Below are 72,089 nucleotides of genomic sequence, written 5' to 3'. Positions count from 1 at the left end.
TTTTAAAAAATCCTCACCCGAGGATATGCTTATTGATTTTAGAGAAAGAGGAAGGGAGGGAGGGGCTGGAGGAGGCGTGAAGAGACAAGAGAGAGACAGAGAAACACTGATGTGGTTGAGAAACATCAGTTGGTTGCCTCCTGTACCTGTCTGGCTGGGGATCAAACCTGCAGCTTAGGTATGTGCTGTGACCAAAAATCGAACCTGCAACCTTTTGGTGTACAGGATGATGCTTTACCTAACTGAGCCACCTGACCAGGCCACCTGTGTCACCTCTTTTATAGTCTGTTGGTCAGAGAAAGTCACATGGCCAAGCTTGCTGTCCAATAGTTTGCGCCAAGGAAAAGGCCCTGTGGAGAGGCGCCTGGTAGGGAGAGGCAGCGAGTCATTGGGGACAGCAACACAGTCTGTTATGGAAAGGAAGCCCTTCACTTGACAAAGGCTTTCCTCCAAAAGCCTGTTGTAAACATTATGTTAAGTAGATAAATTTTAGAAGCATCCTTTTTCAAGGTTAGAAAGAAGGAAGGATAGCCATGATTATTGCTTCTATATCCTGAACAAGGTTTTGGGTAATGCACTAAAACAGATAAAAAGAAAGTCATAAGGGTTAGAAGGGAAAAGCCATTTTTTTATTACTTATGTATAATATAATTTACTTGGAGAAAAGAAATTAGCAGTCTAAGTACCAGTAGTAGTGAGTTCAATAATTTTCAGATAACATACGCATACAAATATCAGTAGTTTCCCCTCTCAGAAAAATAAATTCAGAAAATGTAATTGAAGGTGTCATTCACAACAGGAACAGCTATGACATATCTAGGGATTAATCTACATAAAGAGTGCATAAGATTTACCCTGAGAAACTCCAAAGGACATGAAAGAAAACCTTCGTAAGTGGAGAGGTGCCCTGTGCTTATGGAGAGCAGGGGAGACCTAATATTGTCAAGCTGTCACTCATTTTGAGTTAATCTATAAACTTAATGTAGATACAGTAACATCACAGCGTTTCCAGGGGTGGTTGGTCAAACAGATCTTCACATTTGTATGGAAGGAAAAGTACTCATGAATAGCTAATTAAGGGAAAAGAACAGAAAATGTGGGGATTTGTCCCACTCTCTCTCCTGTGAGTTTGGCACCTGAGAGTCGGATGTTTGGACGTTCTAGGGAAGGATTCCAAGTGACATTCCAGTTCACTGATTTCCAAGTGTGCTTCATTTATGAGAGATTTATCCCTTATAGTGAATACAACCTACTCTCTACGCATTAATTGAATGTTTACTTTGTGCCAGGCATTGGGGCAATAAAGAGGAATAAGGTTTGGGCTTGGCCTCCCAGGAGCTCACCCTTTAGGAGGCGAGGCAGAGCATAGATGCTAATTACCATGGTTGCTTCTAGAGGACTGGCGGACGAGAGGGAGAGGTCAAGAACCTGGAGACAGCAGTGTGCTTAAGAAGTGACTCTTAATTTCCAGGGGAGGTCTGTGTTCAAAGTGGACTCTTAATTTCTAGGGGAGGTCTGTGTTCAAAGTGTACAAAAATGGCACAAAGTGAGAAACGGGCCCAGAACAGAACTGCAGAGCACTCTGCATGGGTGGAAATATGATGTGGGGGAAGCAAAGTGGCACATGGATTTATGTGTGCCTGGTACTAGCGGCAGGATGGCGAGAAAGCCAACCGTGACAAGAGCAGCTTTTCTTCGATCATTTGGAAGCATGGTTTATATCCCGATGGTTGGCTCTGCCTTTTCTCTGCCACTCAAACTTTATTGGGAAATGGATTTTCTTGCCAAATGAGTGTGATTAATACTGCAACTGGGTGTGGGCTTACCCACAGAGTGATGGTTATATTTTTAAAGGGGCAGACTGCTTACAGTTTATGTCACCGTGGTGTGTTGCATTTATCATCCCTAAGGAGAAGGGGCCTGTTTAAATTAGATCTTTGTTCTTTTTCACAAGGCATTTGTTGTTCACTGTCCCCACCCTCTGCCACCTTGTGTTTGTTCTTTGATTTTAGAGAGTGAATATGCATCAAATGGGAGCCATTCTATAAATTGTTCTTAAAAAATTTGTTTTTATGGTATTTTTTTCCATTGCTATTTGTTTATCATAACACCTTTTATGTGTGGGTAGCAGTGTCTGCAAGTGAAGCAGTGAGTGCCACTGGACACAGTTTCTGGGTGCTAGAGATGAGATGGGCGTGTCAGAGACTTCGGCCGCTTGCATGCCTGGGCTGGGCTGTGGCGAGTCACCAAGCTCTAGGTCCGACCCCTCATCGTCACAGGCCACCAGACTCATTTACTCAGGGCCTCTCGAGGGGTCAGGTTCAGGCAGATGGGCTCCCTGACCAAGTCCACAAGACCCCGGTGCTAAACCCAGCTGCTGAATGTGTTCATTCATACTGACAAATACAACTCTTAGGGAGAGCAGAAGTGTTATTCAGTCATTCATTTATTCAACAAAGATAATCGAGCATTTACTATATGTTGCAGCTAAGCTAAGAAGATAGAGTGACCACAAGTTAGGCCAAAGGATGGGGGTTGTGAATGGGGAGGAGCAGTCCAGGAAGGATACCCACATGGGTAAGAATTGTGCTTGATGAGCATGGACCCATCAAAAAGGGGTACTGGCAGGTAGAATCCTTTGGTATCTTCGTTGCTCTGGGAATGCTCAGGATGACTGGGAAAGATCGTTGGAGTGGGTGAGTTTCGGATTGCAAGCATGGGTTGGGCCTGGGCTCCTCCCATGTAGTCGGAGCTCAGACTTCCTGATGTCCTCTGGACCCTCTCAAAGCTGAACCCTTATTTTCAGCAAGGAGCTCCCTCTTGCACGGTTAGGGGTTTAGCTGAAGTGGGTGTCATGAAAGTCCCTGGTGGGTATTTGCAATGAAACTTTGACCCACACCACTAGGTCCAAGTCACCTAGGCCATCAGTGTTGACACCCTGTGGGAGGCAGTGTGGTATGGCAGGGAAGGACTTGGGTCCTGTCACCTCTGCTGGGCTTGAACATCTGCCTGTACCACTTAATGAGCCATGCAGCCATGCTCCTGCCTGACATATTGGGTAGCTAATGCTACCTGCCGCCTTGTTGTTGAGAAGATAAGTGAGATAATGCATAGAAAGCATTTGGCACTGTCTCCAAGAGTATGCATTTTGTAGTGTTGGATGTGATTGCTATGATTATTTTTCAGTCCTTTTATACACACTGAACCGTACCATTAATTGAGTGGAGATGGCATCCAAAGGCGGGCTGGGGGCAGATCACGCTGGCCCTGGTAGTCCTGCTTGGCGCCCCGAACTGCATCCTCGGGCAGCGGGAATCCAGCCCATGTTTTCCAAGCAAGAGTTGATGCGATCTCATTTGTGCGTTAGAGCCACCACCCAGGTCTCAGGAAGGAGGCCCAGGAGGCCCTTTGGGAGGCTGGTTGGAAAACCAGCTGAGACGCACAGAGGGCCTGAGTGAAGACTGTGGCTTGAGGAGGACAGGAGAGGAAGGGATGCTCCTTAGAAATGCTTAGGAGGTGTGGTAATGGAAACTCACGCGAAGCTGTGGGAGGTGAGGGAAGGAGAGGAATGAAGTTGTCCCCAGGACCTGTGTCTCAGGTGACCAGGTAGATGGAGTGAAGGCAGGACAGCGTGTGGGGCTGGTGCTGATGGCAGCTGGGATTTTTGCCTCCTCTTTGCTCAACTAGCAGAGTTCTGGCATTGGAACATATCCTTTGGGATCCTTCTTAGGGACCTGAGAAGACTCTTGAGACAACTTTTTCTCTCCTCCAATTAAGGACCACATATTTACAGTAAAAGGTCAGCTGAAGGCCCCATCAAAGTAAAAAGCAGGCTCATTAGTGTTCTTCTTTTCTAAGAGTGATTTTTTTTTTAAAAATTTCATTTGACTTGCATTTAAAATCAAGGAGAATAAGATGAAATCCTATTACATATAGCGCATGGTAACATTTTATTTTAATTTCAGGTTGTGCATAGTTAAGATAGGGTATCCCAGGGGAGTCAGAGAATGCAAAGCTAGGCTCCAGGAATCTAGTGCTGGACCCTAGCAGTCATGAAGGAACTGGGAAGGTAGGGCTTTCCTGGGAAAAATGAAAGAAAAAGATGTGCACAGAAGGGAAAGGCGTCATCTGCCCACCCAACAGGAGAAAGAATTTAGTTACACCGTTGTCACCAATAGGTTAAAAAAACAACAACACCTCAGTTATTGTCTTTACCCAACTACAATGTGGAAATGATTTTTACATGGGGGATTTAAGATCCCGGACAGACGTGAGGTTTATTTAGAAAACTTGCTGAGAGAAAATTGCCTCTGGCCAGAGGTTCTTCACCTCTGTAATGCATGGGATTGCGGAGTTCCGGTGCAGCAACAAGGGCTTTCAACCTTTTGAGTCCCGGGAATTCACACTCCTGCTTTGAAAGTGAGCACCAAGTTCTCCTTACTGCTTTGTGCGACGATTGTGAAATCCTCAGTGTGCACACACCTGTTCAGTAAGCAGTTTAGATTCTGCCCAGTTATTTATTCTTCTGTGTTTGGAGATGTGCTTTCCATTTCAAATTTTACTTGCTCTTAGGGTTTCCTTGGGTCCATGCAGATCTAGCCCATAGTGTGGTGGTAGATTAGTCAGGGGAAAGGGCCACGTGGCCTGGCCAAAGCCTGATTTTACCTTGAAACTGAGGAGTTCACGTGAAATGAGAATGATTTCCACTGGACAGCATGTTTCACTTGGGAGGCAACACAGGGATCCCAGATTTATCATCGCAATAGCAACCTGTGGGGGAACCTGACAAGTGTGTATTAGAGCGTAGCCTGGTGGCATAATGGATCGCCCTAGAAGAAATGCTACCAGCCGTCCTGCTTCTGCGGTTGAGCTCCCAACATCTGGGTGTGCATCTGCACAGAAGAGCACTCATCATGGTCCCAGAGAGATCGAGGAAGACACAGCGGGCCATATGCACTTGAAACGACACCCTCCAAGGGTACCCTCTTAAATACACGTGTTCTTTCAGCTTTGAGATGCTCATCCTTTGGCAAGAAATCCCACAAGGGCTGCAGTTCCTAAAACTTTCTTTAAATTAGATAGTGGTGTTATGCAGACACATCCATGTTGTTTAGTGCTAAAAAAAAGCAGGACAGTGGCCTGGAGAAAAACCAAATACTGTTCATGAAGGGCTCCATGTTTATCTTCTGCATCCATGCAGGGCTCTCTCCCGGGGCGCTGCGCTGGGAATGAGGCTGAGAAAAAGCGCTGCGAAGGGGCAGAGTGACGATGTGTACTGTCAGAGTTGAAGTCAGCACGTCCTTTCTGGAAAGCTTTGGCTCTGTGCATGGATCCTCAGTACTGGTGCCTCCAAAACGTGGCAGGAGAGTAAAGGGAAAAATGCTGTTCTTCCATTTTTTTTGACAGCCTGGTGTTTGACCCATGGACCCAAACACTGAGCTGCTTAGTAGTGCGGAAGCCTAGAATTACAAACCCTAATTAGAAATCCAGTCTGACCTTCTTCTTTTACAGATGGAGAAACTAAGTTCTAGAAGGTTCCGAGAGTGACTTCACTAAGGTTCTGTGGGAGTGTGCAGTGAGGACTGACTTCATGGTGGCCTGCTGAGGATTACGGAGGGCTTATAATGTTATTTTCTTTCTTGCGAAATGGAGCTAAATGAAGAACACCTGAAACTTGGGAAGGCCGGCGTGCAGAGGGCCAGCAAGCAGTTCAGTTTTCATTTTGCTGCTGTAATGACTCAGATTGCTGGGGACGTGAACCACAGGGAAGCATATCTTTTCCACGGAAGAAGAACATATGGTCATTAACAGACATCACAAAACTTTGTTTAGTTTTTGCTTTTGTTTACGTCTAATATCAAGCAGTCTTTTAAGTGTGTGCTGATAGGTTTTTGTTAAAAGGATTGTTAAGTCAATTCTTTTATAGTTACCTACTGCAGAGTTTCCAAACCTTCTTTTTTAAATCATGATTTCCCCTTCCAAAGAGTCTTTCAGACATATCCCTCTGCAAAATTTTAACACCACAAATATACTGTATGTTCATATCTATGCTTTATACATAAAAAGAAGATATTTTTGCATCTCAACCCCCAGATTTGAGAATGCATGATGCAGAGGAACAGCCCAGAATGGTCACCAACTTCTTATTCTCACTGGATTAAGAAAGAGACACATGCAAACAGTTTTGGATAACATAGGAAAATGTCATACTACGTGGGGGAAATGATAGAAATGGACACAAAGTGTGATGTACAATATAAGGCATCCGTTGTACATTCAACATGAAAAGAAAGGACGTCTCTGTAAAGAGCAGTTCTCCCTGGGTAGCTGATTTTCTTTTTCTCATTGACTTTCTTATTCCACAATGGGCATGGATTCCATTTACAAGAAGACAACTATTATCCTGCAAAGTCAGTGCCATTTGCTCCTGCCCTTGTTGTGGACCTGAAAGGACCTTAGTCGGTGGCCAAAAGGCTGCTTGGAATCTAAGGCTGGAATGGAGGCTTTTGCCGTTCTGAATGCACAGATGGCCTTTTATTCCTTGTGACTTCTTCAAATCTGCTTCTGCCTTGATCTTGTGGGAAGAGACCACACCTGGACCAGTTTTTGAGCTTGGTAGAAACTTAAAAGAATGTGGGCTTAAGAAGATACAAATTCCAGAATTAAGTACTAATTAAGTTCTTGGACACAAATCACTTCACATACTCTACTTAGAGGATTTGTTTAATTGACTGAGGAAATAGTTTGAAGGGGAAGAGTATTTCTTTTCATTAGTGTTCAAATGAAGTGCAAATTATAGAACTTGGGCTCCAAATTTCCTAAATATAGAAGCTTTAGAGAAAGGAAGAAAAACTAGGGACGGAACTTAGTTTAAAACAGAAACAAATGCAGTTTGGGTAGAAAAGTTTGGGCAATTTTCTACATGGATAATTTGAAAGCAGCCAGCTAGTGCTTGGTTGGAAGTGACCCCCCCCCCCCCCCCCCCCCGCCACACACACCCCAGAGCTCAAGTTTGCAGCCAGCTTTTATTTTGTGTTGTTTATTTCATATTTAGCTGGGTTCTTTAATAAAAAATGTCTCTGGGCTAAGGAGACAATGTGAATATGTGAACTATGTGTCAGAGGCCTGCAAATCTACTTTGAGGAATTAGATGTTAAATGAGTAAAGATGGCACCTGCAATTACATGGACTGGGATGAAATTACAAGGGTTATTAATCTGCTGGCTTTGGGGCTTAGGATGACTACCAGGTAATTCAGCAACCAATTTCTCTTGCATATTACATCTCTGCACAATTATAGCCAATGCATGGCTATAATGTCTATAAAGTCATTATATTAATTTGTTGCAGGGATTGTTTCTTGGGTTCTTAATTGCATGAATTTTGCCTCTGAGTCTCAGAACTGTTGGCCAGTTTCCACAGTCTGGGTTGGGTCAGCTCAGCTCACCTCAACTCAACAGAAATAGATGAGTACCAGCTCTATGCCAGGCTATGAGGATATGGAGTTGAGAAAGGCAGACCCAGATCTCAGTGAGCCTACAGGTCTAGAGAGCTAGACCCCATGTCCAGACAGGTCTGCGCAGGCCCGGCCAGTATGCAGGAGATAGGCCAGGTGTAAACCAATGGAGATTTTGGTGGCTGTTTCAATGGGGCGACAGCCCTTCTAGGTCAAGCCAATTGCTTCCCTGCAGGAAAGAGGAGCTGGAAAGAGCAGATTTTTAAGATGTGAGCTTTCCTCTTTTGGGTTGGTTCCCTGTAAGCAGAACTCGGGATGGGAGCCTGTGATAAAGTACAATAATTTAATTGAGGTGCCACCTGAGGCTATGGCCCTCAAATTCTCGCACGCGTGAGCATCAGTCGTTGGCCACTGCTCTGTGGTGGAGGTGGGTGGCCCCTGTTTGATGGAGGGCAGTTTTTTAGAGAAGGGGACACCTGTGAGCTGGGGAATAGCCACCTCCTGGTGAAGAAGATCTGGGCAGTTCACCAGCAGCATCCATCACCTCCCTCGAGCTTGAAACAATGGGAACGAATTCTGATGTTTACACACACACACACACACACACACACACAGAAACTAGGCAGGTAGGGCCGTTAAAATACACCTATAGGCCAGATTTGTTTCATAGGCTGCCTGTTGATCACTTCTGGGCTATAAAGTTTTTCCTAAAACCTTCTGTAAGTAGGCATATGCTGGGACTGGTAGACGTGTCCCAAATAACCTGAAGTTAGCTTGAAGAGTTTGCCTTAGCAGCCTGCAATGAGCTTGGTTCTCCAGAACATTTTCCCTGGCAAATAGGACGCTTTTCCAACTGATATCGAATAAATCACAGGAAGGCTGTCCAAAGTCTCCTAGACTGGACTAACCATTATGCGGCTGTCATACATGACTAACCCATTATTACGACCCCAGAAAAGCTGAGGGACTCCCACCTCATTTCTGGGGAGCCCATTTCACACCTGAATAGCTCTTATTTAAAAAAGTCAGCTGGGTACTCATTACAAACTTGCCTTTGCTAAAAGACACCTCACTGCTTCTCCTTAAGCACCTCCTCCACCCCCAACCGAGTTCTTTCCTTGTCATACCGGAGATCATTCTTCCTCCTCCACGGTGCTTACCTCTTTAGTTAACGTTATAAAGGAGAGTCAAGGGTGAATAAATAGAATGTGGTTACATTATTTATTATAGCCCTTTTGGATTCCACTTACGGTAATAATGGCAAGTAAGATTCATTCTGTTTCTAAGGAATCAATTTGCTATAATATGCCAAATGTCATCATTTTGAAGTTAATGTAATATTGTAGAAGATTTGTTGCTGCAAATAGAAACAGTTATAGCGCTGTCCAGTCAGCAGCCACTGGTGCCGCAAAGTCCTGGGCAGTGGTAACATCAATATGAAGTGTACCAGCTGCTATACCAGCTGGATCGATGTGTTCACCAAGCGGCCCTGGGCTCCCGGGAGTGTACCCTTGTTAGAGGCATCCTGCGTTTTGGGAGAGAGCTCAGCCTTGGACCTGGGGCTGTACTTGGGACCAAGTATGTATTGGGGTTTGCCTGAGCTGCCCTTTCAAGCATGGGGCTGAAGGTCAGAGAAGGGCAGAGCGGCTTTGGAGTTTGTTTCCTTTTAGGTGCTAAGCATCGTCCTCACCTATACTTTGTGTGGCCTCGTTAGGTATGGCCTCACTTGTCTGGCAACCTCAGATTCTCCGAGAAAAAGTCGAGAACCAGGAGGTAGCTTTTGAACTCCACTCTTACCCTTTCGCTAGTCACCGTCATCCTCTGCCAGCAGTTCCTTCTCTGTGCTTTTGTAGCATTTGGCGCCACCAGCTGTACCTCGTCCATGGCTCCCTTCTCCCCCGGCCTCCTCCAGATCCTCTGCCTACACGTTCTGTAATATTTAACCTCTGGCTGCGCTTTGTTCCCCTGCCCTACACACAGGAATCCTCCGGTGTTTGCCCCAGTCCTTTCTCCTCCCTTCTCTCACGGCAGCATCACTGCCCCATGGATGCCCACTGCGTCTCTCTCTCTCTCTCTGGCCTTGATCTTGCTCTTAAATCCCAGACTGACATCAAGAAGTTCCTGTTATTACCCACCACCCCCACCCCTGATTGTCCCTCAGGTGTATACACTCAACAGGTTGCAGATTGACTGCTCCCTTTCCTAATTTGCATTTTCTCCTTTGTTTCTGATGTTCGTTACTGGTGGTACCCGCTCCCCAGGTACGCAGGGGTAATCTGGGGACTTCCCTTTTGGTGAGTACTGCTGGGTTCTTGCCTGAGAGCACCCCTCGGATTGTGTCACTCCCCTGTTCCCAAATCCCCAGAGACTGACTCCTTTAAATAAATTATATATGTTTTTGAGTTTAAAAAAGCTGTTGAGGTCAAATTCATACAACGTAAAATAACCATTTTAAAGTGAGCCCTTGGGTGGCATCTAGCACATTCACAATGTTGTATAGGTGTCACCTCTACCTGGTTCCAAAGCCTTTCCATCGCCCCCAAAGGAAACCCTGTACCCATTCAACAGCTTCTCCCCATTTTTCCCTTCCCCCAGCCCCTGGCAACTGCCATTCTGCATTGTCTTTGTGAATCTGCCTATTCTGGATATTTCATGAAAATGGAATCATAACATCAATATGCGACCTTTTGCATCTGGCTTCCTTCACTGAGCATAATGTTTTTGAGGTTCATGCCATGTTGTAACATGCATCAGTACCTCATTCATGTTTATGGCTGAGTAATATTCCATTGTATGTATGCACCACAATTTGTTTATCTATTCATCCTTTGGTGGACATTTGAGCTGTTTCTACTTTTCAGTTATTGTGAATGGTACTCCTATGAACATGTGTGGACATGTATTTATTTGAGTACAGACTGACTACGTATTGCTGTAGAACTCAGTTTTATGACTTAAAATGATTTCTATTAAGGGCTGGATAGTAAATATTTTAGGTTTTGTGGGCCACAGGGTCTCTGTCGCAACTACCCAACTCTGCCGTTGTAGGGCAAAAGTTGCCATAGCAAATACGTAAATGAGTAGGCTTGACTGTGTTCCAATAAAACTCTATTTATAAAAAAGAGATGATGGGCCAGATTTGGCCCACGGGTTGTAGTTCTCTGACCTCTGGTGTAGAACAAAATGACATCCCTCTCCTTGGAATTCACATCCTTCCTGATTGTGCCATCCTCCCTAGCCTTGTACCGTTTCTTTGCCGTGTCCTGCAGTTCAGATGAAACAGGTTAGAGGCAACCTCGTGGGGTTTGGGCAGAAAATGGGATAGTGTGATTGGAGAAGAGGTAGGTGTGATTTAGTTGGAGTACAAAGGGGAATTGCTAGAAATAACCCAGGAGAGCAAACACACGCCCCCCCCCAGGGCTTGAATGCCAGGTTGATAAGTTCTTAGGAATTGTGTTTGTCTGCTGTCCTTCCTCAGGCCAACCTCGGGCTCCCATGCTTCGTCAGAGTACAGGAAACGGTATGGAGATGAGTGTTAGAGAAACACTGGTCATTGGAAGCCTTTCACGGAGCCTCTGCGCTATTCTTGGGTTGATCTCATTTTAAAAGATGGGAAGAAAGAAGTTCATTGTCTGGAACATGCCCTTTAGAAGAGTTGTAATTCACAGAGCTTGCGGAGAAGTGCTCCTGTAGGTGACAGGAAGGCCTCCGGGGACAAATAAAGAAGTGTTTATGGAAGAAAGCTGAGCTGAGCCCTTCTTGCATGAGCAGGAAGCCATCTGGGTGACACAGACTGTGGTGGGTGTTGTCTTCGTCCTTGTGCCTCCTGCAGGCCCCTGCCACGTGTGCAGTTTATGTAACTTTGGGAGGAGAGACTTTGGAAGAACAAGCTGCCTGGGTGGGAAACGCAGTTTCCAGAATCTTTTGTTTGGGAGGATACTCTGGCTAGGAGCTGTCTTCTCTGAGGCCCACACTGGGGTGGGTATAGGGATAGACACAAAACGACATGCACACTGGGGGTCATAGAATCAGGGAGCAGATTCCCAGTCCTCCCTAGACGTGCAACTTGCAAATTGTTTTACCTCTCTGGACACCTTCATTTGCCCATCTGTAAAGGGAGAGGTCCCCCAGTCTGAGCCCTTTGTCTGTCTGTGACACCGTGAATCTGCTTGTCCCAACCAGCATGAATCTATGAGGCAATACAAGCTGGTTTCCTCTTAGGACCTCCCCGGCCCACACTGTACACACACGAATTTCCCCTTCAGATAACCTTGCTCCCGACCTGTGTGCGGCGTCCCCTCATGTCAGCCTCTGTCTGGCGTATAGCATCCTGGTGTATTGTATGGACAAAGGTAACATTTCTCTTTTGCGTAGCCCTGGGAAAATGTCATTTTTCTCTCAGTAGATCTTCGGATCAGGTTCCTGAAAGCTGGCTAACTGCCTTCTGGGAGGCATTCTCTTCTCTGGCTGGGTCACATACAGCTGTGTGATCACCCAGATCCACAGCTCCTTTCCTTCTGGGCCGCAGTGAGAACGCGTTCCTACCCCTCTTGTCAGACGTGGACCTGTATTGAGTTCCAGCCAGTGGAACGTGGGTGAGTGTGGTGATGTGCGTACGCCACTTTGAGGCCTTCCCCTACATCCCTACCACAAGGGATTTTTGTTCCCTTCTTGTGTCTGCAGGAGACTCTAAGGCCATAGAGTTTGCTGGAACCCTAAGAACCCGCATCTGGAATTTATGCTGGACTGTTGCATAAGTGCAAAGAAAACGTTCACCGTTGTAAGCTACCGAAGTGTTGTGGCTCTTTGGTACAGCAGCCGGCCAGTGCTGACTCATGCACCTACTATGTACTTGGGGCTGCGGATGCCCAAGGGAAGGAGATGGTTTCTCCCTTTGGAGATGCCGCCAGTCTAGGGCATGACTCTCCAGGAGCATGGCTTGGAGGCAGTTTTGGCCATGGGTAGAAGGATCATCTTTAGAAATGAGGACACGCCACATCAGCATGACAGGAAAGGGCGAATGTGAGGACCAGAGGTCATCAGGGTAGTTAGTATATGCTAGCTTCCAGAACCATGGCAGTGTAGAAATAACCCCTTCTGTTTTCTCAACCCAGTACCAGGATTTTCTTGCCTATTGCATCCTGAAACTTCCCAATTAACTTTTTCTTTGGGTGCCAGTAGAAAAAGCCAGAATCTCATGATAAACAGGCGGTGGGTGGTTGAAGTGTTGTTACCAGGGGAGGCCTGAGACATATGGACCATCTCCTGTCAACTGTTGACTTCTAGAAGACTTACTTGAACTTGATGTTTGTGGGGAGGAAAGGATGAGATGCCTGTGGACAGTTCAGAGCTTGAAGTGGCAGCTCTTAGGATGACTTACGATGGGATGTTACCAAGAAGCATTTGTCCTGCATTAGGTAGTTGGATTCTTTTTTTGGATTTAAATTAAAAATCATTTAATGGAGGTTTTGAGGGAATAACTCTATAGGAGGAAGGTGTGTTAGCCAGGACAGGTGAACTCTTATTATAACAAACCACTTAAACATTTCATTGTCTCAATACAATAAAACTCGGTTTCCTTCACCACATCCCGTGTGGGTCACAGAAAAGCAGTGTTCCACACAGTCATTCAGGACTAAAGATTTTTCCATATTGTGATTTTGCCATCCTCTAGGGGCATGGAGTTCTTCCCATGCAATTGGTGGATGGCAAAAGAGCGGGTGTAGGTTGGTGTGGGAGGTTTTCATGGGTGAGGCCTAACAATTTCCATTATTATGTCTGTCTACGTTCCATTGGTCAGCATTCGGTTACAGGGTTGCACCTTAGTGCCTAACTGCAAGGGACCCTGGGAGATGTGATCTCACTGTGGTCCCAGGAAGAACAGAAAATGGGGTAGAATGAACAAGTATACGTCTCTGCCCTAGAAGGGATGTCATTTTTAAGAAAAGTTGCTTGGGCTTCTTGAAAAGCTGTTGTTCATAGGTAAGTGCAAAGAAAGTCAAATCATAAAACAAAGCTGTCATGCTCTGGAATAGCAAAGCTTATGCCCTGGAGAGTCCAAGGGAAGCTGCGCTAGTGGATCTTTATTCCCTGAGACCTCTGGACCATTAGGACCTGACTCTGGCTGGAGATGGAGCAGAACGCCTGGGCATGTGCAAAGCTTCCTCTTGCAGTCATATTCAGTGGCTCCTGTCTAGGTCACAACTGCTTCCTTCTTTCTCTGCAGCCTTCTGTATGTCTTTAGAAGGCCCTGTGTTCTCCAGCTCTCATTATGGAATAATAGCACCAAGGGATTTCTGACAAAAGGGAGACAGCTCATGACCTTGAGTCTATTTGTCCTAAGATGGAGTGCACACTGGGATGAATCAGCGGAGCATTTAGCAATAGAAGTTGGTTCTTCGGCTGCATAAAAGTGGGACAATGGTGTTCCCCACAGGAAGCATGGTTAGAGGCATTTCCTGAAAGATGGTTGACTGACACCTTTGCAACTTTGAGCCCATTGCTGCACGGCTCCTTTCATTCATTTCACATAGAATCGCCATGATTGCTCAATCTTCTGCGGCCTCACACTGAGAGTCTCACTACTACCAGGAATCTTGGAACTTTCTAATTCAGCTTTGCTCCAGCTCCAGAGAAATTATTTGTAAGCCTAAATAGAACTGAACAGTCTTCTGCGAAGCAATTTTCTGAATGTGGAAGGTGACCAAAAACAAGGAGATGTGCTCACAGATTTTCACTATAAACACCACCAAACTCGATTGCTATACATTTGAAATTGACTGTGCTGCGCTATCTTATCCCTAGGGAAAGACACTCTTAGGGAAAAACTAATGCGAAGGGATTATAGAGTCCAGAATTGTTTTTTTTTTTTTTCTAGTGACCTTATTAGAGGAATTGTACCCTGGATAGCAATATAGTGGAAAACTCCCCAAGGAGTTACTTAGACAAAATCCGATTCCTTGAAAAGAAAATGGTAACTGTCAGCAGTGTTCTGGTTTGAATTAATCTATGTATTGCTACATTTCACGTATTCTATGGCCCATATTCATATATAAACATGAATTCTGTAATCTACATCCATTTGATATTCATTCTTGATTATCTCTTCCAGCATAATATTAAAATGATTGCATGACCCCAAAGAGTGTGTGCTGGTTTTCAGTGAGAGCTAATAGCTGGGAACATTTAGCAGTGTGAGATCTATGCCGCCAAATAGGGAACTGAAGCTATTATTCTGATGATTATTTCTTATTATTAATTAACAGTAATAAAAGGAGCTGTTATTTATTGAAGGCCCACTCTTTTCCCAGGTGTTGGACATGTATTCCTTCTCAACCCTGACAAGAGCCTGAAACCAAGGCTCGGTTGTGTCAAGTTGCTTGCCCCAGATCATCAGCCAGGGAAAGACAAAGTGAGATTCAAAGCAAGGGCTGTTGGTTCCTACGGCTTTTCTTTTTCTTTTTTGCATAAAAATATCAACTTGAGTCACTCTTAATAAAATGAACACTTTGTATAAGTGTACAGATTGAATTTTGACTAAGGTGCATACCCATGTAACTATCACCTGGATCAAGGTGTAGAGTGTTCTCATCACCCAGAAATTTCCCTCCTGCTCCTTTGCAATTCTGCCTCTGGCTTGCAGCCCCAGGCAATCAATGACCTGATTTGGGTCACTATAGATTAGATTCGTCTTGTGTAGAACTTCATAGAAATGGAACCCTGCAGTCTCAACTCTTTTATGTTCCTCTCCTTTTGTTTATCATGATGTTTTTAAGCTTCACCCATGTCGTTTTGTGTATAGTCATTTGTACATTCAGGGCTCCACTGTCAAGCTTGAAAATGAACTCCTGCTCTGTACATATTAGATAAGAGCTGTTCTTCCTGAGCTGTGGCACTTCCTTTATGGTGAAGCATGGGGCAAAGGTGCAGAGATCAGATCTGCAGATGGGATTTCGTGGGATCTGAAAAGACTGGGGTGAAGGGGCACCTTGAAGTTCTGCTAGGTCAGCTGTAAAGTGGGGACAATAGACCTCTTTATGGACTTATAGTGAGGACTAAAGGAATGAAACACGTAGCATCTAGAGCCGCGCTGGGAAGGTAGTGAGCGCTCCAAAGATTTAGCAGGGATTGCGTTCCAAGGCCAGGTCCTGCGCTCAGGATGACAGACGGCACTTCACGACAGCGGAGCTTCCAGGACACATCCTGAACAGACGACATCTGGCAGCCCATCTGGGCTCATGGCCCACGCACATTTTGAAGAGTTGAGTGTGACTCCTACAGTGAAGGACTTAAAGATGCGCATCTGGGGACAGAGGAAGTTTGATGGTTAGGACCTCTGAGTTCCGTCTTGAGGAAGAGGTGGGCAGAGGTCGTTTACCTGGCCTCTTGGGTGGGAGTGTCAGGGACCAGGATTTAGGATGGAAAAGGAAGCACTTTCAGAACTGGCTGTCCCATTCCTCAGTTGAGTGGGTGGTGTCTGGAGGATTCCAGAATTTCATAGACATGTATGGAGCCCTTAGCATCAGCCACATGCTATGTTAGGTACTTTCACTGAATTCTCTCTCTCTCTTTCTCCTTCTCCGTTCTCTTTTCTCTCTCTGTAGCTGTCTAACTGTTAAGCTACCCAGCTATCTAGTATCTAGATATTTCTATCTTATTTTATAATTTAAAACTTTGAGGTATAATTTAAATACATAGACCCAATCTTAAGTGTATGGTTCAGTAAGTGTTGACAATTGCATACACTCCTGTGAAACCTACGACCCTACCAAGATATAGCACATTCCCACCCCCCAGAAAGTTTCCTTGGGTCCCTTTGCACTCAGTCCCCTCCTGCCAAGCCATAATTGATCTGATTTCTCTCAGATACGTTTCATCTGTTCTAGAGCCTCAGCTGAATGGAACCATACAGTGAGCGCTGTTTCATGTCTAGCTTCTGGGAAAAACCCGGAAGTTCTTGCTAAGTGTCAGCATGCTGGAGGCTGTGCCGGCAGCGTTTGTATTGATTATTCCATTGGCTCTTCACAATAACCTTGCAAAGTGTATGTCTTTGCTCAGTGTCGCAGACAAGGATGTTGACGTTCAGATAAATTAAATAACTTGTCCACGGTCACATAGGTGGAAAGTGGCAGAGCCTGAATTCAGATCTGGATCTGTTGGCTACACAAGCTTTGTGGTGTCTGTGATACAGCCCGGTTTTTCTCCGTCTCCGTGTGTTGGGTTTCACATTATATCACGTTGTATTGCAAACAGCAGCACCTTCTTGAAAGATAAAAAGAAGCACTGATCACAGTCTGATCACTGGAGCATGGCGGGCTGTGCAGCAGGATTTCTCTTGGTTGTTCCTAATTTGCCTCTCACCCCTGACCATTCTGTTGTTTTGCATGAACTATTTATTACTTAATGATGGATTGTTCCCATTACAATGCCACTTCAGAGCAAAGCCCTGGGTCCATGGAGTGTGGTCTTGTTGCTATTTGGGATCTCTTTGTTCAATGGCACGCTGGGCGTTGGGGCAGAATTTCTCTCTTCCTCCCTTCCCCATTCCCTCTCATCCTCCGCTCCCTCTCCTTTCTCCACCTGTGTCCCCCCATCCCCCCTACAAGTTTCCTTTCTCGTTCCCTCCCTCTTTGTCTCTCTCTTTCTCCATCTCCCCCCCCCCCCTTGCCTTGCCTTGCTTTTGCGTTCCCTCTCTCACATTCACTTTCTCTTCCCCTGGCTTTTACCCTCCACTCTCCTGTGCTTCTGCTCTTGCTTCCTTTTCCTGCCGCACTCACCCTATTTCCTCAGACAAAGCAGCTACCAGAAAGCGGAGCTGCGGAGAGACACACGCTGCCAGGAAAGACCACCGGGCCCTCCCGAGGCCAGCAGCCACCCACCAGCTGTGTGCACAGGGCGGGGCACTGCCAAGTGCGGAGCAGAATCCCTTCCTCGCCCATTGCTGCCTTCCTTGGTTCATGCAGCGGGCATCCACCGAGTGCCTTCTGTGTTCCTGTCTTGGGGATGGGCATTGCGTGGGGATCAGGACAGGTTTGGTGTCGGACATTTATCTTCTAGAAGGAAAATGAAGACTAAACACATAGTCATCCAGTGATTTGGGAGAGTCCTCTAACTAACTAGCTAAATTCTCTGCAGTTATCACGCTTATGTTGCCCAATTACAAGACATATTTCCTGACTCAAAACTTAATCTGTCAGGTCCTACACTATCATTTAAAAATTGTTTTAAAAACTTTTTACTTGGAAATGGTTCAGAGTGCACAAGAAGTGGCAAAAGTAGTATAGAGAGAGTTCTCTGTGCTCTTTATCCAGTTTTCCCCGAAAGGTAGTATCTTATCTTACATAACCACAGTACATTGTCCGAACCAGGAAACTGTTAACTCACGCATAGACCTGATTCCAGACCTCAGTGTTTTTTCTTTTTTTTAAAAAATAAGATATGTACAGCAGAGACTGGGGATCTTTTTTCTTTTCCTTCTTTCTTTCTTTTTTTTTTATTAGAGAGAGAAGAGGAGGGAGGGAGAAAGAGAGGGAGAGAAAGATCCGTCGGTTGCCTTTTGCCCCAGCCAAGACAAACCCACAACCCAGGCATGTGTCCTGACCAGGAATCGAACCAGAGACGTTTCGCTGTGTGGAATGACACCCAACTAGCTGAGCCACACCAGCCAGGGCAGACTTCAGTTTTGATATGCTGCTGCTTCTCTCCCCTCCCCACCCTTCTTCTCTTTGGTGTATAGTTCTGTGAAACTTGATCACATGAGTGGAGTCAGGTGATCATTCCCACAACCAGGAAGCATGGTGGTTCCATTACCACAAAGAAATTCCTGTGTGATGCTTAGTGCTTTCGTTGTCCCACCTCTAACCCGTGGCAGCGTGTTCCCCGTCACTATAATTTTGTCGCTTCGGGAATGTTATATAAATGGAATCAAGGCGGTATGTAACCTTTTGAGATTGGCCTTTCCCCTTCAGCGTAATGCTCTGGACAACCATCAAAGTTGTCACGTATATCAGTACTTCATTGTGTCATCGATTTTTAAGATGAAAGGAATCATGTGTAGAACACTTGAGGAAGAAATTCCTTTGTGACAGTACTCACTTTGTTTTCAAGGCTAAACTTTACTGAAGGTTTATTTTTTTCCTCCTTCAGTGATCTGGAGAAATTAATCTATTTGGATCTGATTAGCAACTTGACAAGTTGGTAGAAAATAATTTTAATTATGTGGTTTGTAAATGTTTTCCCTCTGTTGTAACCAAGTTTTTTCACATGCCCTAGGTTTTTCTTTGGGATTTAAGTATTTGAGAGCCTCCCTTCAACTAGAAAATGTTGCTTGATTTGTTAGGTTAATGCTAGGCACTGTAACAAACCCAAACTTTTAGTAGCTTCACACTAAATTTTGTATCTTGCTCCAGCAACAGACCATGGGTGTATGCCTCGTCTTTAAAAGGCTTTATTCCATCCCTGGCCAGGTGGTTCAGTTGGTTCAAGTGTCATCCTGTACACCAGAAGGGTGCGGATTCAATTTCCAGTCAAGGCACATACCTAGTTTGGGGGTTCTATCTCCAGTTGGGGTGCATGCAGGAGGCAACCGATTGATGTTTCTCTCTCACATCAATGTTTCCCTCTCTCCCTTCTGATACAGAGAGATCTGATCAGATCACTGGGGAGAAGAAGGGAGGAGCCCTAGGAGGAGTTTGCTGAGGGAACGGTAAGCAGTCTAGGACGGGATTGGCTGAGAAGCTGAACGCCTCCAGAGCACGTAGAATTATGGGCAAGAAGATTTGAAATAAAATAAGGGCTCTTGGGCATTGGCTTGGGCTCTCTTGTTTGTGAGTGGGCTCTTTCTGGCTCTCTCTCTAGTCCTTGAAGATGCCTGGATGATCGTGCTATAGCTACCTGTATTTCCCAATGGGCGGTATTTTGGATGGGGAGGAACTCCGGGACTAGCTCTGAGGGAGAAGCCTGCCATTCTTCCAAAATTTGTAGCTTTTGTATCTTATGTTGTTTTAGTTAGTAAACTAACCCTATAGAAATAAGATAATAAAAACTAAGAGGGGGAAAAAAAAATGCTAGGAGAACCCAGGTGTTAGAATTTAGCCTTAATTGATAGACTTACGTGATTAAAGCTATAATTAAAGAGTTAATGAGTTTAACCTTAAATGATAGGCCTAAGTGACTAATTCTTGTGGAAAGCTATTATTCCAAAATTGTGAAGCTTTTGAATAAAGACTCCTTTCCTTTTTCACCAAACCTTTGCCTCTGGAATTTTGCCTAGAGGGTAGCGACAGGCAGCAGGAACCCAACTTGCTGTTCTGTAAGCCTTCCTCTCTTCTAAAATCAATAAACATATCCTCAGGATTAAAAAATACATAAATAAGAGGCTTTATTCCATAAGATAATTCAGAGACCTAGGTCTTTTCTATTTTTGTACCTCTGCTGTCTCTTGGGACCTCAAAGTCCTTGGGATCCAGCCATCAGATAGGGGTAGAGCATGGGGGAGCGCCAGACTGCAGGTTTGCATGGGTCATGCCTGGGAGTGGGGTCACACATCACTTCCACTCTCCTTCCATGGGCTAGAATGCATTCCTATGACTGGCCTCGGCTGTGAGGGGTGGAGTGTGAGCGGACAGAAGGATGGGAAGATGTAGCTCCTGGTGGCAGCCATGTCCCGGAGGCACCACTACACCATGGAAGAGGGGGCCCATGGTTCTTTGGTGGATGGCTCTTTCTGCCTTCATCTCAGTGAAAGACCCCACTTTAGGTTAACAATATCAATGGCAGTGTGATGGATGGGGATCCAAGAGTTCACGTTCTAGGTTTGAGTCTTCTCATGCAACCAAGGCAAATCATTTCCCGTCTCTGCATCTCAGTTTTCTAATCTACCAATAGCGGGTTAAATTAGATAATCTGAAAGCTTCCTCTCTAACATTTAATGGTTTTATACGTTGCTCAATTTATTGGTCTCTGTCACCTTGCAAAATCTCTCTGAGGACTTGGCCGAAGGTATGGCAGGTTCAGTAAACCTGGGCTAGTCTGTTAAACCAGCCCCACATTTGCTCACTTGTATTTAACCTGATGCCTGAGGGCAACATAGCAAACCCTGGGACCACACAGCACAACCGCAGCTGGAAATGGAGGGCTTTTGATGGTTTAGTTAGGAGAGCAGGAAATTCAGCTCCTGATGAATAATTTACTTAGAGGACTGGGAAGCTGTGCTTACTTTTCTTGCCTGACTTGCTGCTGGAGAAATACAGACAATTCTGGTCATGCCAAGAAGGAAAGAAAAATAAAATTTATCATCTTGAGTCCATGACTGCCTATCCTTTGTGCTTCCCCTGCCATTTCAGAGAAAAGCCACGGAGTTCCGTTTGGTAGAGCAGTGAACACCTCACATTTCCAGTTGGTTTGCCTCTGCCCAGCCCTCGATCCCCAGAGGCACGAGCTGCCAGAGTCACAAGAAAGGCTTAGTATTAGTGAAAATTGTGCTGATTGATACTGTGTGTACGTTGGGTGACAGAGGACGGAGAGATAAAGCAGAATGCCTCCCCAAAAAGTCCCCTCTCCCTTAATTGACAGAACCTGAAGGAGGTCCAACCAAACTTGTGTGCTTCCAAGCCAGGCTTCATTTTGATCTTTACATTTCTTTTCTTTCATGTCTTTGAAGTTGCTTTTCTGCATGCCTGGGGAACAGAGCGGCTCAGCAACCCGTTCAGGTCTCTGTTGTCTGGGTTTTCAGGGGTCGATGAAATTTAGATTCTCGTTAAGATTACCGAGCCTCATCATTTTTAATGTTAGGCCCAAGGTAATATTTAATGAGGCTGAAAAGTATATTAATAAAATTGCTTGTAGTAATTAGCAGGAAATTATAATGGTAGGGTGATGGGGAGATTTTAGAAATCAGTTAGGAGTGATCAAGACCAATCTGGAATGTCACTGCTTATTATTTTTTGCTTTCAATCATCGTGAACTACACCTTTGCATTTTTATCTTTGAAAAGAAGGTCTTTGATTGGGCTCATTCATATTGCTATTATTTCATCTTATTATGTTCTCTACTGGGTACCATAGAGAGCTGGAGCTAGCTGGGGCTTTAGAATGATTTGCGAACCATCATATTGCCCCCTAGAGGCAAATGGGATCTCCAAGATCTCTTCTGTTAATGGCATCTTACCTGAAAAGAGGGGCTGCCGGAGTCCACGGGGGCTTCCCTGAACTGAGATGAGAACATGAGACATCAGTACAGCTCAGCAGCCCAGAAAATATAAATAAAGGTAAAATCCCCAAAGCTCACCGATTTGGGAGTTAGATTAAGATCAAGATCCTAAAACTGTTGTAGCCACTCTGATTTGACTCTTCCAATTAACCCTTCTTTACTGGTCCCTATTTTGTTTTACAAGTAGGTTTGGAGGTAAAACTTCTGAAATGACTAAGATTCCAGGAAGGCAGGACCTGCCATTTTTACCCTGTTGGGGCTTGCGCTGGGTTATATTGGGGTTTTCCTTGTTGTTGATGTTGTTATTATCAAGTCTGGTCCTTTATTTTATTCCTGCTCAGACTGGGTCGGGGAAGTGAATCTGGAAAAAAAACCTAAAGAGGGCAGGAGCTTTCAATATCTGAGACAACATTATTTGTTGATAAACTAGGAACTTAAATTATTGACATATGTGTATTAATTTCCTCTGCCCCTCTCTACCTTGCTTCCTGCAACATTTTCATTGAGAACCTGCTACGCGCCATGCAGGCTAGTTCCTGGGACTATAGCAGCGAGTAGATACTGCTGCCGTCTTTCAGAGGCTGGCCCAGCATTGGCCAATGAGCAGTCCTCTGACAGCGTGGGGACGTGAAGGTTGTGAAGACTGTGAAGGAGCTGGGCCGCTCGGTGTCAGGGGAGGAGTGGGAAGGCTTGAATGGAGTGGAAGATTGTGTGATATTTCTAAGCAAGAAAGGCAAGGGCAGGCATCCCAGGCCCGGGGGAGGGCACAAACAGGCAGGAACAGAAATCTGTGAGAGTACAGGATCCAGGGAGCTTCACATAGCCAGGTAATGCTGGGTCCCTGCGTGTCTGTCCTGTGACTGGTGGGTGATGGGCGTGGGCATTTGTGATGTCACGAGAGTTCCTTTAATCTTCATGTCTTGGGCCTATTATAGTTTGCTTCTCTCTGTTGGGCTCATTCCCTAGACGTTTCCATACGTACTGGTGTCAATTGTATAGTTTGTCATCTCAGAAAAGAGAGCCACTTTTTCCTAATGACTTTAAAAAAGTGCCCTGGGAGGATTCAGTTTGGGGGAAATGGGGTCATTTGCCCATCACCGAACCTCTTAGTGAAGCTAGGGGATGGGATATGCTTTGATTGACTGAGCCTAATGCTTGTGTTCCTGCTAGTGGTAGGAATGGAGGGAAGGAGTAAGGCCTATGGGATTCCACTTGCAGAAGCAGTGGATGCAAAGTTTGCTATTCAGACCAGTATTTTGGTTATAAAAGTCATCTGATGAGGCTCAGAGAAGCAAAGCGGCCAGTCCAAGGTTACTCCACTATGAAGAGATAGAACCAGGATTAAAACTAAGCCTATCCTGTATCAGAGGTCAAGCACTTCACCATTATTGGTTTTATATGTTGGATTTGGACCCCATGGTATGAACAGAAACCGACCAGCACAGGGCTGGGGGCCTATCAGTGGCAGATACACAGTAAGCAGAAGAGCTGGCACATACGGCCTTTGGATGCCCTGCTGGGGCAGACGTGACCTCGCTCAGCACTGGCTGAGTGAGCAAGACCTCTGCCAATTCCCTCTGCCTGAGACTCCTTCCCCATCCTCCTCTCCAGCTGAATTCCTACCTAAAGTTTGCAGTGTGGCTCAATGCCATCCTTGCTAGTGGTCTTTCTCATACCACAGCCCTTCTTGAAGGTGGAGACCATGGTCTTCTTTCCTTGTATTCGACAGGGTTAGTGCAGTGTTTGCCACATGGTTCGGGCTAAGGGAACCAAACCCACGAGGAGCTGCTTGTGAACTTGAGCAAGGTGCTTTGCAACTCACAGGCTGCACTGAGAATGCTTGGGCTTAGCTCTCCAGCTCTCCCACTCACCAGCCTCCCTTCCTCACCTAGAAAGTGGGAATCATAAAAAAAGGGGAGGATCGGCCAAAATAACTCATGGAAAATGCTTAGCATAAAGCTGGGGCATGGCAGTAACTCAGCAAATATTAGTGATCATTGTTATCCATGGTCACTGATTCAGGGAGGTTCCATGACCAATCTAAGGCCATATGATCAGATAGCAGCCAAGCAGGTCCTTGACCTCAGGTCTTCTAGCTCTTGTCTTGTTTAGGAGAAAGCAGTGAGAGTTACCAGGCCTCATGATGCTACCTAAAGCACGTTCTACCCCAAAGAAGGTGCCAATATCACCCAGGAGAGTGAAGCTTACTTGTCAGAGAGATTTTCCCAGGAAACACTTGGGCAGGAGGAATACATAGGATGTGAGCACAGAAAGCCTCCTATCAGTGGTGTAACTTAGAGTTTAAGCACAGAGCCAGTCTCTCCTTGTCTGTGACCCTGCCGGCTCTGGTGGGAGTTCAGTTGTACATGTAGAGCCCATTCTGCAAAACTTTAGGTTTACCTGTGTCTGACATGTGTGGATGCAAGATGATAATCAGACTATAAACTTTATTCTGCTATTTATACTCCTATTGCCAAATTTGTGCCTCTTGGGAAATACATTGAAAAGATGGTTTTTTTAGACATTGGAGTAGAGATGGGTTTGTGCTTTGCAGTTTCAAGGTATTTATGTGTCTGTGGTATGTTTGTATGTATCAAATTTTGTCCAACCTTTCATTGAAGTCAATAGATCATCAATTAGATTTTTAAACTGACTTTTCTCTTTCCAAAGACTATTACTCTTTTCTCCGTGAGTGACTGACAGGATGCTGCAATTCTGAGGATTTTTTTTTTTTTTTTTAAGGTATATTTTATTGATTATGTTGTTACAGTAGTTCCAATTTTTTCCCCTTTACTCCCCTCCACCCAGTATCTCCCTCCCCCAGCATCCCCCCCCAAGTCCATACCCATGGTTCGTAAAAAATAACTATCCCTCCCTCTCAGATATTAAGACCCTTTGTAATCTTGTAAAGGACAATGGGCGAAGGTCTCAAGCTCCTCTAGCTGCTTCAAGCTGGACATGGTCGTCGTCCTACCTACCCTTGGGTCCAGAAATCCCTAATAACAGTGGGGGTGTGGAGGGGAGGGTGGCCTTCCCACATGGGGAAGGATTGTGCAGACTCCAGGTCAGTTGGCTGTCTCCGGACAACGGCGTGCTTGGTTTAGCAGGCTGGCATCCTTGTTGTGTTCTGGGGGCAACAGATTTGGCAAAAAGGGTTAAAAAGCAATTCTGAGGATTTTGGATGCTAATCCCTACGACTTGCTCGGTGACTGTGGGAGTCTAGATCTAGGAGGCTGGCTGCCGAGACGTGGCTGGTTGTCTTTTCCCGTGTTCCTGGGCTTGAGGGAATGACAGGATGAACACAGGTGACAGCCTCTGAGGCAGAGCCAGCCACCAAATACTCAAGCCTCGTTTCATTCTCTCGTTTAGCCATCACATGTCGGTGCTGATGGCTGCCTGTGACACTCCCACTGCTGTCTGGCATCAGGTGCAGGTGTGGGAGGGAACAGCGGGGACTGTGTGTTACCTGTGACGGGAGGGCGGTGGCCAGGCAGAGAAGAGCAGGTACCTTAGCGAGTGTCACTGGAAGGAAGACTGCTGTTGGTCAGCACCTCTCTCTCTGCATGGTGTCAGAGATGGGACAGGGCATCTCGGCAGGCCACCAACTTTGTCACTTTGTTGATTATCTTTGCCTCCCAGTTGTGGAGCAGATGGCAAAAATACATTAGGAATTCACCACCACCAGAAAAATAAAAGTAGATGCTTTTTCTTTTTCCCCCAGGAGATATTTGGAAAAATGGTGGCTGATAATCCTAGGTGCCGCTGCGGGCACTGGCCACACCTGTTATTTCTACTTCCTTAGCACCTCTCAAATATCCACTGTTTCTTCCCCAGGGCCATTGCCTGGGATAAAGCCCTCATCCTCTTACGCCTACCCAGACACCTGTCAGACTTCCTTCCAGGTGAGCTCCCTGCATCCTCTCCCCTCATGCTAAATCTGAGCCAAGCTGCCACAGGACTAAGATTCTGCCACTGGCTGTGCCACTCTGGTGCTCACACCCTTCCCTGGTTCTCCAGGACCCCCCCTTGGTCTGCCTGAGAGTGTCTTCACGATTGATTAGCCGCTGCCGGCCAGGGCTCCTGGACCATCTGCTGGCCCACTGCTGGCCCTGCCCCTTCCCAAGTCATGGCCCATTCTCTCAGGCTGCACCTTCCCACGTTCTTACCTGTGTCTGGCCTCACCCCATCTGCCTAGCCAACTCCCACGAGTTCTTTACCGCCTTGGAATGCATCTGCTTCGAGGATGACCCAGGCCCAGCCTCTGTACTCATATTCCCGGATTCTCTTTCATGTTGCTTTTCACAAACAATTCACGCAGTTGATTACTTGTCTGTTTCGCTCACTACACACACTGAGTTCCTTGCATGAAGGGAGCTGTGTGTCATTTATCTTTGAACCCCTGAGACAGGGAGATGTGTGTTATGGGGGTGATGAGACAGGCCTGAGTTCCGGTCCCACCTTTATCTGTGTGCATTGGGCAATACGGCTACCTTCTTAGCAGTACTGCAGTAGAGACAGAATAGCCACTATTTTATGGAGTTACTGGGGGTAGTAATTCTTATAGAATTGTACCTGCCACAGAATAAGTGAGCTAAATAAATGTTATATAGTTTCATCCTCCTCCCTCATTATTATTATTACAAGTTTCTGGAAGATGCTAGATACTCAATAAACTTGGTGAATAGAACTAACTGGATGAATGATATGAATCGTTTTGTTGAGTTCCGACTTTATCTGAAACAGAGTTAATAAAAGAACATTAATTTTCTGATGTCTCTTTTTTCCTCTGAACTTTATTTTCCTTTACCCCAAGAGTGAATGATTCTCAGACGTTAGCAAAAACACTTTACTTTGCTTAAGCGACCCAGGAACGCCCGGAAGAGAGTCATTTTGTCCAAGAAGCTAATAGCTAAAGTCAGGATTCACCTCCCTGCTGGTTGAGTGACACCCCATTTTCCTCTCTTAAAAGAATTAAATGGCCTATATTTCTTTTTTAAATTAAAGTGAATGAAAACGAATTTCACAACTCCCTTGGAGATGCCTGGAGACACACTGGGATGTCAAATAAAAAAGTTGGGAATTGCTGAGCTTAAGCACAGCACTCTGGGTTCCCAAGAAAGATGAGACACTGGGAGCATCCAGTGTGGAGAAGAAAGGGAAGGGACAATCAAGGAAAACAGCTAGATTGGGAGGCACAGATGGGGGGCGGGGCGCGGGGAGAAGGAGGGAAAGAGTTGAGTGGGGAAGGGAGGGCAGTGTTGAAAAGAAACTGTTGAGTGACTGATCTTTAACTTCAGTGAAAAGGAGCAAAACCAGTTCAAGACATGCTGACTAATTGCCCGAGAATTATTCCTGGCCGCCCTATAAATGATTCCTCGCTATGCAAAAATATTGAAAGCAGAAGGGAAATGATTGTTTTGAGCTTGGAGATTTCTCAGCTCTCTGACTTTGCTAACGAGATTTGAGCCTATTACCCTTGTCTCACTGTGAGCCTTCGTCAATAGCAGAACTTGTATCTCCTGAGGGAGTGTCTACTGAGTTCATTTCTGTTTAACAAGTGTTTATTGAAATCCTGGGATGTGTCTGGGGCTGAGATTGGATCCGTGCACCATGCTGGGGTTGTGATGACTGGTTCCTTGGGCCCGAGGGGATTCCTGTTGAGCTGAGGGGGAAGCATGGGAGAATCGGTGCCTAAGGCATTCTCTCCTGGGGATCAGGCCCTTTTAGGCCTTCCGGTGGCATGGCAGAAGCAGGTCAACTGGTCTGGGCCCCTGAGTGCTTCTCCCTGTGTTCCCACCACCCTAGCCTTCTTTGTTGTGAACTACAGTGATAGTCTTGCGTCATAAAATGGAACACGTGACCCTCCTGGCTCTGCATTGCACCTGGCTTCCTTTTCCCCTGGGATAAAATCCAACCTCATGAGTGTGGCCCTGGAGACCTGGCAGACTTGGCCCCTATCAGCCTCTTACCCTGTTCTCTCCCGTGTCTGAGCCTTGGCATGCACTTGTCCCTCTCTTTGGAGTACCCATCCCTGAACTCTGCATGGCGTGGGGCCCCTGAGTTCCCAGGCTTTGGCTTAGATGACGTCTCTTAGCCACAGAACTTAAATTCGCCTCCCTTGCCCCTGCCCTCCTGTTCTCTCTCTCTCGCTGTCACTCCCTCTCGCTCACTCTCTGACATCCGTAATTGCTATTTGTAATTACTATTTGTTTTCTTACTCTTTCTTTTCCCGTGAGGTTCTGCGCTCAACAGGGCCGGGTCTTCCTCTGTGCTGTTTGCGTCTTTGTCCCAGTACCTGGTGTACAGTGAGTGCTCAATACTCAGTACCTGACCTGCCTGCAGTGGCTGAGTCAGCAGCAGACAGCGCTACTGAAGTAAGACAAAGGAGGGCATTTTAGGGACAAGAGGTATTATGGAAGGAGTGCTACCTTGAGAGACCTGGACCAAAGTCTCTGGCCCCGTGGGACCTGGGTTGCCTTGTGTCTAAAAGAAATTATGCTCCAAATTCATTGAGTGTAAAAGCCCTGAGACAGAACAGTCTCCTGATTGACAGCTCTTTGGCCCAAACCTGCCCCAGCAATGTTTTCATGAAGAGCCGTCGCTCTCGGCCTGCCTGTCTCCCGTTGACGTTTTCAGGCTTAATTTGAGGCTGTTACCCTGTAAGTAGTCACACACCAGACACGCCAAATAACTTGGCAGGAGTGCTGGGACAGCAGAGCGGGATAACAATTTGATTTTAGGTAGTTAGACGCCGGAGGCCTCTCTACCGCAGTTGTTTCCTTCCTTGTTTTAACACGTTAAGTGAGTTCTGTATGAGATTTTAAAATTTGTTCGATAACGTTTTATTGAGTCGTCCTCACTGGCTTGGAAGCGGCGGGAGGGAGGCACTGTTACAAAAGGCTCCCCAGCACGTGGAGCGATTGTTACGAACCTCCAGCGGAGCTTTTTATACGCCTTGCTGCCTTCAGTCCTCCTGACGACGACTCTGGGGGCGGTGCTGTCGCATCGGAGTTTTGCAGGTGGCGCAGCACAGGCTGGACGCGTTGGGAGATGCGGGACTTGCATCTGGGTCTGCGGTTCCAGTGCTGACCATTCTCGTTAGATGGGGGTCTGCTCCTGAGGAACGGATCACGTATTGCTTGTAGTGGGAACCACAGGCTAGAAAGAAGGAGCAGTGCAGCCCACTGTCTGCACTGTGGGTGTCTTCCTCTCTGCCGTGGAAGACCGCAGTCCCCCCAGGCCAGTCCCCTTGACCGGCACTGCCTGCAGGGACTCCCCTATCCCTGAAGCCTGCAGGTGGGCACCCTGAAGGCTGCTCTCTGGTCAGCCCTCTCCCAGCCCCTGCCTGCCCGTGCTGGGATCCAGGACGGATTTGCTTTCCGGTCTCCTGCCAGCACTGGGGGCTCTGCCGGACCCCAGATTCTGCTTCTGCCTAAACCTTATCACATGCTAGCTCTGGGGACTGGACTCCTGCTGTTCCCTAGCCTCTTGCTTCAACTCCTGTGGGCCACCTCAACCACAGCGGTGCCATCTCTTAGGCTTTTCTGCTGGGTATCCATCGAAAAGGCCCCTAAGATGGGCTCAGCCCAGCATCAAAGAGGCTAGACTTGCGTACACAAGCCATTCTCGGCCGTGAGGTTAGGGGCGGAAGCAAGAGAGAAGCTGCGCAGGTTCTGGGGCTCGAGAAGCCCCGAGCCTGACGAATGTCACCTGCCTCCCAAGCCTGCGATATGAAAGCACTTTATAAAGATGACATTCTTTGTGGTATTCAGGCTACTGACTCACTGAGTGACCCCGGGAAGGTCTTGTCCCTCCCTGCCTGTACCTCAGTTTACTCATCTGTTAAGTGGAAAGGCTGATCTGGATCATGTCACAAGTCTGTGGTTTGTTCTTTGGCCTGCCCTTGAACTTTTTGTACACTGTCATGTGAAGGGAGCTAGTGGTTAGGGTCACGAACTTTTGAGGCAGGGAGACTTCTGATGGGGTTGGCTGCCTGCAGGCTCTGTGACCTTGGGGAAGCCAGTTAAGCTTGCTGAACCCCCATTTCTCCATTGGCAAAGTAGGGCCAACACTAGAGCTTCTCTCAGAGGTTATTTGTGAGGATTGACTAGCATAATCCAGGCAATTTAGCCTACGTCTGAGGCACAATCAAGTCTGATTACATGTTAGTTAAACGTTAGCTATTACTTCTTCCTTCTCTTCCCTAATTCCTGACCTTCTTCTTTTTTCTTTTTCTGGATATGGAGTCCTTTACTCTTCCATCTTTGGCCTTGGGGATTGAGAGTAATCAACTCATCAAACAGCTCTCCCAGTGCCTCCCAAGGGTTGAAGGACCACTGCCGGACACTGTCCTGGTAGTCATCAGCACCAGCCTGGGACGTGCTCGGGTGCCTGGCAGCTTGAAGACTGGGCTCTGGCAAGAGAAGGCTTCCCTGTCATTAGGGCTGGAGTCCTAGAGGTGAGAGGTACCTGGGCTTATCACATCCAGTACTTACAGGATGATGTGATTCTGATGGGCTACATGGGACCTAGGGCCACTGCCCAGTAGGCCTGGCCTCAAAGTACTTGGCATTGATGGTTGTATAATTTTCTAAGGCTGCCACAAAAAAGCACCACACTGAGTGGCATACATAAGAGAAATTTATTGTCTTACAGTTCTGGAGTCTAGAAGTCCACAGTGGAGGTGTTGGCAGAGTCACATTTTTTTTCTGAAGGCACTAGCAAGGATCTGTTCTGGGCCTAACTTTCTGATGGTTGGCTGGCATTCTCTGGTGTTCATTGACTTCTAGAAGCATCATCACCCCGATCTCTGCTTTCATGTTCACTTGTCTTCCCTGTGTATGTAGGTCTCTGTGACCAGGTTCTCCCTTTTCACAAGGCTACAGGTCATATTGGATTAGGGCCCACCCTCATGACCTCCTTTTACCTCGATGATCTCTGTAAAGGCCTTAAGTCCAAGTTTGGCCACATTCTGAGGTACTAGGGGTTAGGACTCCAACATATCTTTTTTGGAGTGATACATTCAAGCTATAATAATGATCAGTGGTTCCACATATGAATAGTAACATCATTGGGGTACAGGCAAAATAGGGGGAGGGAACAGCAAAGACTAGGCGTAAAGCCCCCATTTAGATGATCTGATAGATAAAGCTCAGATCAGAAGGGGGAAGGGAGGGGCTTGGAGTACTGGGGCTTGGGTTAGGTGAGATATTAGAGGTATGGAAGGCTGAAAGGGCAGCTAGGAGGGATGGGCAGCTGGGAGGGCCAATGGGTGGTGAGTGGGTGGAAGAATTCCCTCACCACCCCCATTACTTTGGCCTAAGGCTACACTCCTTGTGTGGTCATTCTTGAACTTGACTGAGAGGACTGGCAGATTTAGTTCTCTATTCTGAGGTGGCCACGGGCTATAAAACTTCGGCTTGTGAAAGATTCTGAGATCCCCGCGAAGGATCCTTCCTGAGGCAGAGATTTGTGGGGATGAGCGCTTTGCAGTTACACTGCTTCCTCTTTCCCTCCTGCAGCCCCGGCTCTGCTGTCCCGGGGAGCCCATTTTTCATTCCCAGGGCAGAGCCCACTGTTGGCTCTGGGCAGGACAGGTTTGGCTTTAGGAGATGATGTATGGTATCTAAGTGTGCTGCCTGGTTAGTAAATTATCCCTCCAATCGCTGGATGATGAGACATTTTTAAACCACAGGCTGCGGGCTTTGTGTGCCTCTGCATTCTGAATTTGCACTCTGGGATTTGACCTTGACTGAACACACAGGACGCCTGCTCTGTACTGGAGCTGTGATCCTCACTGGTCTTGAGGAACGTCTCTACCTAAAGAGGGGAAGGGTGGAAGCTGGCCCTTAATGAACACCTACTGTGGCCACACTGTTAACATGTTTTGTTCCATTTACTCCTTACCACTGTCCTATGGAGCAATTATTACACAATGAGGAAACTGAGGCCCAGGGAGGACTTGCTGGAGGTAAGACGTAACAGACCTAGAACTTGACCTTAGGCACGATGGACTGCAAAAATCTGTTCTCTCTCCAGTGAGTGACAAATATTTGGACCACGGGTTCAATCCTTTTTTGTAAAGAGCCAAGTAATAAGTATTTTCGGCTTTGTGGGACATATGGTTTCTGTCAGCCTGAAAGCAGCCATTGATAACACATAAACACTTAAGCTGAGCTGTGTTCCAATAACATTTTATTTATAAAAACGGTCAGTGGGCTGGAGTTAGCCTGTGGGCCGCAGTTTGCTGACCCTTGCTTTAGAATAGCTGTCGTGGTAGTAAGCGCTGCATTGGCCCAAGTAACCGAGACAGCCAGGCTTGCTTTCCGGAATGAAAATGATTCTCTTAGAAGAGGTAAGTCTTGTTCAGTGATCTAAGGAGACAGGTGGCACGTTACCGCCATCCCTCCAGGGTGACGAGGCTCTTTTAGGTGCTTTCCGACAACTAGATGTTGCTGCCTTTGGGGAACAGGGGAGACTTGTCCCTCTGGTCTAAACAGGAGGCTTGCGGTGTAGAGGGTTTAAGTGAGAAGGAGCAACATTAGCATTCTTTTCCCCGTCATAACTTTTGGAAGTCAGTTCTAAAGTTAATCATGGCAACATTTAAGAACATTATATTTTAAAAGAAAACTTGTACTCGCTGTATTAATAATGTAACACAGATAACACATAGGAAATAGTAGAGCATAGTGCGTAAGAACACAGCTTTGTCATCAGAAAGACCTGGGTTCGGACCCCAGCTTGACAACACAGTACTAACTGCGTGGTCCTGAGCAGGTCATTTACGCTCTGAATCTAGGTGTCCTGAGCTGTTAAGTGGCTTAGGCGAGGTTCTCAATCTTTTGCACAGAGAATCACCTGGAAGGCTTGTTAGACGCAAGGATGGCTGATTCCGTACATCTGGGGCAGAGTCAAGGGTTTGTGTTTATAGTAAGTTCCCAGGTGCTGCTGCTGCTGCCGCTGGTTCAGGCACTGCACTTGGAGAACCCCTGGGTAAGAGGAAGCTAAGTGTTCCAGGTTCCATTTGCCAACCGACACACGTTGTCGCACGTGGGAAGCAGGTAATTCCCTCCGCATGCTCAGGAAGCACACGTGGGGGCGTGTGGACTCTTCCAGTTTTGGGAGCAGAGTAAAACCACCCACAGCTACCTGGAGAAGATTCTGGGAGGGTTAGGTTAAAGGTAGGAGAGAGAGACAGGGACTTTCTCCTCTGGCTTCCCCCGAGAGGGAGGGGACATGTGAGTGTGAGAATCCTTTCAGGACAGTAAGAGAGATGTTTTACTCTTTGCAACGCTGGGCCCAGGGCTTGTGGGAGGATACCAGTAATTCTGGTAAAATGCTTTATAGCACAGTGGCTGGCCTGTGCTGAGCAGCCAAGAAGTATTAGTGATTATTATCTTGTGCATTTAAAAAATATATCAATTGTTTCAGAAGTGTGTATTGTGAGGGATCCTCTCTTTTTCCTCCTCGGTTCTGTTCTCTGTTGCTTACCACCACTGACCGTTTGGGGTGTATCATTCAGGCGTTTTCTTTATTGACAGCCACCGTTCCTGATTCTGTGGAATGAGGAATGTACATCTAAAAGAGTTGGCATTTTTATGCGCCCTTCCCAGCACTGTTTATCATCAGTCTTTTTGACCTTTTTATTGCCTAGGTGAAAAATATTTTTCATTAGCATTCATTTAGTTATTAGTGAGGCAGAAAATATTGTTAAATGTTTATCTACATATTTCCCTGTCCTGTGACTCTTCGCATGGTTTCCTTTCAGGTGGTTTTCTTCTTTTTCATTGGTAAGAAATAGTAGTTCTTTATCATGCATGTAAAAATAGGTTTTCCTCAGGTTGTGGTTTTCTTTTTACTGGGTTGTGGATTTTATATATTTCTCTGTCACACAGAGGTAGGTTAATTGTTTGCCTTCTTAATTTTTATGTGGTGACATTTATCAGTAATTTGTTGCTTTTTGTTTTATGTCATCAGAAAGGCCTTCCTCACTTTCATAAAAGCGATTTTCCTTTTTTGTTTCTGGCACCTTTATGATTTCTTCTTCCTTTCCACTCTTCTTTCTATTTTTAATTAATTGAAGAGAGAGAGACAGACAGACAGACACGCTGAGTTGTTGTTCCAGTTGTTGATGCATTGCTTCTTGTATGTGCCCTGACTGGGGATCAAAACTATAACCTTGGTGCATCAGGAGGACACTCTAACCAACTGAGCTACCTGGCCAGGGCTTCTTTTTTCTTTTTTAATTTAAATCTTTAATATATCAGGCCCTTATTTTGATTTAAGGGGTGAGGTAGAGAGCTTGCTTTATTGTTTTTTATTCCAAGATTACAGCTAGTTGTCTTAATATCTTTTATTGAATAATCTATATGTTTCTTAGAGGAGAGGCAAAAATGGATAATATTTCCACATATTTTAGAGTCTAATTAGCTTCTGTTTATTTCTCTTTCTATTCATACAGTGGTACCATCTTGTTTTATTACTATAGCTATGATATATTTTAATATCAGAGAGGATTATGTCCCCAATATTCTAAAATTTCAAGTTTCCCAGGCATTTTTGCTTGTATTTTTCTTGAAAAATTTTAGATTCATTTTGTCAAATGATCCCCAAAAGTTTCTGTTTAGGTTTTGGTTTGCTCTGCATTGGATTTATAGGTTAATTTAGAGCCTACAGACATTTTTACGACATTAGTCCTCTTACCTGGAACAAGATAAGTTTCTCCATTTACTCAAATGCCTTGTGTTATGTGCCTCAGTGGGGTTTTACCGTTCCATCTCTTAGGTGTTGTACATTTCTGGTTTATTCCTACATCTTTGTTTCTTTTTTATATGGGATAAATGTTCCTATTATGTCTTCTGATTGGCTATTGCTGCTATAAAAAGATGTGGTTTTTAGGCATATATTTTATATCTGGCTTCCATACTAAAAAATCTTAGTTCTAATAATTTTCAATAATGCCCTTGGGTTTTAAGGTAGACAATAATGTTGTCTACAAATAATGGTACTTCTATCTTCTCCATTTTAATATGTATTCAGTCTTATTTATAATTTTTTTCTTGTGCTAAAAATTCCAGAATGAGGTTAAATAATAATGATAATAGTAGATATTCTTTTTCTTTTTCCTGATTCAGTTACAGCACTTCTCAGCATTTTATTACTGAGTTATTTTTCCCCATTAGAAATAAATGTTGAGATCATCTGTGTCTTTTATTCCATTGACCTATTATTTTCACAAACTGTATGACTGAGCTTTCAAATATGCAACCATTATTGTAATCAATTTCAATTGGTTATGGTTTATTATTCCTTTAACATTGTACTGGGTTTGATTTGCTAGTATTTTTATACAGCTTTATAATTCCTTATCTGAAACTCGTTGGGTGGAATGTGTTTGCAATTCATATTTTATTAGATTTTAGGGAGGTAATACGGTGCATATACTGTGAATGTTATGTAGTAACCCCAGTGGAGTCTGGGGACATATCCCCTTAAGCAAACACATTAATATTTATGCAGCCAAACATATGAATGCAAAGTTAAGTCAGAGAAATAAATGCTAAAAATAGTCGCACATCAGGTGTGGCTACCAAAGACGCTGAGGTCACGCCTGCTGCTGCCTTAGGCCGGGAGACAAGGGCTCATGGGAGGGTGATTGCCCAGAAGTGTTCCCAGGAAAAATGGGTGGACAGGTGGGCACATGTGGCCAGGAAGGGAAAGCTGGGAACCAGCAAAGTCCCAGGGAGGGTTGCTCTGGCTCCACCGGAGCAAGGGAGCTGGTGTGTTGATGCCCCTGGATGAGGGTCCTAAGCCGGGGGGAAGGGGTGAGGGAGGGGCTTTGACAGCCACCAGATGAGTTAAAAAGCAAAACAGTTGTTTAGAAACTTTACTTTCAGAATTCTGGATCAGAGATTGTGTACGTGTATTTGATTTTGGCCTTCACATCCCAATGTGAAGCTGTTTTGTTGTACTGCCGTCAAGCTTGGTAGCACCGTTTTACTAGCTGCTTAAAATGGGACCTTTTCGCCCTTTCTCGGGACTGTGGGGTCATTTATAAAGTATCAGAATCATCAGTTCTCCCAAGGTTTTTCAGAGCAAGCCTGAAAAGCCCCCCATCACAGCCAGCATACAGTTTTGGGAGGTAAGTTTTGACAAACATTTGAGTTTTAAAAATAAGAGTTATTGATTTAGTCAAACCCGTTCTTGACTTTCTATTTTCCTGAAAAATAGTGCCTTTCATTGACAGCGTCATCTCTCATAAAATTTGCATGATTTCATAACATAGAATAAATGCAATTATCTTTCCTCCTTTACTGTGAGTTAAGTTAAAGCAAAGATTTCGTCTAATTCATTGTTGTATCACCGATTCCTGACACTTAATAAGTGCTCAGTGAACATCTGCTGAATGAAAGAATCAATGAATGTGGCATATTCACTTTCTCAATGACTAATTTTGCCTATTTATCTTTTACCCTCTTGCCAAAGCTTTATCTACATAAGAGTCTTTCGAAAAGCACCAGATATTACATTTATCAATCCTATCATTAAAGATTTTTTCTAATTCATTTAATACTTCTTTTAGCTTATTAATTCATTTCTCTTTCTTTTTAAAAGAACTTATAAGTTGATTGTGTGGTTCATTTATTTTCATTGTAACTTAATAGAAAAATTCAAGGTATGCATTTTCATTTAAATACAGCCTTGGCTTCATCCTGAAATGGTAGTTATTTCTTTCTTATTTTAGTTAGTCTGTAATTATGTTTTATTTCCTCTTTAATGCAATAATTTAGCATATTAAAGTTTTTTAGTGGTTGAGTTTTTAAATATTTTATTTCTCATAACCAATTTCAAATTTTATTTCATTGTGGTCATAGAATATTACCTGTATGATTTAATCTTTGGGATTTCTTTTTATGTTTAGTTATTGTAAATTCTTAAAAATACCATTAATTTTTCTCTCTTTTTTTTTTCCCTCCTTTTCTAGTCCACACAGCAGACTCACAAAACTTTATGAGAAATTTGAGAAGAGTTATTCCTCCCACCAAAATTGAATAGTATGGGTTAGGGGGCATTTTAAAAATTATTGTGTGTGAGGTCCTTTTAAAAAATTACTTTTTTGGGGGGAGGCAATATAAAAATAGAGTCATGTGTGACCCATCTGACCAGCTCATTCAGTTTTATAATACAGGTTCTAGCATAAAATATAATAATGTCACTTTCATTTGCTGACTCTGAAGGATGCGTTTCAGAAGGAGATTTTCCTCCAGGCCCCATTTCCCTTTGTTCTTGGGGTTGGGCCCCTCAGGGGGTGCTGGGGCAGACTCACTCGAACCCAGAGGAAGGCAAATACTGGCATGTAATTGTCATCCAGGGGCAGCGCTCTGCATGCGTGTTTACAGGTGTGAGCAGACCTTTTCCTTCCTCGGCTTCCAGATGTGAGCACAAAGATCTCTCCTTTAAGTGATGCCATGTAAATTTTCAATAAATATGCCTTATCTGGAATTCCCCTCCAGTGGGCGGCCTGCTGTGAGTGTGGAAAAGAGGAATTTGACACAGGAGAACAATTAACCTTGTTCAGTGAACTCCACATTCAGTTTTCATAAACTGTTATGAGCTGCTTTGCACTTAATCATTGGGCTTCAACGTCCAGGCACACCCGAAGGCTTCTCAGCCTCAGCAGTTACCTTTAATCATCTGCTTTTGAACACAGGTTTCCTCCCTCCTTCCACGAAGGGTCACGGAGTACCTACAATGTTCAGAGACAACAACAAAGATGAATCAAACAGGACGCTTGTCCTCTAAAACAGGGGCCAGAAAATTATTGCCTACAGGCCAAATCCAGCCCCCTGGCCATATGCTGCTTACCACCCATTTTTGTAAATAAAGTTTTATTGGAACACAGCCACACCCGTTCTTTTGTGTATTATTTGTATCTTTTGTGCTACAGTGACAGAGTTGAGCAGTTGCCACGGAGACCATGTGGCTCACAAGTTCTAAAATAGTTACAGTCTGGTCATTGACAGAAACAATTTGCTGACCCCTGACATAGAAAGTCAAGGTCAGTGGAGAAAGATAACACAGACCCCCTAGGCACACTAACATGCCTTAATGCTTTAAAGCTCTAAGTGTGGTCGGTGAGGGCTGGGCCTATTTTCTAGGTGGTTCTTTTTCGCCTCTTGGGTTCTGCTCACAGGGTGGCGGCACATCAGAGCCGCCTGCTTTGGTCTGGACAGCAGAGGGGCAGGGTCACTCTGAGAAGCCTGGTCTCACTTCCCAGGGGCCACGGGGCTGGAGCTGGGTTCCCAAGCCCAGCCAACCAGAGAGCGGTACTTCACTTTCGTGTGCCTCTGTTAATATTTGCGAAATGCTTAGAACCATGCTTGGCACAGAGAAAGTGCTATTAAGTGTTTGTGAATAGTGAAAGCCCCTGAGGCCCACGGGGGCTGTGGTAGAGTACAATGACAGTCTTGCGTGCCTCCTTTCTTGGCCAGACTTAAGGATCTCTTCCAACAAACCCCTCCCTGTACCAGGCAACTGAGCCTCCTCTGGTGGCAGGTGAGGGTCTGTGGGATAATGAGTGACCAGCTGTCCTTCCTCTTCCTCTTTAGCTACGGGGCTGGGTCTGTACACATTTTATGGCTGAATGACCTTGAACAATAACATTGGCAATAATGGTAATAATAACAACAGTAATAATGGGCATAGTTATTATGAGTAGCTATCATTCACGGAGACATAATATGTGTTATTTACTTTGCCTACATCAGAGGCTGGCTTGCAGGCCCAGTCCTCCCCATTGCCTATTTTTGTGTATAATGTTTTACTGGTGCACAGCCACATATTGCTGATGGTGCTTTTGTGCTGTCTTGGCCTAGTTGAGTAGTTGCAACAGGGACCAGAGAACCTGCAAGAACTGGTAGTTATTATCAGGTCCGTTACAGAGGAAGTTTATCAGCGCCTGGCCTGCATTCTCTTACCTAACCCTCCCACCCCTCTGTGAAGTAGCGCTGCCTTCAGCCCATTTTGCAGACAGGAAAATGAGGCTCAGAGGTTAAGTGGCTTGACCGCATAGGAGAAACCAGGGTCCTTGTCTCTAAACTGGGGATAAGTCTTTCCCTCTCCTCCTTTCAGGCTGCTCAGAATTGCGGGCGTGGAGGTGGTTCTTGGAGGGGAGAGGCCTTGCAGAGGGGAGGGCCACCGGTGGGATGAGGAGTGTAGAGAAATCTGGCCCCTGCTTAGCCAATGGCCTCTCAGTGTTTTTTTTTCAATGTTGGCACCATGAGTGGGCCAGACTGGAGGGCCTCTGAGGCGCTCCCAACTGTGGTGGGCTGGGGTTCCAAGCCAGGGTGCCAGGCATGCCATGCTCTGGAAAGGGGTTCAGCAAAGCAGGTGCAGATCTCAAGACAGGGTGGTGGGCGTACCTTGTATGTCTGTGGTGTAGGGGGCAGCTCTCAAAGCCTTGCCGTGAGTTTCAGCCTCCCTCTCCTAGCCTGTGAGGCACGGGGCGTGCTCTCCACCTCCCGTGAGCTTTAGCTTCATCCTTCGTAAAATGGGGAGCAAAGTAGTAAAGCCATCTTTCCTTTTGCTGACCGTCTGCAGGTCCAGGGAGGGGTGAATTCTTCACACAAACAGGGACCCTTGAGTCCTTCCTGATGATTCACAGAGAGGAGGCACTGAGGTGGTGGTGGGGGGTGGGGCCGAGCTTGGGATGGGATCCAAGTCTGAGGGGCTACCTCTGCCCAGGGACAGCAGGCCAGCTGGTGCCCTCTGTGTGCTTGTTCGGACACCTGGCCCTCCAGCGCCAGGGAGAAGTCCTGGAGGGCAGGAGGGGCATCCAGACACCCTCCCTCTGCCTTCCCTTCTGCTCTACAGCATCTGCTGAGCTCCTGGTAGATTTGGGGGTAAAATTACCTTATTAATCTCTCTTTTATAAATACCACTGTGAAAAGAAGGAGATTTTGCATTCACTCATCTTTTCATTATTATGGTAATAGCTTTCAGTTTATAACTAATTAATGTTGCTCCTTCCTAACCTGGCCTTTATTATGAGAGGCCTGAGAAGAATCCAGAGGTGGATGCAGAGCAGGTGGGAGCCCCTGTAAGGAAGCAGGGTGGTGGCAGTCCATGTAAGGACATGGGGCAGGTGGCGGCCGTGTAAGGACGCGGGACGGTGGGACCCGCGTAAGGATGCTGGAGCAGTTCTCCGTGGCGGCTTCTGTACCTTATCCCACAGTGCCTTCTAGATGGGTGGTGTAGAGGCCTGTTCCCATCTGCCGGCGGGCCAGGGCTCAGGTTTGGCTGTTCACCTCTCAGGGGGAGATTGGCACCTGGACAGGAGGCAGCCAGGGCAGGGACGCTTTCAGTAGGCACCCTTGAGAGGTCCAGGAGAGAGCCCTGGAGATGGTCCAAAGGGAAAAGGGAGGGCTCAAGGGGATATAACTCTTGTCTTCAAAACGAATGTCACATGGACCTGGACTGGTTCTCCGAGTCCCCAGTGAGATACCCAAGAGAAAGGGCTGTGGTTACCAGGAGGCAAGTTCGATACAATGTGAGACTGTGCCCATTGGTGTGACATCCTTAGGTTTCTGACAATAGAGCGGTTTTCCTTGGGAGATCTCTGGTGACCCACTACCCATCCACACACGTGCTCTGCAAGAGACATTTAAGTGAATTGAGGTTTAAAGACAGAAGTGGCCTAGCATGAATTTTATAGACAGAAAAAGTGGGGCCAGAGAACCTCCAAGGCCCCATGATCCACTTCTGCATATCACACACCTGTGTCTGGGAGAAGTGACTAGAAAGGGAGTTGACACCTGGCTGTAGCTATTTTGCTTCTGTGTATCAGTCGTACTGTGGAATGGAGGCCGCCCTCTTTACTGGCAGGCTGATGCAGGCCAGCCTCCTGAAATGTGAGAAGGCTTGAAAACAGAGGACGATGAGGAGGAAATTCAGTAATGACATGCACAGATTCTCTTTGATCTCAGAGCACAGGCCCTTCCGTGATGCAGGGAGCTCAGATAAGAGATTCCAATTTCCCTGTGGACTTTTCTGGAACTACAGAGTCATTAGCTTTCCCTGTTTATCAAGTGAACATAAATAGGTACAAAAATGGTTTCTCTTCCCCCTTCTGGATTAATTACATACATGCCTCTACCCCTCCCACCCCCCTCCAGCCCTGGGTTCATTAAATATATTTACCACTGTTTCTCCTATGTGAAGATCTGTGGCAGTGGGTGAGGGGCATGGAGAAAATATGGATCATCCCTGAGACAGTGTTGATCCTCAGCAGCCGCTTTTCAACGCTGTTCAGTAGAATACACTGCACTGATGGAAATGTTCTATACCTGACCTACCCAATATGGTAGCCACTGTAGCCATAGTCGTGTACGGCCACTGAGCCTGTGAACTCAGGACAGTGCTAACGAGGAGCTGAATTTTAGTTTTATTTAATTCTGCATTGATGGACGTGGCACTAACAGAGCATGTACTATGTTAGAAATAGCAGAGCTTGTATGTTCCAGTCAGGGCACATCAGAGAAGGAAAACTCTGACTCCAAAAAACCTCCGCTGCCTTGCGGCATACCTCTTCAGGGGAAAGGCTAAGGGAGTAAACCCCGACAGAAAATCCGGAGCCGGAGTCCCTAAGGCGGTTTGACGTTGTAGTCAACACCGGCAACTCCTGCGGCGCACCTGAAGCCAAGCTGTATTGACTCCGTCTTTCCCTTGGACCCTTCAGCTGCGAAGAGAGGGGGGGTCTGCTGCATGGGCAACAGCAGACCCTCCATATCACCCTGCCTAGGCTCTGTAGCTTCAGCTTCACTGGAGAGGACACTCCAGCGTCATCGCAAGATGTCGATTCAACACGGGAGGAGACAGATACCGTGTCACTCCCGAGTCGGACTGCACAGCCATTCTCGGCGGTGCAGATAGACTCTTAGGAAGCTACACCATCGTCTCTCGAGACGGACGGCTACCGACGACGACGACGACGACGACGATGGACGTGGCACATAGTACTCATGCAGTACCGATGCATGTGATAGGACCTGGCATGTAGTCAGTACTCATGCAGTAGCGATGCGTGTGACAGGACCTGGCATCTAGTCAGTACTCATGCAGTAGCGATGTATGTCGTAGGGCCCAGCACATAGTCAGTACTCATGCAGTAGTGGTGTACGTCACAGGGCCTGGCACATAGTCAGTATTCACGCATGATGCCTGTGATTATTAGTGACCATGGCTCCCCAAATCTCCAGTTGCCTGTTGGCCATTCTTCACTGAGCCTAACTTTTGCTCCTCTCTAGGCTAAGCTCCATCTTGGTCAGGACAGAGAAGAGGGCAATAAGAAAAGTCTTAGTGGCTGGGAAGTAGAGTTGCCTGATGCAGAGACGAAGCTGACTTTCAAAGTCCTGCTGCTCAGATCCTGGGTGTGTTTGAGAAGCCATGACAGGTCTTAGTGGACAGTCTCTTGGATCATTCCTTTGATCGGCCTGCTCTGCCTTTGTACTGAGATGTTCAGGCCTGTCCAACGTAAGCACCATTGTGTATGGGGAGAATGTAGACTTTTGAGGCAGGCACAGCTGAAGTTGAACTTCAGTCCCGTTCCAGTGTCAGTTGGACAGATAGTGTAACTCTTTGAGCCTCAGTTTTTATGTTTATAATAATAGAATTTACTACAAAGAATGTGAGGATTACATGATATGATACAACTCAATTATTTAGCGTGATGCCTGACCCACAGTGAGTGCTCAATAAATGTTAGTTGTTGTCCCCTGTGACAGTGCATAGTGGACACTGGCATCTGCGTCCCAATTTCTCCTTCTGGACCAAGGAGCTCATTCCCAAGCAGCTAAGAGCATTGGCTCTGACAGCCCACAGCGGAGTCCCTTCACGGTAATTGCCCTCTGTGGAAAGGACATACCTTGCCCAAAATTACACCCGTTTCCTGTGACAGCCCATCTCCAATAAATATTTATAGGACTGCTTGATGTGAGGGTGCAAAGTCTGATGCCTTTGCCTCAACTCAGGACAACCTCACGGGCCACCCAAGGTTTACAGCCGCCCGCATGCTCAGCTGAGGCCTCTGTGGTGACTGCGGAGCAGCAGGACCGCTCCCTCTGCCCCATCCTGCTTTCTCTGCTCCTTTAGGGGGGATGGTCCTGAGAGCACTCCTCATTAGACCTCCTGCGTGCAAATCTCTCTTGAGTTTGTTTCCTAGGGAAGCCGAACTAAGATGAAGAATGGCTTTTTCCCTTCATTCATTTGACACTTGCTGTTCTAAAAGTTCAAATCTCCTTTTGACCCAGAGCGAGCTCCATTCTTTCTGATTCCCAAACCCAGCCACATGCCCCGCTCCACACTTCCCTGCTTAAAAGCCTTCCTGTGTCCCTTTATAACCCTCAAGGTCAAGTCAGACCTCCTTTGCGTCGTCTTCCAGGTTCTTTCTCACCTGGCCCCAGCGGATCTTTCTAGAGTCATTTTATCTCCTTCCTCCTCTTTCCACCCTAGGCACCAACGCCACTGAATGACAGAGGCATGCTCGCATTACTGCATATGCCATTTTCTCTGCATGAAATGTCCTTTCCCATTTTCTGCTATTGGAATGGCATTTTCTCCCTGCTAGGAAAACCCCAGTCTTCCTCTCAAATGTCAAAGTCATTTAGTGGATCTTGTTAATTTATGGAGCATTATATACACCCAGTGTCTCTATAAAGTGCCCGCTGTCCCCTGGTAGAGGAGACAGAGATAGAAGCTCCCTCCCCCAAGCTCCTGATGCCTCGTATTCCGACACTTGCCACAGTGTATCGCAGTGTCTCTGTGTAACATCACTGTCTCCCCATCATGTATGTTTCTTATTTGCACTTCCTGCTCAACCCAGTGCCTACCACATAGTAGGTGCTCAATAATGAAAGAGCCTTGATTTGTAGTAGCTACTTGATAAATAGTAGTGAAGGAAAAAAGAGAAAAGGGAAGAAGGTATTTTAGCTAGGATATGCTAGGTTATGCTTCAATAATAAATGATCCCCCATAGTAAATGACCCCCACATCTCAATGAACTACAACTATAATAATTCTTTTTATCCATGTTTCATGTCCATCAGGCATTGGCTGTGGCCAATGGAACAGCTTCTACCTGGGAGATAGAAATGGGTGGTCTGTGACATAGTAGAGACTGACATGGATAACCATGAGCTGGATCTTAAGCGTAACCTGGAAATGACACATGGCTGTCCATGTTTAATGGGCCAAAGCAAGTCACGTTGCCATTCCTGAGTTCAGTAGGATGGGGAGGTATCACCTATTAGGAAAGATGCTAGAAATCACGTGGCCCAGCTGCCTCCCACTGGGACAGGGATGCCTAATCTCCCTCCAGGGAGAAGCACCCCAAGTCAAGTGGGCAAGCTGAGTATCAATGGGGTGGGGTAGGGGAAACCAGGAGCAGTGAGGGTCTTGAATAATGATATGAAATACTGTGTAGTGAAAAGGAGAACACAAGCGGCATCCCAGACTCCTTGCCCAAGGGTCTTTTGGAGTCAGTTTCAGAATACATGGCCCTGAGCGTAGGAGAAGGAACCGCTGCATGATGCATCTGATTTGTTTCCGAAAGCTACTGTTCTTGGGTGTGATGCTGGTCTCTGCTTCTGCGGCTAGTGATGGAAGCTGAAGTACTTCCTGTCATGGCCACCCACTGGCGGCCTGCCTGCTTGACTTAACTGGACCTCACCAGCAGCTGGTGGGCTATGCAGACGCTTGGTGGATGGCTGCTCCGTGTAATTTCTGGCCCTGCAACTTGTTTGGAGCTGTCAGGGGCCAGACAGAGTGACGACTGTACCATCATGGCTTTGAAAAATACCTGTTGAAAGACTTGTCCCAATCAGTCACAGGGTGGAATCAATTGTGGAAGGAGCTGAGATCCTGACAAGGCAGGCCTTGTGGTTTGGAGATGAATGTCCGAGCTTGGACCCGAGTGCAGCAGCTGAGAGGAGGCGCTGATGGGTGCCTGCCCCACCCTCATCCTTTCCTGCTTTGGCCTGAAGGCTCACAGCTCCGCTGGGTGGGGGGGATCACTGGGGTCATGCCTACGGAAATGAGTGTGACAAGCCTGACCATATGTTCTTCCTGACTGTCTGGACCCTCTCATACCATCCTCTGCCCCCTCTTGTTCAATTTCTTTTCTCCCTGCTAGGCTGTTCCCTACTTCCGTTCTCATCTTGCCCTCCTCCGATTGGGCGTTTCCTGGAGGTTTTTGCAGGCTTAGCCTGGGTCGTTCATAAGGCATTTAAATCAGACCCGACTCACTGTGCATTCAGCCCCTAGGGATCTGTACCTTGCCTCAGGCTCCAGGATGCTCAGGCTGGTGGAAGTAGCATTCAGCAGCGTCCCCTTTGGTGGTCCAAGACCTCTCGCTGGCACTTTATCCTTAGGGCTGCTTCATGACCCCAGCTTGTCTCTCCTGAAATATTAGACTTCCGGAGGAGGTAGGACCATGGTGCTAAAGTGATTTTAAAAAGGGATTGATTTTATAACACAGAATTTCTTTTTTTAGGACGAGGATATACCTTGAGTGACGACAGGGCAAGATGGTAGAGGCTTCCAGAACTACGTTAAAGGAGACGGTATTTTGCTTATTACAATTAGGGAAGTTTGGGTGTGGGGTTTTTTCCTAGGGAAATAATTGCTGTGCATCAAGTTCAAAGGGCAAAAGAGGAAGCCCAAGAAGGAACGCCTGTGGCCAAATGTGAGGAGGAAGGACAGCAGCGTGTAACTAAGTTCACGCGTGATGATTGTGGGCACTGCCTCTGTTCTCTGTTGGTTCAGGAACCGGTATGATAGTTTAAGGAGGTGCACAATGACTCTGGTTGCTTCAGGACTTGATCATCTTGCTTCCCCTTTATGTTGCATTAAAAACAAACATCTGAATTCAGAACATTCTGACCTGTATCATGTCAGGGCTTTTCACATTCCTGCGAACAGAGACAGCACTCTGTCTTAGAGAGGAGGGTGGTACCGGGATGGAAGTGATGATGGAGCTGTGTGCCATTCTTTGGATGTTCAGACAGGGAGCAAACCTGGCTCTGAGATTTATCCCAGACAGCATCTTGTCACTTGACTCTTGACCAGAGAAATTGGGGATTTGAACCCTACTAGGGCTGTGTAGACAGTATAAGTGAGTTATGTACGTAGTTAGTGTATTAGTTCACTAGGGCTGCCCTAACAAAAGATCACAGACTGGGTGGCTTGGCTTGAGCAACACACATTTATTTTCTCACAGTTCTGGAGACTAGAAGTCTAAGGCCAAGGTGTGGGCAGGGTTGGTTTCTCCTGAGGCCTCTCCCCTTGGCGTGCAGATGGCCACCTTCTTGCTGTGTCCATGCATGGTTTTTCCTTTCTTCACGGACTGCTGGTATCTCTTTTGGGGTCCTAATTTCCTCTTCTTATAAGAACACCAGTCAGATTGGATTAGGGCCCACCCTAACGACCTCATTTTAACTTAGTCACCTGTTTAAAGGTCCTTTCTCCCAATATAGTTACATTCAGAATTACTGGGGGTTAGGGCCTCATCACATGAATTTTGAGGGACACAGTTCAGCTCTCACAGGTAGGCAGTGCAGAACTATACTCTGGAAGACTGAAACACCCAACTGGAGCGACGCATGTTATCCTCGATAGACACCTACTGTCTACAACCTCCTCGCTGTTATTGGCATCCCTCACAGGTCAGCAGAGAGCCTCCCCAAGGCGGGTGCCCTGTGTGGTGAGAGGACCCTGTGTGGTGAGAGGACTGGGATCCAAGCCAAAGGGAGGGATGCTGGATTCCTGGGGACAACTCACCTCAGGGACATAAGCCTGGAGAGGATATTGTAGTTGCCAGTAGAATTTTGACAGGCTGTTGTCAGGAAGTTCTGTGTCTTCGTGAAATGTATTCTGAGGCTGATAGGTAAAAGTCCCGGGAAGCAAATCTTAACGGGAGAAGGGAACCTTTGAATGGTCAGAGGTCTCTAAAAATATGATGGATTATTGCAGAAGATAGGAAACTTCTGGACACAGGATGTAGTTAGGCAAGAGGCTGGAGGACACCATAGTGGGGTTTTGCATGGGTGATTCCCGTCTTACCTGGCGAACTGGGCCAGATGTTGCGAACGTGTCTCCCAGCCCTGGTTGCCTCTCCATTTCCAAGTGCTTTGTAAGCTGGTAAGTATTACAGAAGCCAAAGTGTTGCTAAGATTTTCACCATCAGTGCAAAAAGATGAGCTACCACCTGAAAATCAGCTTTCCAGGATTATTGAACTTTTCGGTACAGCTGTACAGTCATACCTCAGTATGTATCGTTCAGAACTTGTCAAACCCTGTATTCATCGCCTTTTGATGAGAAAAAAAATGTTTCAGCACTCGGCGCTTGCTCGGGACTCGCCACACTTGCTAAAACGTGTGTGAGTCACGCCGCCGCCCCGCTAGAGAAAATGCTTCATCGTTTGGTACTTGTTGGTTTCGGCACTTGTCACGAGTTCTGGAATGAATTAACGATGAGTATCGAGGTACCACTGTATTTTCTGGTTTGTAGTTGTATTTAAATATTCATCAGGAGGCTGTGTGTGGGCAGGGGGGCAGGAGCCAAGTGAGAGGCACCTCTCACACTTCCTGTTCTCACTCAGCAAACGGTCAAGCATGGGGAGCGAGGGACGCACCCCACCAGACATCTGCTGTCTGGGGGAGAGCAAGTCACCCTGTAAGTGAGGGGTCTGTGGGTACCGGGGCTGCTAAAGACTCCGGGGTCCCTGAAGGTTCCAGCTGTGTTTGTGGTGTCAGGGAAGACATTGGAGAGTTGGTGTCTGAATGATCTTTTAGAGTTGTTTAATTTTCATGTTGGCAAAGAAGAGCCCGAGGACTGCGTGCACTAATGGTCAGAGACGAGAGTGTCTGTGTGAGGTTCTGGGCACCCGAGGCCGCCTGGCGAGGCTGCAGGACTGGTCTCCTGGGGGTGGGTGGAGACCGAAGCTGGAGCCATTGGCAGGGGCGAGGTTGTGGCGAACCTCGTACGTGCCAGCTGAGAAATGGCTGTGCAGATGCTCTGAGCAGGGCCTCATTCCCAGCGTTTGGGACCTGACCCTGGATACGGGGCAGGACGGCATTTCTATGAATGTCTATAATTTTATCATTAATACCACTCCACTTAACATGTGTTCAGGTGCGTATCTGATTCTCATGGAGATGTTTTGGAGACCCTGTGTACCACCTCTAGCTGCAATACTAATACTAAATACTAATAGTGCTGTGATTGTGGGTCAGGCAGTGTGATGAACGTTACGCACGCTCTCGTCTTACCTTTGTGACAACCCTGTAAGGTGAACACGGGTCCTGCCCCACCACGCAGAGAGGTCGAGCACCTTGCCCGTGTTCTCCCAGCACCCTGCGGCAGAGCGGCCTTAGCTCACAGGTGCTGGAGCCCGTGGTCACAGCATTGTGCTCACTCTCTCTACACCTTAGTGCTGCCGGCTGTGGCTCAGGGGAACTCGCAAGCTCCTTGGAGCTACATCCGCTGACAGGCAGGCGGCAGAGCCAAGATGCCAAGTGATCAGGGGCATGAAGCATCCCTGGGAACAAGGTGTGAAGGAAAATAACCTGTGTGTACCAGGGTGTGTGTCTCTGGGCGGAAGCTCTGCTTGGTGGGAAGGGACACTTTGATAAGACATTTGGGGTAGAGAGTGAGGCCTAGAGGTGACCTCAAATAAGAAGAAACAGCCTTTAAAGCCACCTTTTAAGGAGAGGAGTCAGATCAACTGCAGGCTCTGCTGTAGAGGGAGACAGACGGGTTTGGGCTGGAGCTGAAGTGAGCTGGAGGGGAGGAGAGAGGAGAGTCCTGTGCCCCTAGGTCCTTGCTCAGGCAATTTGCTCCTCTCCTCTAAATAAACATTGACAAATACTCAACATTTGCATGGAGAGGTGCCAATTTACCAATTGGCCTGGGGTGCCCACATGTCTCAGTTCCTCTCGGGAAGGCAGGCGATGACACAGTTGGGAAGTCAAATGGACTCTGCGGGGCTGGTGTGAACAGGAGAGCAGGCCAGTGCGGGCAGCCGTTGTGGCCACTGAGGAGAGTCCCTCCGTGTGCTTGTCAGCAGGGGCCGGGCACTTGGGTCTCCTGCTCTGTGTGCTGTAGCAGCCCCTTTATGGGCCCATTGCGCATCTCTGTCCAGAGCATGTAGCCAACAGACACTGGGAAGTCTGCTTCAGGTCACGCCAAAGTCATGATGCAAAATCGGTCAAAGTTATTCATGCAACAGAAGCTGCAGAATCAGCCCTGTTTGGAAAGGCGGCTCACTCGGAGGTGTTGGGCCGCTTTCCGACAGGTTGGGGCCGGTGCTGCAGACGCAGTGTGGGGAAGCTCCCAGGAATTCTCAGGCAAGACATGGTTCTTAGCCTGAGGCCGTTGACGCCAAGGTCAAAGTATAAGTGCTCCTTTAGGAAGGGACAGGCTGCAAGGTTGCAGAGACCCGTCCTCTGCTGTGCAGGCCTTTGCTCGGTGCCATCTTGCCACGGCTGGGCATCCTTAGTACTCCTGGGCACTGGAGTCCAGTTACCTCCTGGTCTTACCTTCCTTAACCTCTTCATGGCTCCAGTGTAGCCACATTTCCAGCTCTTCAGAAACAGGCCCCAGCGAGGCAGAGGCCAGGCTGTGGCATGGCTCGCACCGGGCACCTCTTGCCTGTTCTGGCCCTTTCCCACCCAGCTCTGATATCCACTCCGTCTGGGCCTTGATGCCATATGGGGAGACCACAGAAGGCGATAAATGTAAGACTTATTTGCCTTCCCGTGTGGGAGCACTCTTGTGAAAATATCCCTCCAATGCAAGCATTGGGCCCATAGCCCCGACTCCCAGGCTTCCCGAGCTTGTGTGCCACCCCATCTATCGCTAGTGCGCTGAGAAATTCATGGTGTTTATTCCCATCAAGTATCTCATGAGACAGACTGTGCTAGTTGCTAGCCCAATATCAGTTCTTCCCTTATTCCTCACTAAAAAATCCTGAATTGGTTGCATAACATGTCTAGCTTAAAAGCCACATTTTCTAGACATCTTTGCAGAATGAGTGACACATGTGACAGAGGTCTGGTCAGTGGCTTCTAAGAGAGCTCCGTCCAAGGATGGCCAGCCCAGCTGGCTTGCTTCTGTTGTTCCTTCTCCTTGCTCCTTCCTGCTGACTGGGACAGGGCTCCATGCCGGAAGTGGAGCCATCACCGGTGACCACAAAGACGCGAGGCGGAGGAAAAGTGAGTTACAGAGATCTCAGCCTGAAAACCTTAAGCCTGGACTCCATGCCAGCAGCCGTTTCTTTCACGCACTTCCCCTTATGTGAGACAAACAAAACCCTAATTGTTTCGGCCACATTATTTTGGTTTCTCTTACAGCTGAGTGCATTCATGAAGATTTATATACCTAGCAACACCGCTTCTCTTGTCTGACTGTTAGCTGCCTGTGTCTCCTCTGTCACTCAGGGGTTTGAAAGGACTCTGGTCGGCATCAGCTGGGGCCCCTGAGATCCCCTGACCCCTGCCACGCAGCCTTCTCACATCCAGGAAGGCCAGAGTGGCACGGGCCAGGGCACCTGCTCACCTGGCCCAGGTCTCCTGCCCTGCTGGGAGTATAACCCACTCCATTCAACTGAATTCAAATCCATTCTTGGGTTGCAAGTGCTGAATGGGCTTTAAGCGAAAGGAGCAGGTTCTTGCTTTTGAGGGAGTGATCTTAACCTGAAGGAAGCAGGCAGAGTTTTCTGTAGCCACAGGCTCAGCTATGACAGCTGCAGTTCTGTCACCAGCTTGAGCTAAGATACAGTCAGGGAGCGTCCTCCTCAGGCCTCTCTCTGTGGCCTCTCGGATCTGGACTTGGCAAAGAAGAGGTTTGTGTGAGGAATGCTTGCTCTCTGTGGGCTTACGCTGTCAAGATTTCACAATTTCCTCTGAAGAGATTATTTACTGTGTATTCTTTTCTTTTAAATTAAATTTTATCTTTTGATTATAGCTTACATTCTGTATTATTTTGTATGAGTTTCAGGTATACAGCATCGTGGTTAGGCGATCATAAACTTTACAAAGTGGTTCCTCCCAATATGCCCAGTACCCAGCCGGCACCGTACCCAGGTTAATAACTGTGTATTCTTGATTTCAGTAGTACTCAGGGTAAGTGGTGTCTGCGCAGTACCTTTAAATCTGGTCTGGTCTGTGGCCTGGGCTCTCTTTGGCCACCTACTGGGCCAGCGTTGGAATGGACATGAACTATTCTGCCCACGAGATCTGGGTTCCAATTCTGAATCTGTCACTTAACCACGAGGGGGCGCCTATGGTTCCCCAGTAAAACAGGCATTGTGGCTTTACTAGGACTTAGGGCACTGGGGCAGGCAGAGGCTTTGAAAGCACAACCCACGGTAGGCATTCGATACGTAGGTGGCCAACTATTTTAGCTTTGATTCAGAATGTGTCATGGTTTCTTGAAAGTTTCAAAACATAGGTTTAATTTGATTACAAATAAGTGTGGCCCACATGGCCCCCCAGTGAGAGAACAGTGTCTCAGGTTCCCAGCACGTGTCGGGCAGGCTACTCTTAGCCGTCAGAGCTGGTGGCGGGGCACGGTGGCGTCGAGGTGGGCAGCAGAGCTTTCCCTGTTCAACTGTCCTATTTCAAATCGTGGTTGCTGAGCACTTTTCTTTTTGGTTACAGAAATACCTTCTCTTCTATGAAACTAGAAGTAACAGGTACTCATTGTGCAAATGTATGTAGTTGAATAAGCCCTGAAGGGAAAAGTGAATCCCTTATAACCTCCACCCCCAGTACAACCACTGTGGCCTGTTTATATGTCTGTTCTTCCAGTCCTCTTTCTGTGCATATAAAGACACACACACACTCACACACATATTCACAGAGACTCACATACACTCCCACGCTCCCACACAAACACTCCCACATGCATGCACACACACGCACTCATATACACACACCTACACACACACCCATACACTCACACACATTCACACGCTCATAGACACACTCATACATACACTCTTGCACAGCACACACTAACATTCACTCACACACTCATACTCTCACAGACATTTTAATAAGGGATCATGATATTTATTTCTATGTTTTTCTTTTGAAGACCTTTCTCCAAGAGTTCATATCGATCTCTCTCATTTCTTGTATTGGCTGTGTTGTACTCCGTTGCCAGGGTGTACTATAATTTAGTCAGGACCCAGTTGTAGGACATTTAGAATGTTTCCTTTTTATTTTTTTCCTCTTTTAAGCAATGTGGTGCTGAATAACCTTATCTCCACATCTATGCACTTCTACAGAGTGGAATTAGTGGGTCAAAAGTAATGTTCACTTGGATTTTGATAAATATCGATCAATTTCTCAATAGAGAGTTGTAGCAGTGTCCACCCTCATCAATTCTGTTGGAGTTTCCAGCTCTTTAAATGCTCGATGACAGTGGGTGTTTAATCTTTGCGAATCCAGCGGCTGGTAAATGATGTCTCATAGTTCTAAATGAAATTCTGAATATTTGTAAGGTTGTTTCCCCCCCCTTTATATGCCTGTGTACGTACTTTTCCATAAATTGCTCGTTCATATTTTCTTTGGGGTTACTTGACTTTTTTGTTGATTGAGAGGCACTCTGCACATTTTAAGGATGTTAACTTCTTGTCATATAGATTGCAGGTGTTTCCCCTACTTTCCATTTGGCTTTCGATATCGTTTATGGTGTCTTTTGCAACACAAAACATCTTTTTTTAAAAAGTGGACTCAGTTCACCTTTCCCTGTATGAGCTTCATGTCATACTCAAAGTGGTCTTCCTATCCTTGAGACCACAGGCACACTCCTGTGTTTTCCCCTGAGGTTTTGCATTTTCCTTTCTGCATTTAATTAGCTAATTCATTTGTAACTTATTCTGAGTGTGGTGTGATCTGAGTGTCTAACTTTAGTTTTTCCAAATCATTTAGCTAATTGTGGATGTTGTTTTCTGAAAAAGAATGATTGTGGAAGCACTGGGCTGCCTTTATTTCTTAGTCCTCAAGGTGTGTGAGAGGAAGCTAGTTCTTTAAAAAGATGAAATGAACTCTGGCCGGTATGGCTTAGTTGGTTGGGCATCGTCCTGCAAGGCAAAAGGTTGCTGGTTCGATTCCCAGTCAGGGTGTTTATGAGATGCAACTGATCGATGTTTCTCTCTCACATCGATGTTCCTCCCTCTGTCTCTCTTTCTCCCTCCCTTTCTCTCTCTCTCTCTCAGAATAAATAAAAATCTTTAAAAAATAAATAAAAAGATAAGATGGTAGAAGAAATGGAATCTGGACTGGGAGTGGGAGTCAGGCTGTGAGCCCTTGTGCAGGTCACTCAGCCTCCCTGAACTGCAGTTCCCTTAGTTGCAGGAATAATCACACCTATACTGGAGATAGGATTAACTTAAACACAGAATGTGCCAGCCCCTGGCATACCCAGAGATGTTCAGCTAGTCCTTTCTGCTTCACTTTTGAAATTGCTGGCCTGAGAGGGCCACGTGGAGACTGAATTGCCGTGTCCTGGGGAATCTCAGTCCTCTCCAGCTTCAGCATCTCCTGTTTTCCGTCCATGGGGTGGGACTCGAGCATCAGCCAGCCGCCTGCTTACCTTCCTCTGGGACACAGGCATTATTGCTCACGCTGGGTCTGACAGGAGTGTGGCAGATGGCGGTGGATCCGGAGGTCTGAGGCAGGATGCAGTTTGGGGCTTTTCCCTCCGAGTCCTGCTTTCCTGCCAGGAGGAATCCTGTCTGTCCTTCCTTTGTACTCTTGGCAGTGTTTGGGTTTGATGGGTGGCCGCAGGTGCAGCCAGGTGAGGAGAGACTTGAAGGGCAACAGGAGTGGGAGAGAGAGAAACTCAGGGAGCCACAGGGACAGGAGGTGGGGGTGGGAGAGAGAGAGAGAGAGAGAGAGAGAGAGAGAGAGAGAGAGAGAGAGAGAGAGAGAGAGAGAGAGAGAGAGAGAGAGAGATCCAAGGAAGAAGGACAGAGATACAGGGGTCGGGGGTGTATATGCAAACACATGTCAGAGGAAGGGGAAAGAGAGACAAAGACAGAGACGGAGAGATTGAGGTGGGCAAAAAGGAGGAGAGAGGGAGGCCCAGTTCCGGAGGAGCAGAGTAAGGCAGAGAAGTGGAGGGGAAAGAAGAAAGAAGAAAGAGCAAGGGCAGAACGGGAAGTGCATGCAAAGGGAGCAAGACCCCAGTGGAAGCATTTCCCTCCAGAGCGAAACTTTCGGGAATGCCAAAAAACTCAATGAACAGGATAGATAATATTTTAATGTGATGTTTTAAAAAACTGACTTGGCAAACTACAGCCCTCTGGCCGGCCCCCTGGTCTTGTAGATGAAGTTCTGGAGAAGGGATGGATCCGTGGAGTGAGGTGAGGGAGGGGGTGGGCAAGTGCAGGGTCAGACCCTGTCTTGATACAAATTTCTGATTCTTTGTTCATCATGGATCTTTTTTCATTCGTTTTTATTTTTAAAAACATTACATTAAAATAATACTTATTTTGATTACCGAATTAATTGGCACCTCCTTACCGTGGGGCATCCCTGACGTCCCCCTAGTCCTGGCCCAGAAAGAAAGAAGCGGAGGGGCAGGTGATGGGAGAATAGGGAGACTAGGAGAGGTGATGGAAAGAAATGGAAGGGGAGATGGGCCGGGAGAGGTAGCAAGTGGTAAGAGAAAAGCAGGAGCGAGAGAACAAAAGGGGGGGGAGGGAGGGGAGCCGTCAGAGAACGGAGCAGAGGGGACAAGCAGGACAGAGCTGCCACAGGCCAGCAAAGGGGAAGCCTGTCTCAGCCGAGGGGAAGGAAAAGAGAGACTAAACATCCAGGAGGAAGGAGGGAAGCAGGCAGGGGACACAGAGGGTGGGGAAGGAGGAGAGGGAGTGAGGACCCAGGAGCAAGGAGAGGAGAGGCAGGCAAGAGGCAGCGAGAATCTGCCCCAAGGCAGAGGCTGCTGATGAGTAGGGGAGACTGCAGGACAGTTGTCCCAGTGTGCGGTAAGGTCCTCCCCACAACCCCTGGACGCTGGCTGGCCTGCAGACCCTCTCAGACAGGAACTAAGCGTGAACATGGCAGGGGGTTGTCAGGCCTGACTGGCCTCAGGAGCAACAGGGAGACTTTCAGCTGGGGGCTGGGCCAGACACTCAGATTCTGGAAGAGGGGACACATCCCAATTCCGGTGTGCGATGACTTCTTTTCTTTTGGGGAGAAATAGTTAGGCTGCATTTATTTATTCTGTGAATCTTCCTGATTTGCAGATAATTCCCTAGCTGTCTTCCTGGATCACATATTTATGTCATCAAAGAAACCTACTTGCGGTAACTTACAGGAGTTGCAAAGCTGGGGAGGTGGATACCGTGGTTGTCCCCAGTTATAGGTGAGAAAACCAACCCCTGGGGTAGTGAGATGACTTGCACTTGTAAGTGGCAGAGCCTGGAGACCAGCCCAGGGACTGATGCTGCAGCCCCACACTCAATTCTTGTTCAGGGCTGGAGGACTGCCAGGCTGTAGCATGCAGCATATGCCAAGGAGAGCAAGCCAGAGGGGGCCTCAGTCAGGATACTCCCATCCCAATCGCCATCTCTGTCCTGAAATAACCCCCTTCAGGACTTTTTGATTTGTATCTTTCCTTTCCTGCAGACCTAGACCATAGGAAATTGGGTATTGGTTATTCATTGAGTTACAACGTTCATAAAATACTGTTCGTGCCTCTCTGATTTATTACTGCTCCAAGACAAAGCAAAAAGAACAAAGGTAAACAGCGTTGAACACCTACTCTGTTATGCTAAAACATGGGAATTTTCACTATTTTGCAGATGTGGAAAGTGAGGGTGGGAAAGTGTAAGGAATTTGTAGTCAGGGAGAGAGGTAGGGTGGGGATTTGAACCCGGGTCTGTCTGATTCTGCACCCAGTGTTGGCTTCTCTCTACCTATTTGTCTCCTAAGAACTAAGTGCTTTTGGGCCTTTGTGTACAAGTTCCAAGACCATGTTCCTTATGGCATCCGGTGCTCTTGGGATAGTATTATAGTGGCACCAGCCAAGGAAAAGTTATGCAGGTTATAAAAGAGGAAGAGTCTATGGTCAGAGTGGAGGCCCACCATTGATCCCTCTGAGTAGAACACAGGGGAATGTAAAGGGATATGTACCATAAAAGCCTTAGAACTTGGGAATGTGGTCCTTTGCTTTTAAAAGATCTTATGCCCATGCTTTAAAATGCCTATCTAGGCCCCAACTTCCACATCCCCTGTACTGTTTGACATGCAAAGTGTCATATTCAAAAGCAAATTAGTCTGAAATGAATCCTCTTTTCCCCTTTTTATTTCCAAAATCCAGATTTAGAAATTAGGCTCATTAATATGCACAAACACTGCTCAGTTAAGCCTGTTTTAATTTCTCTGTGTGCTTTGTAAACAGGGAATTACAAAGACATTTTGAATTTCCGTGGCCGATTTGGAGTAGTATATACATTGGGGCCGTTACCACGTAATAAATAAATAACCCCCTGAAACTCAGTGTTGGCGATGCCATTCCCAGAATGTTGATTTTTATTCTCCTCATCTCATCATGTGTACCTGTGGCTTTGGTTTCAGAAGTCACTGGAGGTCTGAAAGTGGCTGAAAACAAATGCTTTGCCCCTTGGTGTTCATACGCCAACCTTGACACTGAGGGGACTGAGACGTCAGCTTGGCTCGTGAAGCTGGACTTGGCAAAACACCCCGTTTATTAAATTTTCCACTAAACGGTGACAGTTGTAGGCATTAGTTGCTGATAGCCTCTGCCAAATGAGCTGGAAGGGCAGGCTTTTCTTGTTATACGTGGATAACAGCCACGAGACTTGCCGAGGAAGGTGCTGGCCATCCGAGTGTGTGGCCAGGAGTCAGGACGGGGAAATGACACAGAGTAGCTGGATCCTCAAAGTCATCTTCTTTGAAGATGGAAAGATGCATCTTCCCATGATGCCACGCGACACTGCGCTTTAACATGATCTCAGCACCAGGTTCTGGAGGGAAGGAAATGTGTCCAGTTGGTAACAAAATAAACAACAGTTAACTGGTATTTACTGGACACTTTCTGTTAGATGATGAGCTACTTTGCCTTATGCTCATGGCCTTATTTAATCCTCACAGCAGTCCCTGGAGATGTTTGCTGTTGTCCTCCTGTCACAGGTAAGGAAGGTAAGTGCTTAAGGAACCTGCTTAAGGTCACGAAGCCATGGCGAACTCAGACCCAGATCTGTGTGTCTCAGACTGCTCTTTTGCTGTGTTTATGTTGTGCTCCCAGGGCTAGCACAGGGCAGGATACTAGAGCCGGTGCTCAGAAATGGTTACTGAGTGAGTGAGTGAACGAACCGGGGAGTAAAAGCAGCATGCCCCCCTTTCCTTCCGGCCGTGCTTACCCTCTGACATCTCCCCGAATGGCTGTGTTTCCCTAGAGGATCCACAGCTCCCGAGAGGAAGGGCCTGTGAGCAGGGTGGCCCCTCCCTGATGTGTACCCTCACCCTGCTTTATGCTTTCTCTTCGCTCCCACAGCACCTGTTTATTTGTTTACTCTTAACCTGCACGCAGACAGACTCCAGGTTCTGACCTCTTCATTTTTTTCTATATCTCCAGGGTCTCGCGTAGCTCCTGGGCACATAGGCGGTGGCAGATTTTATATTTCATTGCACTTGCTGGTTTGAAGATTGTTGTTATGAATAAAATGCATTAATGGTGGCAGAAATCATTTCAAAGCACTTGATGCTTTGGGGCACAATTCCATATTTCATGCATGTGTCACTTAGGCATAGCCACACTGCGAGGTCAGGTTCTCTAGAATGTGCATTCTCGGCAGACACGACAGCACCTCCAGGAGAGCAGAATGGGTCATTGGAGAGAGAAAAGTTCTTCTCACGTAAATAGCACAAATGTGATAGTATATAAGTAGATATACAGTATATCTGCAGTATTAAAATACCATAGTGGGAAGCACTTTACCTGCCCTTCCATTCTAAATGATGGCTTTGCTGGATAGAGGAATCTTGGTTGTAGGTCCTTGCTTTTCATCACTTTGAATATGTCTTGCCAGTCCCTTCTACCCTGCAAAGTTTCTTTTGAGAAATCAGCTTATAGTCTTATGGGAACTCCTTTGTAGGTTACTTTCTTCTTTTCTCTTTTTGCTTTTAAGATTCTCTCTTTATCTTTAACCTTTGGCATTTTAATTATGACATGTCTTGGTGTGGTCCTCTTTGGGTCTAGCTTGTTTGGGACTCTCTGCACTTTCTGGACTTGTATGTCTATTTCCTTTGCCAGATTAAGAAAGTTTTCTTTCATTATTTTTTTTCAAGTAAGTTTTTAATTTCTTGCTCTTCCTCTTCTTCTGGCATCCTTGTGATTTAGATGTTGGCACATTTGGAGATGTCCCAGAGGTTCCTAAGCCACTGTTTTTCTTTTCTTTTAATTCTTGTTTCTGATTTTTTTTCTTTTTGAATGTTAATCTCTTCCATATATTCCCAATTGTTGGTTTGAATCCCGGCTTCCTTCCCTTCTCTGTTGGTTTCTTGTGGATTATTCTTTATTTCAGTTAGTGTAACCTTCATTTCTTCCTTTTTTTTTTTTTTTTTTGCTGTACTCAAGGAGTTCTCTGAGCATTCTGATAACTATTGTTTTCAACTCTGCATCTGATAGGCTGGCTATTTCTGTTTCACTTATTTCTTTTTCTGGGATTTTTTTCTGTTCTTTGATTTGGGCCATATTTCTTTGTCTCTTCAGTTTTGTAGCCTCCCTGTGTTTGTTTCTGTGTATTAGGTAGAGCTTCTTTTACTCCCTGTCTTAGTAGCATGGCCTATGTAGAAAAGACACCTGTAAATTGATAAAGTGCTTCCCAGACAAGGTGAAGCTGAAGGAGTTCATCACCACCATGCCATTATTGTAAGAAATGTTGAAGGGGACTTATTTAAGAAAAAGAAGATCAAAATCATGAACATGAAAAAAAGGCAACAGATGCACAACTATCAACAACAGAATCTAAAAAATAAAAACAAAAACAAACTAAGCAAACAACTAGAATAGGAACAGAATCATAGGTGTGCAGATCGTTTGGAGGGTTATCAGCTGGGAGGGGGAAGAGGGAGAAATGGTGCAGGGATTAAGAAGCATAATTGGTAGGAACAAAATAGGGGGATTTTAAGAATAGCATAGGAAATGGAGAAGCCAAAGAACTTACATGCATGACCCATGGACATGAACTAAGGGGGGGGATTGCTGGAGAAAAAGGGGGTACTGGGTGGAGGGGGGCAAAGGGAGATAAAGTTGGACAACTGTAATAACATAATCAATAAAATATACTTAAAAATATCACAGTGGGGTGAGTGAGGAAATGTCTAAAAAGGCTCCTTGGGAGGGTGGTGATGGAATAAAGTTTAGAAACACTTCTCTGCATGCAGAGCCTGAAAGCGATTTATTGAGGGAGTACTCTCCGGAGAAAATGAGGGACACAGGATAGGGCAGAGGAAGAGCATTAAGCAATCTGGTGCTCTTCCCATGGGTCAGAAGTGTGAATTGGTTCTCCCTTGAGGCTAGTGGCCTTGTGTACCCCCGTGTCACTCAGTCATTGGCCGCTGGCTGTCCACATGGGGATGAGTGGGGGAGTAACCTCCCAGGTGGCTATGGTGGCCAAGGAAAAGCAGCAGCTGTGGCCCTCAGCAGTCAACCCCACGATGCCTGAGGGTGATTTGGGTGGATGCCACCAGCACTCCCTCTAGCAGGGGTCCCCAACCTCTGGGCCTTGGACCAGTACAGTCCAGGCCTGTTAAGAACCGGGCCGCACAGTAGGAGGTGAGCTTGAATGTAATGTGCTTGAATCATCCCGAAACCATCCCCCCATCCCCCACCAGTCCATGGAAAAGTTGTCTTCCATGATACTGGTCCCTGGTGCCAGAAAGGTTGGGGACCGCTGCCCCACAACAGAAACATTTCTCCAGTGGCTTTGGAGAGGTCTTCTGATTTCTTTCTCTATTTTTTTATTTTTATTTTGGTAAACTACACATAATGTCCAATTTATCATTTTGGCCATTTTTAAGTGCACGATTTGGTGGCAGTACATGTACATTGTCATGTAACCATCATCCCCATCCAACTTCAGACTTTTCTCATCACCTCAAACTGAAGTTTCATACCCATTAAAGAACTCCCCATTCCTCTGTCCCCCAGGCCCCTGGCAACCACCGCTCTATTTTCTGTCTCTATGAGTTTGACTGCTCTAGGAACCTCATGTAAGTGGAATCACAGTGTTTGTCTTTCTGTGATTGGCTTATCTGACTTAACATCCTGTCTGTAAGGTTCATTCATATTGCAGTGTGTCTCAGAATTTTCTTTCTTTTCAAGGCTGAATGATATTCCACTGTATATATAGACCACATTTTGTTTATCCATTTATCTATCAGTGGGCACTTGGGTTGCCCCACCTTTAGGTTATTGTGAATAATGCTGCTGTGAACGTGGTTGTACAAATATCTGTTTGCTTCCTCTGATTTTATGCTCAGATGCATCGTGGTGTTGGGGAAGGTACCATGTCGAATTCATCACTGCATCCTCCAATCAGGCATAGACCTCAGCCCGTCATCGGTAGCTTTGATTTGTGGAGCATGAAGGCTTCAGCAGAGGTGGGAGGGGTCTTGCATTCGGGCAGGAAAGACTCTCCAGTTTTGGGGGATTAGCATCTTGTGGAAATATTTACAGAAATTGAGTTGATTTTAAAATTCCATTTTATAAAATATTATAAGAGGAGAAAATTAAAATCGGTGATGTTTTAGAAGTATATTACCTTTTTATTCAACAGACAGGATAGACCCTGGCCATTTGTTGCTTGGGGTGTTTTCTTAGGCGGTTACACTTGACTCTCTGGCCCTTCTGTCCTCCATAGCCGGCTCGAGGCTTACAGAGTATGTGGGAACATAGGCTCAGCAAAAGATTTTGAATGAATGAATGAGTCCGAGAGTGTATGGAAAGTGAGTCTGCCCTGGATTTGAGCCAGTAGCCTGAAGCTCTCTCACTTGCTTTCAGAGGAAGCAAAGGACATCTGCCTAAGGAGTAAGCAGGAGGGTGATCCATGTTTCTTTAATTCCCTAGGCCTGGGGAAAAGGAAGCCTCCAGCTCTAGGGACACCTGCTTTTCTTTTCAGTCTCTGCCCTGACACATTTGAGGACAGTGGCAAACCAGTCTTACCTGTTGCCTCTCTCTCAGGGGCCTTGTGAAGTCAGGTGGAATAAGTTCTTCCTAGTTCTTTGGTCTCTTAGAAAGAAAGGAATTTTATGAGGATAATAATATGCTGTCCTTGACATGCGAAGAATTTTAAAGTTTTTTTTTTAATTCTTCTTTTTCTTCCTCACAAGCAGTGAATTTTTGCAACTCTGTTTTCCTAGCCGATGCAAGATATTTGAAAATAAAGTTGGATGATGATGGATGGCATGGTGATGATCGTTTATAATGATATAGTCAATCAACATGCATTGAGTGTTAACAGGTATGAGTCTGTGCTTAATGCTTTGGCCAAATTATCTCTCTGAACCCTCGTGACACTGTACGGTCAGCGCTATAGCTGTACCAATTGTGTGGGTGGGGAAACTGAGGTCCACAGAGGTTATGAGTTGCTCAAGGTCACACAGGTGGTAAGAGGCAGAGTTTTATGGACAAGTTACCATGTGGTTCACAGTAAAAATACCCTAATGTAGGTGCAAGCCAAACCCTAAACTGTTATAAAGGAAGGGAGTAGATTTCTAATGTCTAGTCATGAGGAAAGATCTTTTGTACAAGGTGCCATCTGAGTGAGCTTTGAAGGACTGAAGGATTTCAGGGGATGGGAAGACAGAGAAAGGCATTCCAGAACAGGCGTTGAGGTGGGGTGTGCAGGGTTTATTTGGGATTCAGATGTGGCCAGTCATTAACTTGGGTTAGGAGGAGTGAGATGGTTGGTAGGGGCCGGGAGATGGCAATGGGGGGCGACGTGAGGATGGTAAATGTAGGAAGGGCAGTAGGGGTTAAATAACAGAGAGAGTGAGAGTAAATGCTATGCCTCTGTCTTCACTCGCGACCACGGGCACATATTTGGGCACATATTTGGCAAACGGTGGGTGGGATTAGGAGGGAAGCCTGGGGCCATAAGGTAACACAATGACCAGCCTTGATGGAGATTAACGAAACCATCTCATGGGCCCTCATTTGCAAGAGGGTTAGATCAGGAAGCGTATCAGTTGCCCATCGGTAATTCAAGGTGACTGGACCTGTGTTAGTGGCCTTTGGAATGTAGCGCTCTCAGAAACTCAGGACAAACAGGACATGACAAAGTTTTCTTCAGAGGAATGGGAGAGCACCGTGGCTTCCTGCGGGAGGATGAGGAGTTTCAGCAGGGCCATTGGACAGCCAGAGGGATGAGCACTGGGCATTCCAGGGGGTGGCACGGGGCTCTCTGCATGTTTCCTAGGGCTGCCGTGACCAAGTCCCACGTACCGGTGACTGTCAGCAATAGCACTGTGTGCCCTCTCAGTTCTGGAGGCTGAAAGTCTGAGATCGCGGTGTTGGTAGACTAGGTTCCTTTTGGAAGCCCTGAGGATGAATCTGTGTCATGCCTCCGTCCTAGCTCCTGGGGGCTGCTGGCAATCCTTGGCGTTCCTTGGCTTTTAGACACACGACTCCTGTCTGTGCCTCTGTTGCCCTATGGCCATCTTCTCCTTGTGTGTCTTTGTCTCTGTTTTAAGAACACCAGTCATTGAATTAGGGCCCACCTTAATCCAATAGGACCTCCTCTTAACTAATGACATCTGCAAAGACCCTATTTCCAAATAAGGTCACATTCTGAGGTTTGGGTGGACATTAGTTTCTGGAGGACGCTAGTCAACCCCCTGCCTGCAGGGAGCAGAAGCCGGAGTGGGCGGTGTGAGGCGAGTTGGGTGATGCATTCAATAGGAGGACTCAACAAGGTGACTGCGAGGAAGAGTCTGCTGGGACGCAGCAATGAGGGACGGGACTGCTCTGGGTCTGAATGTGTCACCGATGATTATTAACTCTACACCAGCTGGGAGCTTCGAGTCTGCCAGCTTGGGCAGGGAGTGACTTAACAATGGAAGATGGATTGACCAAGGGGACAACTTGTGGCAGAGAGCCCCCAGGTGGGTTAGTGTGGAAAAGGTTCATGACTGAGGACACTCCGGTCTGAACTAGGTTAGGGGCAGTGGGCTGGGAAGGAAACAGGGATGTGGGGACATTTCTGAAGGACGACACAGCAGCCCTTCGTGAGCGATGGGATGTGGCAAGGAATGAGGAGGACCTTTTGAACTCGGGTGACCAGAATACTAAGGAGGAGGAGCTGGTTTGGTGGGAACAATGATGAGTTTGGCCTTGGATGTATGGAGTTAGTGCTACCTCTGGGAGGGCAGATTGCAGACGTCTGCCAGGCAGCTGGAGATGTGGTCTGCAGCTGGGAGATGCTTTCCCTCTTTGCTCTGCTCAAGTGAACTCTTAAGTAAAGGGTACTGGAGTGTGAGGAGCCCCGCTCTCTGAGGGGGCCAGATGATCAGAATTTATGTAAATGGAGCCTCAGCCACAGTTGCCGGTGAATGGAACGAGTCAGGAGTGTGCAAGACACAGATGGCACAATGATCTTTCTAAAACACAAATCTGAGCATGTCATTCTCTTGTCTACCCTCAGAGTATGCTCCCCCATTGTTCTCGGTGACATCCAGCTCCTTGCCTTGTGTGCAAGGCCCCTTGGGCCCTGGACTGCACCTCACACCACTCTCTCCTGCCCTCCGACGGCAGCCTTTCTGAACCTTCTGCAATTTGAAGAGCACAACCATATGCCCTCACTCCGTCGTTCTGCACCTGCCCCTTCCCTTCCCTGCTCCTCTTTGGCCCTTTCTCTCCTGTCCATCAGCACCGCAGCTCGGCATCTCATAGCCTGTAATGCTCTGGGCCAAATGTGTCTCTTGACTGCCCCTTTGCCCAGGAGCTGTAGACTCCCCAAGGACAAGGGCTGCTTCTTGGGCATCTTGGTGTCCCCAGCTTCTCACACAGGGTGAGCAAGGACCAGTGAGTGAGTGAAGACGTGAGTGGGGAGAGAGAAGAAAACATTTAGTGGCCTTGAGGGAGACCACCCCCCCGCCCCCATTTTGCCTCATGCTCTGGGTGCCTTGCCATTTTCTACCAAGATGTCAGGGCCATTAGCTCAACCACGTGATGCTCCCGGGCCACCATGCTCTGGGGAAGCACTGGGACTGCCAGAATGTTCTCAGAAGGAAGAACGTTGACATCAGGTGGAGAGCCCCAAACAGTCACCTGACAGGTGCCTGAGTGACCAGAGTAGCTTTTGGAGTTACTCTGCCCATCGCAGAGCACCAGGGATAGGTGGGGAAGGGTGGCATGCATGGTCAAGGCTGTCTCTCAGTTTTTAAGAAGAGTGACTCCTTAAGTCTAAAGTAGATGACAAAGCTGTCACTGCAGCATTCTGACTAAGGAACAATAATCTACCCACATTTATGGAACACTACCATGTACCAGGCTCTGGGCTACGTCAGCACTTTTGCTTGGATTATCTGATATCATACTCATGGCAGGTTCTGTTTCTCTACCCATTTTATGGTTAAGGAAACTCAGGCAAAGAAGGGTTATAATTTGGCCAAGGTCACACACCTGGTAAGTGCAGATAATGCCTGAAGTATCAACTACTGTGCTCAATACCTTTCTGAGCCTAAAGACTCAGACATTTTCAAATTGGGCCAAGGAATGATTCTGCCTGAATTTTAAACAGAAAATTTGATCATGGTTTGAAAGTCACTGGACAATGCATCATGATGACAAACTGAGAAGCAGTCTGTGAGTTTAGATTTAAGGGGTCGGTGTCCAAGTCCACAAAGTCCTGTCCAATCATTTTCCTCCGTGGTTCAAATCGGGCAGTTCTTTTGGATTCAGATAGATAAGCAAAATATGGAATGAGAAATGTTAGTGTTTCTAGAGCTTTATCTAAATCATAACATTGGTACAGTGTATTTAATTTACATATCAAAGTTAGGAAAGTGAAATGATAAATAACTCATGAAGGCAAAAAAAAAAAAATGACTAAAGATAGAAGAATAATACGATCTGATACTGCATGTATTTAAATTCAGGATCCAATATCTCCATTCTGAGAACTGTTAAAATCAAATATGTGTTTCTATTTCCAAGTGAAAAAAACCTGAACCAAAAAATACTTTTTCTTCTCGAGATTTTTGTTGTTGCCTCTGAACCCTTTAGACTGTCAAAGGAAAGCGCCAACCTGCTTGGCTGAAGGACAGCTTTCACTTTTACTGTGGGGACTACTTTATTTTCTCCCTAAGTGATGATGTTTCCAGGCTTGTTTAACCTTTTGATTGCGTTATCTCATGAGCTGTAACCTGCTCTCTTTCTGGCTTTCTCCTGACGCTGGTCCAGATGTCAGATTGTTCTGATTGCTGTGAGTTTTCTGGGGAAGACCAGCCTAGGTTCATTTCGTGCTGATGTAGAAAGGATTTGTCCCCCTGGCTTAGAATGAGATACTATTTTTGTGACCTCTGAGGAGCTTCACATAGACTGTGGTCTACACATTTCGGGGTAGACTCTAAATTGCCATAGCACGCCTTGCCTCACAGCTTTGTGATCAGATATTTTTTTAATCAGCTTATCATCGATGTCTGCTTATGTGCTGAAGTGCTAGACTTCTCTGCAAGGGCATGTCTCTCTTCCTGAGGGGCCTCTCAGTGGGGGTACTGATGGGCTTCTGAAAGTCAGTGATGTTCAGAAACCAAAATAATTTAATTCACTGCATTTTGAGAGGGATGTTAACAGATGATTTCACTCATCTGATTTTAGATGAATGGGAGGAAACAAAAACAGTTTTAATAAATACTTCTTATATTATGGCCAATAAAGGAGAAAAAGGCAGCCCTGGGGAGAATAAGGGCAACAAGGGTATCAAGTTCAAAGGGAAGGGGAGGGAAGCTGAGCCTGAAATCTACAAGCAAAGAGAGCTACCATTGGAGAAACCAGAGCACAGTGAAGGGCAGATAGCGAAAGGGGCAGATTGCCACAGACTCACGGCTAGAGGATATTGTGTGCTTCTGTAGATTTTTAGTTGAAAGAGTCCATACTAATTGATTTTTTTTCCTTGGGTTTGGGAATCAGAATAAATTATCATATGCTATTACCATGCTTTGCATGCTGATAGAACCTCACGCAATTTAATCTGGAGCAGTCTTCCTTGGTTGCGTATAACCATTCTGCTTTATTGTTAAATGTATCTGAAAACAAAAGTTTCCTTTTCGATGAAACCTAAAGATGACACACTCAGGGAGAAATGACCTGTTTTTAAAATTATTTTTAAAATGATGTTTTCTTTGCATTTCTCTTTTAAAAATGTATCTTCTTGCTCAATGTCAAAAATTAGAAATCTGTAGAATTGGAAAATGTAAGAAACATATGGAAGAAAAAAATCATGATTCATATTTTGGACTATTTCTTCTCTTTTTACATATAGAATAGTGTGCTCTCTTTTGATAAATTAGGGTTCAGCTGTGCATTAAATTGCTTGCTGTAACTTTTTAAAATTTTACCACATATTAACTTGTTAAAATATTTTCCTCTTGTTGGGCATGTAAGCTGTTTCCAGTTTTCGCTATTAGAAGACTCTTATAGTGGTATTACTCTTTGTGGACTCCTCTGATTATTTCTGATTGAGTCCCAGAAATAGGAAAAGAGAATCAAAAATATTTTTTAAGCCCTGGCCATGGGGGACAGTTGGTTGGAGTGTTGTTCTGTGCATCGAAAGGTCACCAGTTCGATTCCCGGTCAGGGCACACCCCAGGTTGTGGCTTCGATCCCCTGTTGGGACGCATATGGGAGGCAGCTGATGTTTCTCTTTCCCCACTTCCTCTCTTTCTAAAATCAATGGAAATATGTGTTTACAGTTCTTGATGCACTATTCAACATTGTGCTCACATGCATGTATTCATTTTAACAGCATTTGAATGCCCTCAGCATGGCAGGGTCTGAGCTAGATTGCTGGAGATTCGGTGAAGAGCAAAATAAACACAGAGTTTGCTTTCTGGAACATGCATTCCCCTGGAGGAGACAGAGAATAAGTAAATCAATAATTAATTAAAAAAAATTACCACCAATTTCATTTAAAAAAACTGTGTTAAGTGTAATGAAGGAGACAGGCAGGGAGTTGTAATATCTAATAACCAGAGGGCTGGTTAGTGGACACTGCTCTGAGATGATAGTCAAGCTGAGACCCGAAGGCCGGAAAGCCTCATCCAGAAGAACAGGAAAGGAACGCTCCATGTAGTGGAGACCCTTGCTGCAGAGGCTCTGGAGAGGGACAGAGCTCAAAACCTTCTGGGGATCATTAGAAGGGACCATGGCGAGAGCACAGGACATGGAAGGAAAGAAGTAATGAGATGGATTGCAGGATGGAGGGTGGAGCTCCATTTTGCCCGGGCTTTGTGGACCGTTACCGTCTGGAGTTTGTGTTTTTGTGGTAAGAACACTGGAGTGGTGGAGGAAGAGCTGGAATTTCATTCATATTTTAATACATATTATTTTACTGTTCTATTACAGTTGTCCCAATTTCCCCCCCATTACTCTCCCCTGCCCTGCACACCCCCACCCCGCTCCACAGTCAGTCCCCACCCTGTGGTCCATGTCCATGGGTCCTTTATACTTGTTCCTTGACTAGACCCTTCCCCTTCTTTCCCCTTTGTTCTCCATGCCCCTCCCCTCCCAGAGCCTGGCTGCCGCATGAATAAAGGTTAGGGAGGGGCTGTGAGTATCAGGAAGAACAGTGACGAAAGCTCCTGTTCTCAGGCCTGTTGGACTCGGCGTGCAGCCTTGGCCATCACTTCCAGAAAGCTTTGAGTGACATTTCTGTAAACCTGTGTCTAGTGTACAGACGAGACTGAATCCTCACATAAGTTATTTCATTGTCATCATTTAAAACGTCTCAGGGTTTCTATTGCCTCTAAATGTCTTAGCTGGGGATCTGAAATGCTGTAAAAGAAATGAAATAATTCAAAACTGCATTTTATTGTTATAGATGTGATAAAAATAATACATGTCTCTATATATGAACAAAGAATGGGATCAAGGAATGTTATTTGATATTTTTATGCCCTTTTTCTGTTAGTGGATGTTTAGGTTGTTTTCACTATTATAAATAATGCTGTGATGAAGGTCTGCGTTCGTATGGGTCTATTTCCTGCGGTGTATTCTGTTACAAAGTATGCCTGTGAAAAAATTATTAACCACATTAAACACCAGCACAATTGTGCACCAGTTTAAGCTCCATCATTGATGGGTCCGTTTCCTGACATTCTTGTCAACTCAGGATATAAATGTCTTTTCAGTCTTATGCCTGTCAGTTGAGTGAATGAATATATGTTAATCGGCATTTTTTGATACTTTATTAGTTATATTACCTTTACTTATAGGAAGTTTACCCTGGCTGGTTTGGCTCAGTGGATTGAGCGTCGGCCTGCGAGCTAAGTGTCGCTGGTTCGATCTTCCAGTCAGGGCACATCAGAGAAGGAAAACTCTGACTCCAAAAAACCTCCGCTGCCTTGCGGCATACCTCTTCAGGGGAAAGGCTAAGGGAGTAAACCCCGACAGAAAATCCGGAGCCGGAGTCCCTAAGGCGGTTTGACGTTGTAGTCAACACCGGCAACTCCTGCGGCGCACCTGAAGCCAAGCTGTATTGACTCCATCTTTCCCTTGGACCCTTCAGCTGCGAAGAGAGGGGGGGTCTGCTGCATGGGCAACAGCAGACCCTCCATATCACCCTGCCCAGGCTCTGTAGCTTCAGCTTCACTGGAGAGGACACTCCAGCGTCATCGCAAGATGTCGATTCAACACGGGAGGAGACAGATACCGTGTCACTCCCGAGTCGGACTGCACAACCATTCTCGGCGGTGCAGATAAACTCTTAAGAAGCTACACCATCGTCTCTTGAGACGGACGGCTGCCGATGACGACGACTTATAGGAAGTTATTTTGTTTTGTTCACTGAGCCTAGAACAGAACTTTGAAAAGTGCTTGAAGAATAGTGGATGTTCATTTATTTCTTGTTTGTTGAATGAATGAAGATATGGACCATTTGCCTTTCTTTGTGAATTGATTAATGTCCTTCTCCCATCGTTTGTTAGAGTGGTTGTCCTTTTCTTGGTAAGTTTAAATTTTTTTTGTTGTTGTTGATTTGAGAGAGAGAGGAAAGGGAGGGGGAAGAGAGAGAGGGAGAGAGAGAAAGATTTGTTGTTGTGCTTATTTATGTATTAATTGGTTGATTCTTGTATGTGCCCTGATCATGGATCGATTCTGCAACTTTACCCCATCAGGACAATGATCTAACCTACTGAGCCACCTGGCCAGGGTGTTTTTTATTGGTAACTTTTAGTAGCTCTTTATACATGATAGATAATAACCCATTGTCAGATACTTCAAATTCACTTTGAGTTATTTCTCTTGGTAATCTTAGTGATTTTTTTCAATAGAGTTTTAAAAACTTTCACAAAATATTTCAACCATTGTCCTGATAGTTTCTGGCTTGGAAAGCGTACTGAGAAAACCTTCCCCAGCTTCCTTTACTCAACTTTTTATTTTCTAGCTTCTTGAGTTAATTTCTTAAATAATTGATTACTTTATTTTTTTGTTGTTAAAATATTTAAGACTATGAAATTTACTTTTAGTTCAATTTGGCCACTTTCCATTTATTTTGATATGTTTTGATTTTATTATTGCTAGTCTTTAAAATTCTGCAATTGCTATTCTGGTTTTATTTTTGACCCAGGAATTATTTGGAAGCTGTTGGAATAATTATTTTGTTCTAGTTTTGAAATTAATTTTTAGTTTATTGTGTGTGTAGAATATAATTATTATTAATTTCTTTTTGGCATTTAATGAGATTTTCTTGATTGTTTAATATTGCTTGATTTTACAGTATTCCCTCACTTATTGTGGGTATTATGTTCTAGACCCCCCGCCCCACACGCGGTAGGTGAACATCCACGAAGTAGGAACCTTACATTTATTTTAGTATTTATATATTTTTTAAGGCTTTATAAACCCTTCCCACACACTTATAAACCATTCCCAGTCTCTTATTAACCTTTCCCACTCCCTTATTAACCTTTTCCACACTTTTATAAACACAACTTATGTTCTTAAACATATTCTACACTCTTAAACCTACGTAACTTTAACAACATACATATACAGTACCGCAAAATCCGGCGGTATTGCGAAAAATCCGCGATAAATAATTAAATATAATATTTAAAAAAATCCCGTGATACAGTGAGGCCGTGATAAGTGAACCGCGATATAGAGAGGGACTACTGTACAACTATTTAGTAGACGTTAGAAAAAGAACTAGCCTGTGAGCCAAGTGTCGCTGGTTCGATTCCCAGTCAGGGCACATGACTAGGTTGCATGTCAGGTCCCCAGTTGGGGGCGCGAGTGAGAGGCAACCACACAGTGATGTTTCTCTCCCTCTCTTTCTCCTTTCCCCTCTCTCTAAAAATTAATTAATTAATTAACAAAAAAATTATTTTACAAAAAAGAAAAGGAACTAAATTCTTTATTTGCAGTATACAAAGTATGAATAAATCTTTTACATTGACTTTAATAATATTGATCAAATCCCCTATTTTGATACTTACCTTCCTGATAAGCTCCTGGTATTACTTCCTTTGTATTTTCAGCAGTTTTTTTCTTTATAATATTTGATGCTATGTTATTTAGACCATGGATATTTTGACAGTGATATCTTGATTGTGGTAATAGCCATTTGTCAATTTTGGTTAAAGTTAATACTAGTCCCCTCACTGAATTGAATGTAAACATCTATAAATAATCTCTGCTTTCACTTTCTTTGAATTTTCTGGTATATTTTTTCTTCATGTGTTTTTGTCTTTAGTGTGTTATGTTTTCCATCTTTGAATTACAGCTGTATTCTTCTTCTTGATAAACATCATTTCCTTTTTTAACTGGTTTTAGACTCAGTTTAAGAATGTTACTGATGAGTTCACCCCACCTATACTTTTAGTATTAACTGGTATCTTTGCCTTTACATCTGTTTTATGTTTGTTATCAGTATTCATTTTTTTGAAGGCAAGACTTATAACTTATATTTATAACTACAGGTCACTTTTTTATATTTTAAAAATAATAAAGTTTTATGATTAAAAATTTTTATAGCTAGATTTACCACAGTTATTTAGACTAAAGTCAATTTTCGAATTTCACCAAGAATTTAATATACTTCCATATCACTACTTACTCATTTTTGAGATCTATATTTGGATCGAGCTTTTGATTATTTAGAGGCATTGAGTTGTGTTTTTCAGCAGTGGTATGTTAGCATCAGCCTTCTTGAGTCCTTCTTGTATATTTGAGAATATCATGATCTTCATCGTTGTCACTGGGTTTTATTCTGTTTTCCTCCTGGCTTCCACTTCTGCATTATCATCACTCTCCTTTCTCTCTGCCTCCTTTCTCTCTCCTGCACATGAATAACTGACTGGGCGCAGAAGAATACCTTCTTTCTCACATCTCTGTAGATACTGCTCCGTTGTTTCCTGGACTCCAGGATGCTAAGGAAAAGCTCTCTCTCTTTTCCTTTGTCTATCACTGATTTGGCCCACATGCTTCTGCAATTCTGTCTTCATCCTTGATATGCTTAGATTCCATGAAGATGTTTCTCTTTGCTGGTCATTTTTTCATTTTTTTTTTTCTGATATCTGTGAGTTCTGTCAATAGTCATAGTCAGATTTTCTTTATGATCATGAACTTTTTCTTCTGTCATATCATGAATATAATTTCTATTTTGCTTTCTTGATTTTCTTTTGGGTCCACCCACTCTAGATCCTTGGTATTTATCTTTCACATGTCGCGTCATCTCACTGATTGCTGTTATCAGTTTACCATGTACCTCTGCATGCTGTGTCCTTGATGATCTCCGGCTTGTGTTTTTTCCTCCTTGACTTGGTTCATTATTCTTTTTTGAATTCTATGGCGCACTTAATTGTTTCTTTAGCTTATTTTCTTAATTTTTTCCTGTCACTTTATTGTTTTAAGATTTCATAGTTTAGATTTTGATTGTTTCCATAATTTTTTAGTATCTTTTACAGTTCAAACCATTGCTGTTACAACATGTTCTTCTGTTTCCTGGAGTAAATCTTCATAAGAAATATGCCCTCAGAGATATATACTTATAATTTATTTAAAAATTTAATTATTATTTTTTTGTTTGTTTCACTGTAAAAGTGTTGCATGAGTCTCTCCATCTTCTGCCTTTTAAACTCATTTTGAATCAGGAGTATGGATTATATTTTC

Source organism: Furipterus horrens, unplaced genomic scaffold (genome assembly GCF_987537825.1).
Source record: "Furipterus horrens unplaced genomic scaffold, mFurHor1.1.pri manual_scaffold_8, whole genome shotgun sequence".
NCBI lineage: Eukaryota > Metazoa > Chordata > Mammalia > Chiroptera > Furipteridae > Furipterus > Furipterus horrens.
This window is presented reverse-complemented; position numbering follows the sequence as displayed.